Here is a 72089-nt window from a genome sequence, read left to right as displayed (position 1 = left end):
ATGCACTGTCACTGCTCACCAACCTCGTGGCCTCCTCAAATGGTGACAGGACAGTGCATGCATCCCTGATCATGGCCCACTGGTGTGGGGAAAAAAACAGCTCCCCTGACCCTGTCCTGGTGCCATAGTCACACAGGTACTCATTGATGGCCCTCTGCTGCATGTGCAGCCGCTGCAGCATGGCCAACGTTGAGTTCCACCTGGTGGGCATGTCACAGATTAGGCGGTTCTTGGGCAGGTTAAATTCCTTTTGGAGGTCTGCCAGCCGAGCACTGGCATTATATGACCTGCGGAAATGCACACAGACTTTCCTGGCCTGCCTCAGGACATCCTGTAAGCCCGGTTACCTGCCCAAGAACCGCTGAACCACCAAGTTAAGGACATGAGCCAAACAGGGCACATGGGTCATTTGTCCCTGTCGGAGGGTGGAGAGGAGGTTGGTGCCATTGTCACAAACCACCATTCCTGCCTTAAGTTGGTGTGGCGTCAACCGCCTCTGAACCTGCCCCTGCAGAGCTGACAGAACCTCTGCCCCAGTGTGGCTCCTGTCCCCCAAGCACACCAGCTCAAGCACCGCATGGCATCTTTTGGCCTGCATACTTGAGTAGCCCCTTGAACGCCTACGGAGCACCACTGATTCCGAGGACAAAGCACAGGAAGAGGCCATGGAGGAAGAAGAAGAGGAGGGGGTGGAGGAGAGAGGTGTGTCAGAATCATTAGTAGTGGCATTTTGGAGGCGTGGTGGCGGAACAACCTCCAACACTACTGCACCTTGTCCTGCATCCTTCCCAGCTGCCAGCAGAGTCACCCAATGCGCCGTGAAACTTAGGTAACGTCCCTGTCCATGCCTGCTGGACCATGAGTCAGCGGTAATATGCATCTTACCACTGACCGCCCTGTCCAGCGAGGTATGGACATTGCTTTCCACATGTCGGTAGAGAGCCGGAATCGCCTTCCATGAAAAAAAGTGGCGTTTGGGTACCTGCCACTGAGGAACCGCACATTCCACAAACTCACGGAAGGGGCAGAGTCTACCAACTGAAAAGGTAGCAGTTGAAGTCCTAGCAATTTTGCCAAGCTAGCATTCAACCGCTGGGCATGTGGATGGCTGGGAGCAAACTTCTTTCGGCGGTGCAGCAGCTGGGGCAGGGAGATTTGCCTGGTACAATCTGACGTCGGTGTACCGAAAGCAGATTGCCCACAAGTACTTGGCTGTGACACACCTAATTCTACACCTTCATTCCTCTCAGTGCAGGTCTCAGAGAGGACTGAAGGTATAGTGGGGTTGGAGATCTCAGCTGATGAGGAGCAAGGAGAGGTCATCTTTGTTCTTTGGTGTGGGTCTTTTAGATACGCATGCCAACGAACTGCATGGCAGGTCAAAGTATGTCTGGTCAAGCATGTGGTGCCCAAGTGGAAGATGTTTTGGCCACGCGAGATACGCTTGAGACATATGTTGCAAATAGCAGTGGTGCGATCTGATGCACTCATCTCAAAAAAGGCCCACACCAAAGAACTTTTGGAATAATGAGCAGAGACAGCAGCGCCCTGCACATGCGGAGCTTTGTGGTGTGATGCAGTCAGTGAGCTGCCCTTAGGCTGGCCCCTGGAGGGCATCCTGCCTCTTTGGTGATGTGCCTCCTCCTCCTCCTCCTCTCTCCTATCAGGCACCCACGTTGAGTCAGTGATATCATCATCCCCTCCCTCCTCATCACTGGAGCAAACCAGGCAGTATGCTGCAGCAGGGGTAGCATGACTGCCAGATTGCTGTCCTTCTTGGGCACCCCCTCTGTCCATGCTCACGTTACTGCCTTCATCCTATCCTTCATTTTAAACGCTGGACATCCTCCTGGAGCATGTACCCAACACTGTGGTCAAACAGTTCGAGGGACTCCTCAGGAGGACATGGTGGGGCTAGGGAAGGAGTCACTGATGCCACTGAGCCGAGGGAAGAGGCCACGTTGGCAGCTGCTTTTCCAGACAAAGTACCCTGAGCATGGGTGAGAGAAGAGGAGGATGAGGACGGCTTGGTCATCCACTCGACCAAGTCTTCCGCATGTTGCGGCTCAACACGGCCAGCTGCAGAAAAAAAGGCCAAGCGTGTCCCATGGCCACGTGCTGATGAGGATGCACCGTCTCCATGACCAGCACTGTTGCCTCTAGACACAGAGCCTGCTTGCCCTCTTTTATTGGCTTGTGACTGTCTGCCTCTCCTTGTTGGCCTTCCAGACATACTAATGGCCTGCAGTGAGATGTAGCTGCACTAAGCTGGGATATATATATATATATATATATATATATATATATATATATATATATATATATACTGATACTGCAGCTAGAAAAAAAATCAACTGCCAGCCTGGAGTTTGAGAACACCACCAATCTTCTACAGGTAGCTTTAGCTGAACAGAGGACGCACTACACCAACGTTATAATAATGTAGCTGCCTGCGGTAGTGATAGGATCAGGAAAACACCACCAACCTTCTATAGGTAGCTTTAGCTGAACACTGTGAAGAGGACGCACTACACTAACGTTAAAATAATGTAGCTGCCCGCGGTAGTGATAGGATCAGGTAAACACCACCAACCTTCTACAGATAGCTTTAGCTGAACACTGTGCAGAGGACGCACTACACTAACGTGTAAATAATGTAGCTGCCTGCGGTAGTGATAGGATCAGGAAAACACCACCAACCTTCTACAGATAGCTTTAGCTGAACACTGTGCAGAGGACGCACTACACTAACGTTAAAATAATGTAGCTGCCTGCGGTAGTGATAGGATCAGGAAAACACCACCAACCTTCTACAGGTAGCTTTAGCTGAACACTGTGAAGAGGACGCACTACACTAACGTTAAAATAATGTAGCTGCCTATGGTAGTGATAGCATCAGGAAAACACCACCAACCTTCTACAGGTAGCGTTAGCTGAACACTGTGCAGAGGTCGCACTACACTAACTTGTAGCTTTAGCTGAACACTGTTCAGAGGACGCACTACACTAACTTATAGCTTTATCTGAACACTGTGAGAAGGACGCACTACACTAACAGTAATAGTCTAGCTGCCTGACTGTGGTACTAATAGGATCAGAAGAACACCAGCAATTTTCTTCAGGTAGCTGTAAATACTGTAAAAACACAAGCCTGTCTGTCAGTAGGAAGAAGTGTAAATGTGAGGTCTTTTTGATTCCAGATCTCACATTTAAGAGGTCCTGTCATGCTTTTTTTCTATTAAAAGGGGTGTTTACTTTCCTTGTAATAGGAATAAAATTGACCTAAATATTTTTTTTTAAAAGGACAGTGTAAAAACAAAAAGTTAAATAAATAAGACATTTTGGCAGCTATTATGGAGTGTAAAGAAACAAATGGATCTTATAGCCTCAGATGTTTCTTGGATCCATCAGGACCTAGATGGGTTCAAAACTAGGGTCTCTGAGGTAGAAAGTAGGGTCTCTGCCTTGGAAGACTACGCAATCGGATTCTAAAGATCTCCGGGCTTTGCGGGTACAGGTCAGACGGCTTCAGGAAAGGGCTATCGATACTGAAAATCATCCTAGAAGAATATCTGCATCTTGGGTCTACCTGAAAGGGCTGAGGGGACTAAACCAACTGAATTTGCTGAGAAACTACTGATTACAGTTTTGGGCCTGGGTAGTGTGCCACCCACCTTTGTGGTGGAGCGTGCGCATAGGGTTCCGCCAATACCACCTAAACCTGGGGCCCCCCCTAGGCCTTTCCTGCTACGAGAATTGAAATATCAAGATAGGGATAGGGTTCTGGCAGCTGCCCAGGCTAAACAAGTTATACCATTTGAAAATACTAAGTTATTATTTTTTCTGGATTATTCTCAAGAGGTTCAGCAACGCCGTAAGATCTATACGAAGATCCCTTAGAGACTATGAGAAAAGAGTATTCAGTTTAGCCTTCTTTTTCCTAGCAGACTGCGCATTACAGATGGTGGACAGACTTGTTCTTTGATAATCCGGCTGCTGCATCCATCTGGCAGAATGGACGATACTTTACTTTTACTTTAAGCTGCCCATTGTTTCTAGAAATCCTGCTAAGACTGTTAGTCTGTTAGTCAACAGTTATTTTTTCTCATGCTACTTTACTTTACCTTTTTAAAAAGTCTTGAATGCTTTTACTTTAGTGTAATGCTCTTTATTGTTAATCTTGTCAGTATAGTCTCCATTATGATCTGGTTACTGAACTGGGAAAGCAAGGCATTCTCTTCACCATCCTTGTATTTATTTTGATACACCCCTCACAAGTGTTTATGACTATGAAAGCTGAAGTTTAGTCAAAAATATTTTTTTCTTCTATAGCTGCTGTCACATCACTTACCTGTAATGAAGTATGTCCCACATTGTGCAGGTTGCTGCTTAATGTAGAAATGTTCTCTGCATGGTGCTTGGCCCTCCCCCTGGTGCGGATCTTGCAGAACAGTAGGGGTAAATGGCTTTAGTGTATTTAGAGTCCATATGCAGCGCTGGGGATAAGAGACAGTTGAAGAAGGTGGAAACAGGTGAACTTGGAAATGGAGAACCTTTCACCAACTTCAGTGTATAATAAACACACACCACAGTGCTAACAAATTTATCTTCTTACCAGAAACAGATGAAAAACAAGCATATGGTATATGACTCATCCAAATGTTTAGGCAAGTAACATCATCGGTAGATCACCATAATCAAAACTGGAAGCTCACAAGGTACAAGGATCCTTTGCAGTTTAAAATAAACCAGCAATTTGCAGTATCAGCTCCAGTGGCAAACAGCAAGAGCGATAGTTACCATAGAAGGAGAATGAGGAGGCACATAGTGAAGCCCGTCATAAAAAAAACTAAATTTATTGATATAAAGGGGTTCTCACAAACATCAGATGAAATAAAGCAAATAAGAATAAATGATGAACCGCGGTATGAGGTGTGCTGGCATCCTAGCTGCGTCACTAGTTCCACCACCCACACAAGTGTATACAAAATTGATGCTATATATATGTTAACTGAGCAGGGTTCCAAATCACACTCAAGTAACCCTTTAAATGTTAACAGCAACATACATACTGAAAAAAACAAAAAATAAATGAAAAAAAGAGGATTCAATTGTGGAGGCACAATGCTCTCTCAGTGATCTATTTAAAATGTTTTCACATAAATGTTAAATCATGGGGTAAAGTTGTGTAAATCTTGTGTGAAACATTTTTTAGTTAGACCCCTTAGTGTAGTTACACCATACACAATGCAATCCCTTGTTTTTTGTATTTAGTAATCAAGTGGTTAACTGGGTATGGTGTGGTCTCACATTTCTATTCGTATTGAAACATGTTTTTAAAAGGTCCTTTGGCTTTAGGTAAGTTTTGAAGGTCTTAACCTACATCTCTAGCTTATGCATAAACATATTTTAACATGACATAACTGAAAAATTATTTTTATTGCATACAGTGCCAAATATGCATAAAAGTATAGGGAGCCTATAAAATACAGTATGCTTACTAATCAACACTAATATATGTTTAATACTAGGTTCTGCCATTTCACAAATCCCTAAATGCAAAAGAATTACATGATGTGAAAAATCCATGAGCCGATAAACTTGCCTTATGTCATTTAATCATACTTTATGTTTGCAGGCTGTCATTGAACGCAAATCTAAGCAAGAACAGAAAAAAAAAAGAAAATGTACAAGGAATTTTAAATAGATTTTTAAACTAATGGTCTACTTTTTTTAAATATGGCATGGTGAACATGGCAGAGCATAAGAATATTAGCTGTGAAATTTAGCAATACCGTGTTGCTGAGTAAAAAACTAATAAAGACAACAAACAAAATTTGTGACTAGAGATGAACAAATTAATCAGTGAAATTAGTTTGCAGTGAATCGATTTCTGAAGATGGATACTTGTAGATAACGATAAAACAATATCACCATTGCTTATGTCACTTTGTAAATATGTATGCAGTTACTTTGATACAGGTTGCCTTCTCATTATCCTTAGCATCTCCTCTGACTCAGAAAAGATCCATTTAGAGAACACCTTGCATTCTTTGAGAAAAATGCAGGGCGTTCTATGAATGGGTGATGCCCCATACACACAGTTGGATTTTCCGATGGAAAATGTCTGATCGGAGCGTGTTGTCGGAAATTCCGACCGTGTGTGGGCTCCATCGGACATTTTCCATTGGATTTTCCGACACACAAAGTTTGAGAGCAGGCTATAAAATTTTCCGACAACAAAATCCGATCGCGTCAATTCCGACCGTGTGTGGCCTGTTCCGACGCACAAAGTGCCATGCATGCTCAGAAGAAATTCCGACACGGAACAGCTCGGTCTGGTAAACTTAGCGTTCGCAATGGATACAGTACTGTAAAAAATGGTTTAATACAGCGCACTCTCTTCTTCTTTATAATGTGAGAAGAATGAAGTAGTTTTGCTGCTCATATTCACACACACTTCTCACAAACTTCTTTCTTTATTATTTATCGGGATTCCCTTAATATATTTTGATTTGTCACATCTGACAAAATTTTTTTTTTTTTTTTTTAAAGCCATGTTTTTGGAGGATTTTATGTTTGTATTTTTTCAAAGGCTGATCTATGTTTAATTTCATTTTTAGTTTTACTCCATAATATTTTTGTGTGTGTTTTGTGTGTCAAGTTACCACAAAACCATTGATATCTTTTATTATTTAATCTCAAGGAGATTGTTTGGTGTTGGTGTCCCTTGTTAATTTCACATTGTATTTTTGAAATGTACCTGAATCCTTACAAACAAACTGTCCTTTTTGAACTAAAACACACATAGGCAAGTATAGTTCAAACCAAAATTCCTTTTTAAGGGCTCAGAACCAAACAAAGAGGGAGGCAACACTGGAGAAACAGGAGAAATTAGCGAAGCCTTGGACCCCCAGGGCAGACATCAATTCTTAAACATCAAAATTGGTGGCCTGAGGAGTCCATATGTAAGGAAGTGCAGTTTGGTCCAGAAGTCCCAGAGATCCGGAAAGCAGCAGATGACATCTGTGTCCCCAGGCTGTGGTACCACAAGAGGCTGCATCTTTTGCCAGACCAGACTGGATCCAGGGTCCTCACTTTCTGGTTTTCCTTCCACGCTTCCTTTCTGGCTGTGGCTCTCCTGTTGGATATGTGGCAGGAGGAGGAGTAGGACCTGGAGGACGAGGAGGATTAGTAGGACCTGGAGGAGAAGGAGGAGGACCATGTGTGAGGTCACAAAGGTGGGTATCAGATGTTATTTGGGCCCTCAACCCCTTATTGAGAGCCTCCAACATTAATGACTCACACATGAGTTGTTGCCCCTCCTCCATCCGCTGCATTTTACAGGCAATGATGGCAGCAAAGTCCTCCTCAACGGTGTGTGGTGCTCCCAGGGCCTCTGTAGCCTTCCAAAAGAGGCCTATGGCAGCCTCCTCTAGGGTACTCCTCCTCCTGCCACTTTCTCTTTGCAGGTGTAGGGGAGGGACTGGCATATCAGGCAGCCTGCTCGGCCCGGCCACCTCCTGGCTGAGACTTCCCTGTGTATGAAAAAGGGACATGGTTGTAATGTTTTGCATCATCATTCACAATCATAAATTAGTACTCCAAACTAACATCTAGTTAACATCATTGATTGGACAACCTGAACTATTTAGAGGAATGCTATACCTGGCTCAATCTGGGCTCCTCCACATGTTGCTGCCTGGAAGGCCCAGGTTGGGCGTCAGAAGCCTCAGCTGGAGGGGAAGGAAGCATGGAAGGAAGACTGGAGAGTGATGACCTGGGTTCAGTCTGGCCTGCCAGAAAATGCAGCCTGTCATAGTACCACATCCTGGGGACATAGATATCATCTGCTGCTCCGGATCTCTGCGAATCCTGGACTTTCTTGCGCTCCCTTACATATGTGCTCCTCAGGCCACCAATTAGGATCTTCAAATATGTGATGTCTGCCGTGGGGATCACCTGCTTCACAATTTCCAACAATTGATCCAGCGCTGCCTTCCTCTTTGTTTGGTTCCTATAATGTGGGTGGTTGATCTCCCACAGACAAGGCAACTCCCTGTCAATGAATATTGCCATGAAGTCTGTATCATTCAAGATATCCATTTTCACTGCAAGACACAACACAAGACAAACCCTAATGTCATCCAAAACTCTCCTAATCTTGTTACAATATAGGCCTTAATCTAGAAGCAGTATAGGCCCAAGTTTGTCTCTTACCTTCGTTATTACGATCGGCGCCTCCAATGCTCCTTCCTCCGCTCACAGATCGTACGTAATACGCACGTGTGTTACGCTTTATACATACTGCGCGTGCGTGTAACTCCACCCGCCCCTGACGTTCTTTCTAGTCTATTCCCCTTTTCGTTCGGCGCAGTGGGTGAAGAGCACATGGCGGAGTCAGAGCAAGTGCGTGCTAATTATAGCAACGAGGAGGAGGAAAGCCCAGATCCGGAAACGTCCCGATCCAGAAGGAGAAGATTTAAGGCCACAAATATGTCCTTTGGGGAGATGTTGGAGATGGTCGAGATCCTAAAGAAGGCCGACTATGATGGAAAGTATGGACTTTACCCCAACCCCAATATCAGAAAGGCCAAGATCATGGCGAAAGTGGTCAAGAGTCTGCACCGGAATTTCGGGGTACGTCGATCGAAAGATCAGCTCAGGAAGCGGTGGTCGGACCTGAAATTAAGAGAGCAGTACCGAAAGATCCGGAGAGTGCTGCAAAAAAGTAAGTAGTTGTGCTGTGTTCCTATTCTTTTTGTCTTTATTACGTTCGTGCTGCTCCATATGCTTTTCTTAATTGTTGTACAGTTTAAAATGGCAACTTTAATGTTCATGGGCCAATTATTCGTTCGTATCAAACATTTTTCTTTCGGCCTCTAAAACACCATTGTTTAGGCCATATGCATTTTCCAACATTTTTTAGGGCCTACTTGTCTGAAAAATATTTGGTTGTGTAGATGGGTTTGTTACTAGAATGAAATGCAAACTAGATTCTGTGTAAGGAGAGGACACTGAGCAGCTGTTTTCAGATCTGGACGCTGGAGCACTAGTGTGGGACACAAGAACACCCTTTTTATTAGGGGGCCACACAGGTGCTCCAGTGTATACTATAGGGGTGTCTACATCTGTGAAGCTTGTACAAGACAGGTAAAGTATTGAAGCTTGACAAAGGACAATAAAAATGGTACATCTTGGAACTCTGCCCAAATAGACAATTGTACCCCACTTCCAACAATGTTTCATCTTTATATTTCGGCCATCAAATATCTGTGTGCTAATTATACCATTTTTGTTTTACATAGGACAGAAAAGACTCGGAGGACACCCCTCATCTGAGGAGACCAGAGACCCCCCACCTCTGGAAGAAGGGGAAATACCCCCAACCCAAGCTGAGCAGGAGGAGGAAGAAGATGTGGTGGAAATTGACACCACAACAGGTGGGTGTCTGCGACCACAGGCTCAGGTAAGAGATGGATGCTGGCAGATTTTTGATACCTGTTTTTGTTTGGTTTCTCTCTTTTTAGGTGATCGTGATGTTGTGGATCGAGATCCTTTCACATCAGAAAGTGCCCAGGTCCTGATTGGGGAGATCATGGGGTGTAATTTAGAATTGGAAAACATCAAGAAAAAAATCAATGATGTTATTCTAAAAAATAATAACATCATTGATGTTTTGGGGCGAATTTAAAACCCCACAAAATCACTTTGTTTTTTGTGTGCTACAATCTTAAAATTTTTTTAGCGATGTTTCGAAAAGCCAAATTTGGAGGATGCACACAGTGTGCCAACATGTGCTATCTGCCATCATGGGAGATCAATGGACGTGTTTTGGGGGTGCAACCCCTTCCTCAATAATAAAGTAGAGGTGAGGAAGGGGTTGCTCCCCCAAAACACGTTCCCTTCATCCCCCGTGATGGCAGCTAGCACATGTTGACATTCGTAAATTGGTGTGCATCTTCCAAATTTGGCTTTTCAAGGGGTGACTTCACCCCATCTGAACGCAATATCAAACACAGTTCCTAAATACTCATGTCTGATATTGCCTTCAAGTTTTACCATATGTGAACTTTGTAAGTTCAAGATTTTTGTCTTTCTTGTTGGTTTTACACAGGCCTGTTTTATCGTAAATGGACATTTCTATTTTTGATAATGCCACCCCAAAAATTGTTATACAACAAACATGTTGGTTTGTTTTAAAAACCTTTTCTAAATGCACATATGATTGTGCAGGTATTAAAAAGTTTGTTAATCAAGAATGTGTAGATTATTGTCTCAACGCTACAACACTTTTGTTGTGATGTAATTGCTGTTTTCTGTGAAAATGGGGGTTATTTCCTAAGGGCAAATCCTGTTTGCACTAAAAGTGCAGTTTCAGTGCAGTTTCAAGTGCACTTGTAGTGCAAAGTGTCTACGCCTTTAGTAAATAACACCCAACAGTGCTTTGTAGAAAAGGTTACACAATCACGCCATTTTCAGGACTCCCCACATTGCTGTCAGGGTCAGCTAAAACAAACACAAGCAGGAAATGTCACCAAAGATTGTCTTTTTTTTTTATTTGATAAATGCTTCACAAATTGTCTGGCATATTGATGGCCCCCCTACCCGCAAAGAACTCAAGGTATCTTAACCGGACATCATGGGCACTCAGGGAGGGCAAGCCAGGACGGCCACTTTCAAACGCCGTCAGGGTTGTATCATGTAGAACTCAGGCCCAACTGAGCCAGCATAGTTGGCAGAATGTTGTAAAAAGTTATGTAGAACACAGCACGCCAGGATAATATGATTAGGTTTATACTCCGCCATATGGATGGGTGTCAGAAATAGGCGGAACCGGATGGCCATGATTCCAAATGTGTTCTCCACCACTCTTCTGGCTCTGGCCAGCTGGTAATTAAAAACCCTCTGTTCCGGGGTGAGGGTCCCCACCCCAGCCGCATAAGATGGTCCCCCAGTGCAAATGCTTCATCCGCTACGAAGACGAATGGGAGTCCTTCCACATTGTCCTCTGGAGGTGGCAAGTCCAAGCAGCCATTCTAGAGACACCTGTAGAACTCCGTCTGGGCGATGACTCCACCATCGGACATCCGGCCATTCTTCCCCACGTCCACATACAAGAAGTCGTAATTAGCCGACACCACCGCCAACATCACAATACTATTGAACCCCTTATAGTTGAAATAGTACGACCCCGAGTTGGGTGGTGGGACGATGTGGACGTGTTTCCCATCAATTGCCCCTCCGCAGTTAGGAAAGTCCCACCGCTGGGCAAAGTGGGAGGCCACAGTCTGCTATTCCTGTGGCGAGGAAGGAAACTGTTGAGGAAAACAAAAAAATTAGTATTTTTGCACATAAACATGACAAGCAGATTAGACACAAACATTCTTGGCCAACCTCCAGATAGCATTTATTAAGGGGAATTTAACAACACCAAAGTATAAGGTACACCTATCATATCCCCCCCCCCTCTCATGGGCCATTTCTAACATTATAGGGGGGGGATCTTCGACAGGTAACCCTCTCCACTTCATTGAGAGAGTAATGCCTAAATACAGGGTATTACTTGGAACAGCCCCTCCTTAGTTACACTATTGGCAGCCCACTAGACAGGTAAGAAGTGTCATAATACAAAGATATAAATACACACTGTACACATTTGAGGACATTTGGACATTCTGCTATTACCTGCCAAGATAATAATAGGATACAAAAACTTTAAACAGTACCATTTGAAAGTATACAGGCAGGCCCTTGTACTACATACTTTGGGGAATTCATCCATAAATCTGACCACAAAAGAGGTGGGTATAGTGTGTATGGGTTTGGCAAAGTCAGCAGATAGATGATTGAGGATAGATAGAGAATTTGGATCAGCTGACTTAGCAGTTGGGGGGAGGGAGGGTTAATAAAAATGATTTGGGGACACCACAAAAAACTCTGCCTGAGTTTAAAGCACAAATCATATTTAAAAACATTTTAGGGGGTGTTTGGGGTAAAGCACTACTATGGAGCTGACAAAATACATTGTTAAGTGACTACATGAGGTGAATATAGGGCATGAGAGCATGCTGGGGAGGTTATTGAAGGCAAATATGTATGAAGGACTAAAAAAATAATTACAGAAAAATCCAGCATGCATGAGGACAAAGGGGACATTCACAGCATATTACAATCATGGTAATTAGGGAATGAGGAAAGAAATACAATATATTATCAAACATTATATACAATAAAATGTGATATTAAAGGATAAAAATCTTACCTTCATATACTCCTTCTGCAGGACCTGTATGATGGCAGAACAGGTCTCTGGGATAATGATCCCCAGAGCCTGGGGGAGATGCCTGTCGAGAACTTGAGGTCCTGCAGGCTTCTCCCTGTCGCCAAGTACCACAGGGTAGCGACAAGCCTCTGCTCCGGAGTGATGGCTTGCCTCATGCAGGTATCCTGCCTGCTGATATAGGGGGTCAGCAAAGCCAGCAGACGGTGAAATACGGGGTCCGTCATCCTGAGAAAGTTCCTGAAATCATCAGGATTATTCTTACGGATCTCACGGAGCAAAGGCATATTAGAGAACTGGAAGCAACCAATTCTTGGTCCATGAACTCCTCCCCACCCTGTTCATGGACTGGACTTGTGTCAAGGTCAGGACCCCAACACCAAGCCCCCACACAGCACGAACTCTACGAGGAGTACGTATACGCAGCATGGCTAGAAAACGGTCGGCTGCTCAGAACGAAGTAACAGAACGCACTGAAGAACAGCAAGGCCTGTGAAGAGCGACCTGAAAAACAGTAACGAACGAACAACAAACACAATGACTATTAGTCACTCGGAACTTGCTTGCACGCACTGAAGAGCAGATACAAACCCACAAGCACAAACTGAACCGCAGAAAACAATATGAAAGCCACGAGTCTGAAAAAGCGCGAATTGTCTCTCACCAAACTTTTACTAACACGAGATTAGCAAAAGGAGCCCAAAGGGTGCCGTGCTTGGTTCTGAACTGGCCTTTTCTAGTCTCGTCGTATGTGGTTGACGTCACCGCATTGTTGGCGATCGGAAATTCCTACAACTTTGTGCGACCGTGTGTACGCAAAACAAGTTTGAGCCAACATACGGGGCATTACAATTTCTGGATATTACTCAGCAGGGAAGCCACTTGGCAGAACACCAGGAAGACAGTGGTGATCACTGTAGTAGCAGCAACTATTACAATAATTTCCAGTTTCTGCGGGGATCCCACAGGTACTAAATATAAAAAAAATCCATACCTGATGTAGTGTTCTCCTACATGGGCTGTGAGGTAAATTTTGTATGGGGCTTCTGCTGTAGCCACAGGAGACAAAATTATTTAGTCTGCTTAAGACTCCACAAGCTGGGAGTTTGCTTACCTCTCCCTGACTGTAGGATAAGCTTCTGGAGATTAGGGTGGGAGGATGTAAATACCTGGTCTGAATAATTAGCAAGGCCTATTCAATCCCTGGGGAGGTGTTCCCAGATGGTGTATGGGTTCCTGTTAAATGAGCTGGAGTCCATTTGAGAGGGTCTTTTTTCCTGTGCGAATGTATCTGTGAGCTCCAGGGGCTGCTTGCCCTGAAACACTTCTGGGCTGGACTTCTTTATTGGGGTCATGCCTATGGACTGTGTAAGATTGGGACCCCTTGATTAAAGCCTCCTCTCTTGAGCTAGAGTTTTGTTGTTCTCAGGCCATGAAATATCATGAAAAAAGGCCATGAAAAAAGGAACAGCAGTTCCTTTGGGGGTATACTGGAATACTATACTGGAATTCAGCTTTAACCAGCAACATCATCCCATAACACAGGGGCTTCCCTATTAGTCTCATAGCCCAAAAAAGTATAACTGCTACTTTGCATTCCCTAGAGGGTCTAAAATTATTGTTCAAAGGTCGATGCATATCATGTCTAACAATTTGAGGCTGGGATCCCTAATTATGAGTTTTGACTTATGCCCTCTACACATGGTCAGATTTTCCAATGAAAAATGTTTGATGGGAGCTTGTTGTCGGAAATTCCAACCGTGCGTAGGCTCCATCAGACATTTTCCATCGGAATTTCCGACACACAAAATTTGAGATCTGGATCTCAAATTTTCCGACAACAAAATCCTTTGTCGTAAATTTTGATTGTGTGTACACAATTCAGACGCACAAAGTTCCATGCATGCTATTGAACTTCCTTTTTCTTGGTTCGTTGTATGTGTTTTACGTCACCGCATTCTTGACGTTTGGAATTTCCGACAAGATTTGTGTGACCGTGTGTATGCAAAACAAGTTTGAGCCAACATCCGTCGGAAAAAAATCAATGAATTTTGTTGTCGGAATGTCTGGTTGTGTGTACGGGTCATAACAGTATCTAGCTAACCATTGCTGCCTAGCCATTGATACCTGCAGGGATCCATTAGCTATTACTATACTTTTATTAATGAGAAGAAAATTGTACTATGCACAAGCATACCTTATATTACACGTTTCACATAACTAACTAGATTTCCACAATGAGAAAAACTCACCATATAACCCCAGATGACTCTAAGGTTAGAGTCCTAACCACCTGTTACTTCTCCATCACAATCCACCTCAATATGATCACTTTCTGACAAGAACTCATATTATCAATATAAACAGTCTATAAAAAGTTTATTTGTTGGATGTGTATGGGGGGGGGGGGTTGACTAAATATGTGCCAGTGGAGGGTGTCATCCTTATTAAAAGTATATAGCACAAAAAAGTTAATGGTAGGACTTTAAAACGAAGTTCCACCCAAAAATGATACTTCTGCTTTAGGTGAAGGTGACCCCCTGACATGTCACATTTGACATGTCATTTTTCTGGGGAGGAGCGGATACCCTCTTTTAGACGCACCCAGCTCCCACTTCCTCCCAGGGCTCCGCAGCGCCGAAAGGAAGATCACCACTCCCCCCTTCCTGCAATCTTCTGGGACACATCACAGGTCCCAGAAGATTGCCCGGACATTCACTCACAACCAACAGTTTACGCAGCACTTTATAACATAAAAAGGAGACAATACAGTTATAATACAATAAAATACAAGAGGATTAAGAGGGCCCTGCTCAGAAGAGCTTAGAATCTAATAGGGTGGGGCAGGTGGTACAAAAGGTTGTAACTGTGGGGCATGAGCTGATGGAAGTTGTAGAAGATTAGTTGGAGACATGATAGGCTTTCCTGAAGAGATGAGTTTTCAGGGATCGCGATACATTCATATATAGGAACATACAACATTTTATTTGTGGCAATAAAATGTATAAAAACTCATATCAAAGGTCATTTTAATACCAACAAACATTGTCCACTGCAAATATGCATGGCTATTGGTCAAAATAGAGAGCTTAGATCGATGCATTTCAGAGAAAACACCGCTTCCTCAGGACCTCCTGTCATTCACATAAGTGCACATGACCAAAGAAATATATTCTAAAGACAAAGGAAACATATGTATAAGTTGCAAATCATCAAGAAACATAATTGAGTTTGTTTATAATAATCATTAAGTTAGAAAAGTACATCTATATATATATATATATATATATATATATATATATATATATATATATATATATCCCCAGGAAAAGCGTGAGGTGGAGAGGAAAGGGGAACAATATAGATACAGTAAATATTCAACCTTTTTCCAGAATGATTTCATACATGTAAAATATATTTTTTTCAGCTGCCAAATTGTACACAGAGATATAATAATGGGAAACCATGTGGTGTAAATCAATAAGTGAAGGGTAAGCAAGTATAGTAGAAGAAATGAATAAAATGGTGGTAAAACCCGCTAAATGTAATATAATCTAAGAGTGACTCCCTTCCATAAATAATAGCATTGTAAATGCTGCAGTGTGAATGCTTACCTGTGTGTGGAAGAGCATTGGAGCAACCACTCAGTGTGATAATAAGAGGAGCAAGCCTGGTTTGATTGTCCAAACCTGCCTGTATGTATACCCCACCTGAGGTGGTGATCAGCTCCAGAGGCCACCCATAGCAGTCGGGGAGGGACCAAAACAGTGGTCCCAGGCTCAACTGCAGTTGGAGGGCTCCTTCCCCACACCAATCCATAAACCCTGGATGGAAATGCCCTGTACACACGACCGGTTTTGCCGTTGGAATAAACTCTGAAGGTTTTTACGATGGAGTTCCGACGGATTTCCGCTCAAGTTGTCTTGCATACACACGGTCACACCAAATTCCGACTGTCCAGAACACGGTGATGTACAACACCTACGACGGGACTAGAAAACGGAAGTTCAATAGCCAGTAGCCAATAGCTTCCGTCTTGTGCTTGCTTCAGAGCATGCTTCGTTTTTGGTACGTCGGAACAGCGTACAGACGAGCATTTTTTCCGATAGTAATTTGTTCCGTTAGAAAAATATAGAACATATTCTCTATCTAAGTTGCAGGTTGAAAGTCGGTGGTGGAACGTCCCACCCTAGTGGAGAAGTTTGGAGATACTTCATGCAAAAGGTGTGGCGATTGGGGTCCTTGACGGTTACAAAAAGGATCCATCCACGGAACACCTCATCCCCTCCCCCCTGGGATCTACAGAACCATCCATATTCTTGGGACTCCGCACACCTTCCAGGACCCGGACACCAGTTGGAGGAATCCAGCAATCTGCAACACCACAGACATCCACAGCCTCCTACCACCCAAGCCTTATCTGACCCAATTCGGCGTATGCCCTGTTGGGTCCACCACATCTGGTAAGCCTTCCTTTCTCTCGGTGGTAGTGAGCTGATCTGCTGTTTTGGGATACTGGATATATTCATTTTTCTATTTAAGGATTAAACATTGTTATTTATTGTTTGGCCATAAACACCTATAACGGGACTTCCCATCTATGTATGGGTCTTTATATTGGTGATCCCCTTCACTGTATACCTACCCATCTAGGGTTATGTATGATAAGGTCTAGCGCTACACTTTTTGTTGTCTTTCACATTTTTGCGTGCACTTTACTAGTATTTTAGAGCAGTGCTACACCCACCAAATACCCCTCTTTGTTTATTTAATTAGACCCTACTTAGGTAGGTGTCATGGTGGAGGCAGCAGCTTTTCTTTTTCATCCTAAATAAGATTTACCATCAGCGCAGAACAAAAAACGTTTGAAAATTCAATCCTGCTATAGTAAAGACAATAAAGCCAGCAGAAAAAAGTGCAGCGCTGGATATATACAAAACCCAAATAAATAGTGCTAATAAATGATTATTATATATAAACCATGTACATTGAAAAAAATCAAGCACAAATATATGCACCCATAAAAAAGAAGTGCTTCACCATAAGAATACTTGTGTGGTTAATACCACCATAGTGACATATCTGAGTAAAATTCAAAAATACAAAACAAAAGTGTCCATAGGAGGTTAATGATTGAAGTGACTTTGTTGTGGAGATAAATTTGTGACTGTCACCGTGATGTACGCCCGTCACCTAATGTAGATTAAAGGCTTACCAGACAGCCTCTGATCAGAGGCATAATAGCATCAACTCGTGGTGATGTCCTCACGGGGAAATGAACCTCTTCCAGGGTGGTGGATGTATGTCAGCAAACGATCTCTATAAGCCTCCAGACAGCAACCCAATGAAGAAAAATCACTCTATCTCTCTCTGATGAAAGAGCTGCGATGTAGTGTCAGATGACTCCGCTATAGGGCGCTGCTCTCTGCCACAGGACCTCCGAGAAAACGACTCCTTCCCGGTCGCTGGCGAAGTCAAAATCATTTTTCAAACCTCCTACCTGTTGATTAGAGAACACCTAAATATTCATAGCTCACTTTTACTGTAGCTTGCTGCTATTACCAAAGGTACCAATGATGCATACTGGCAGCAGAGGGAAACCCCAGTTCCACTGATTTTAGGTAAAAATCAAATGAGAAAGTAGACTTTAAATCAGTCTAGACTGACTACAACCCAGCATGAATATATTTGTATAATATCCCCTGTTTAGGACAGGGAACTGCATACAATTTACAAATCATTTGATAAGTAAAAGCTGTTTTCCTGGAGTTTAATTTCAACATACAAATATAATTTGAAAACATAAGTTAATATAGTCAACTGTTGCTGAAGTGTTCTTTTCATTAACCAATGTTGCTTTTTAAATGGTAATATGGCAGATTTGTTAAAGCCAGTTGGAGACTTTCTGTACATTTGCACAATTATCTAACTTCAAACCTTATTGTCATTGTTTCCAGGTGCCACATTTCCTTCCATTTAAACCTTCTTCCCTTGTCCCCAGTACATTCACTGCTCCACATTGATTTAATCCTTGCCCTCCCAAAAGAAGGGGGTAATTATTTTGGAGGCCCAAAGGCCCTGTTGAACATATGTTGAAATTAAAATCCCTGTAAATTTCTATTCCCTTAAGCTATGAAGGGGTTATTGCTAATTAATTGTAGTAATTGACATGAATACACAGTGGCTCAGTGTGATACTTGTACAGCAAACTGCCTTTTAAAAAGTAAAAAAAAAATAGTTTTCCCTAGTGCCCCAGTGCTAATTTTATGAGGTTAGAGTGCAATACATTTTACAATAAACATAATAAAGCATTTTCATTATGCAAACTGGTTATGGTATTGTGGCTTTTTACAACTTTATAACTGAAGGTTCTAAACAACTTAATATGTTCCTATAGGCTAGATATAGTAATGATTTTCAATATATTTTAAAAGAAATGTTAAAGAAATATTTGCTTATGAAAAAATACTAATTATAATTATAGTAACAGTTATTGTATTACAAAACAGCATTACAAACAAAACCTCACGTATAAATTGGTTATAGGAATGTGTTAAATTTGTGTCTAGGCAAACCAAAAATTATTATAAATACCAAATAACAATTGCAGCCTATAAAAATTATGTGCTTCTCATTTGGTCTGGGGGATATAATAGAGATCAATATTTTCCTTATTCCTTGTGAGGGCAACGGGTATTCTTTCCTATTCCCACTCCAGATATGGAATGTGGGTGGGTCCTTTGCACCACTGTTCCTTCATTATACGTGATGACAAACCCTAATTTTATTTTGTTTTTTAAAACAAACATGTCATACTTACCCCCACTGTGCAGTTTGTTTTGCACAGAGTGGCCCCGATTTTCCTCTTCTGGGATTCCACAGTGGCACTGGTGGCTCCTCCCGCATCAAGTGTCCACATTGGAAAAGCGCTCTCTTTCACTCAGAATGCAAGACTCGGTCCTGCCGCATCATTGGATTTGATTGACAGCACCGGGAGCCAATGGCTGCGCTGCTACCAATCTATCCAATCAGGACATGAGACACCAGGTAGAGCTGGTGTGCTCGTTTCCAGCCGGCGAAAGATTGGGGTCAGGTAAGTAAAACAGGGGCTCGGGGAGGGCTATAGCAGCACAGAAGGTTTTTCACCTTAATGCATAGCATAGGTGTGCGAATCCTATTGTATTAGGGTGTGCACCTCAAAGCTCCAACACATATGCCTTTGTGACATATTAACCGGCCTCTTCCCCACTCCTAATCCTAAAACAATGGGGGGGAGCAGGTGAGCACACAAGGGGACCTGGGCAGCAGAAAGAAAAGGAACTGGGGCAAGAGGGGTGGCATACATTGGTACCAATCCTCTGTATTTTCCTCCCATGGCAGCTGAATATCGGTGAGAGGAAGAGGAGGAGAAGCCTACTTTCAGCTGCTGCAGAAGAAAATACAGATCGGTCCAGGTTCTGGGGGTCGGCAAGTAAGGATCGCGGCTTACCTGTCACCTGCCCACAATTGATGGGTTGCCAAATCCAGGATTAGGGTGTGCCCAGGCACACCTGGCACACCCCTTGCGCATGCCTATGATGCATAGAATGCATTAAGGTGAAAAACCATGAGGGTTCACAACCCCTTTAATGAGGGGGGAGTTGTACAACCAGAGAAGAGGAGCAGTTATGTGGGGGCCAATTTTAAATACCACAACTGTTTAGGAGGCCTATGGGGCCCTGTATTGAGGTAATCATTAGTAATACTATCTATTACAGGGACATTTTCTGAATGCAGTAGGCCTATGTGCAAGAACAGAAGTTGGCCCCCTTCCTCAAAAAAAGAAAAATGAAGCATCATTCACATTGGCCTTTGTGTTGCTGAGTCCAGATCCATAAATTTCATGTATTTGGGCATAGCACACCTCTGGATGTTGTGGACTGAAGTATTTGTTTCCAGTGCCTGAACAGAGCTACTGATTGGATGCAACTGTTTATGTTAAGTTCTGGTGTGAACCAAACAGGGGGGTGTTTGGCCCATCTCTAATCATTAGTAGTAATCAGCATTGATTTATGAAAGATCATTCTTGCCAGACAAATCTGTTACCATTCTATGAGGAATTAAAGTGATATTTAAGTCTTGTTTTTTGTTTTTTATTTAAAAATAACAAACATGTTATACTTACCTGCCCTGTGCAGTGGTTTTACATAGAGCAGCCCAGATCCTCCTCTCTTCATATCCCTCACCAGCACTCCTGGCTCCTCCCTCCTGCCGATTGCCCTCACAGCAAGCAGCTTGTTATGGGGGCACCAGAGCAGGCTCACTCCCAAGCCTCTGCTGTGTGTGTCCATTCAGACACAGAGCCGTGGCTCAGCCCCGCCCAACCTCTCTCCTCATAGTGATATACAAATATCTCAAATCTCACAGTGATTCTAGCATAGGGAGGAAACTATTCAGTCTCAGGTCACTTAAAGTGGAGCCCCACCCAAAAGAGGAAGCTCTGCTTGTCCGGTCCCCCTAAAAATCCATACCAGACCCTTATCCGAGCACGCAACCTGGCAGGCCGTAGGAAAAGAGGGGGGACGAGAGAGCCCCCCCACTCCTGAATCATACCAGGCTACATGTCCTCAACATTGGGAGGGTGCTTTGGGGTAGCTCCCAAAACACCTTGTCCCCATGTTGATGAGGACAAGGGCCTCATCCCCACAATCCTTGGCCGGTGGTTGTGGGGGTCTGCGACCAGGGGGAACTTATCGGAATCTGCAAGGGGAATCCCAGATCCCGGCCCTTCCCTCTGTGTGAAATGGTAAGGGGTACCCCTACCATTTCACAAAAAAACTGTCAAAAATTTTAAAAATGACAAGAGACAGTTTTTGACAATTCCTTTATTTAAATGCTTCTTCTTTCTTCTATCTTCTTTCTTCTTTCTTCTATCTTCCTAAGGTTTTTTCCTCCATCTTCTTCTTCTTCTGGTTCTTCTGGTTCTTCCTCTGGTGTTCTCATCCGGCATCTTCCTCTGCGGCATCGACATCTTCTTCCCTTCTTCTCCTCGGGCCTCTCCGCATCCATGATGGCATGGAGGGAGGCTCCCGCTGTGTGATGCTTCTCTCTTAATCTTTTTCTCTTCATCTTTTTCTTTTCATCTTCTTCTCTTCATCTTCTTCTCTTCATCTTCTTTTTGGGCCGCTCCGCATCCATGATGGCATGGAGGGAGGCTCCCGCTGTGTGATGCTTCTCCTTTTCTGAAGGTTCTTAAATAATGGGGGGCTAGGCCACCAGGTGACCCCGCCCCCCTCTGACGCACGGGGACTTGATGGGACTTCCCTGTGGCATTCCCAGTGATGTCAGAGGTGGGCGTGGTCACCCTTTACGTAACCCTGCCCCTTCTGATGTCACAGGGAATGCCACAGGGAAGTCCCCGTCAAGTCCCCGTGCATCAGAGGGGGGCGGGGTCACTGGATGGTTCCACCCCCCCGTTATTTAAGAACAGTCAGAAGAGGAGAAGCGTCACACAGCGGGAGCCTCCCTCCATGCCATCATGGATCCAGAGTGGCCCGAGGAGAAGAAGGGAAGAAGATGCCGACGCCGTGGAGGAAGATGCCGGACGAGAACACCGGAGGAAGAACCAGAAGAACCAGAAGAACCAGAAGAAGAAGAAGAAGATGGAGGAAGAAACCGAAGGAAGATAGAAGAAAGAAGAAAGAAGATAGAAGAAAGAAGAAGCATTTAAATAAAGGAATTGTCAAAAACTGTCTCTTGTCATTTTTAATATTTTTGACAGTTTTTTTTGCAAAATGGTAGAGGTACTTTTGTACCCCCTTACCATTTCACACAGGGGGGAGGGCCGGGATCTGGGGGTCCCCTTGTTAAAGGGGGCTTCCATATTCTGATAAGCCCCCCGCCCACAGAACCCCACAACCACCGGCCAAGGGTTGTGGGGATGAGGCCCTTGTCACCATCAACATGGGGACAAGGTGTTTTGGGGCTACCCCAAAGCACCCTCCCAATGTTGAGGGCATGTGGCCTGGTATGGTTCAGGAGGGGGGACGCTCTCTCGTCCTCCCCTCTTTTCCTGCGGCCTGCCAGGTTGCATGCTCGGATAAGGGTCTGGTATGGATTTTTGGGGGGACCCCATGCCGTTTTTTTTTTTAATTTTCACGCGGGGTTCCCCTTTAAATCCATACGAGACCTGAAGGGTCTGGTATAGATTTTGAGGGGGACCCCACGCCATTTTTTAAAAAAAATTTGGCCGGGGTTCCCCTTAATATCCATACCACACCTGAAGGGCCTGGTATGGAATTTAGGGTGGCCCCCCACGTCATTTTTTTTTAAAAATTTTGGTTCGGGGTTCCGCTGTGGGGAATACCCATGCCGTTTTTATCAATGAACTTTTATGTGTTTTGTCGGACCGGCAATTCATTAATAGCCGCAAGTAGTTTTAAATGACTTTTTTTCCTTTGAAATGTCATTTTGCTGTCAGACTGTTCTAAACATGGGAAACATGCACCCCTTTACAGGCATACTATAGACACCCCCCAGGTTCAAAATTTAAAGGGATATTATACTTTTATTTTTTCACTTTAAGCATTATTAAAATCACTGCTCCCGAAAAAACGTCCGTTTTTAAAACTTTTTTTTGCATTGATCCATGTCCCCTGGGGCAGGACCCAGGTCCCCAAACACTTTTTATGACAATACCATTAATATAAGCCTTTAAAATTAACACTTTTGATTTCTCCCATAGACTTTTAAAGGGTGTTCTGCGGCAATCGAATTTGCCGCGAACACCCCAAATTGTTCGCGGTTCGGTGAACTGGCGAACAGCCGATGTTCGAGTCGAGCATGAGTTCGGCTCGATCTCGAAGCTCATCCCTACTGTCAACAAATCAGCATCATGTCCCATTCTCTCTGCTCCTCACACGGATCATGTGAGGAGAGGAGAGAGAAGCTGCCAATATGACAATTTTGTGAAAAAAATTAAAAATAAATCCTCATTTTGCAAAGAATTGTGGGAAAACATTAAAATGTGAAAAAAACTCACCATGCCTCTTACTAAATACCTTGGTTTAAGTAGGAGATGGTGCACTACCACATACGAGTGTAAAAGTAGATTTATACCCGGTTCACCACATCCCGATAATACATTGCAACAAATAATAATAAAAAGAAGGGAACCCTGGGATGGTACGGGTGAAGGGGTAGGGATTAATGAATGGGTAAATCTGAGTATAAGGAAAAGAAGCGTACTAGATGGTGTGATTGGTATGAGAGATGCCCAGAAATAGTAAAAGAAAAAAATACTTTATTAGAATATACAAAAATGGTTATAAAATAGTGAACAATACATACAAAATACCTAAACCACACAAGTGTGCATACTGGTAAGAGGAAGCATACATATATGTGGTACATAGGAGCCCAACATGTTTCGGATAGGAATAAAAATTCAGTTCCTTCTTCAGGGGTTTCCTGTAAGGATTTTTTGTATGATCTGGGGGAAGTATATTAATAAAACATACCAGTCATTAGTATATGTATATATATACACACATATGTACATACATATCATAAGTGTATATCATAGGTGTAACGGGTATAAAGAGCAGAGTTGTTGGAGGCAAAGAAAGAACATATATATGGAGTGAGAAATAAATTGAAATGAGGATGGGAAATGAAAAATGACGAGGATGTGAGAAGATGAATAAAAATAAGAGCTCAAAATACACCAGAAATTCAAAGTAGTATAGAGCATTATGGGGACTTACTCGTTCAAACAATTAGCTGCATACAGAGCAACGGGCTATGGTCTGACAGTCTGCTGAATGGTACTTCAGGTCACCATCACCATGGTTCTTCGCATATTCAGGTAAGGGAGGCCATATGTGAATTTATATATAATGGAGGCCTGGACTCAAAGGTGGTATGGAGATTTTCTGATGTATGTCAAGGAGAGGTCATTGACGCCATATAGATACGGTGAGGCACGTCAAACCACCAGCGTCCACTAGGAACAACCAATACAAAAGGGGAATGTACGTCCCTACATATAAGAAATATAATATTGAAGTATAGATGTCAAAGGTCCATGAATTGAACAGAAATCTATACGAAGATAAGTGTTAAATGTGCAATGTATGTAATTAATATGGTTATAGCCATCTGGACCCTTTGGTCACATTTGGGTTATACCAAGAAGGGGGGGGAGGAGGGAAATGGGAAACAAGTTGGAAGGGGGGGGGAGGGGAGGGGGGGGTGGCAAAGGTTAATGCATATATATATTAATGTAATATGTAGTGCCTAAGTAGACATATGAGGATAATGGGTGTCTAGGGCCAATATCGGAACGTTTACCCCCGACAGCCATGTCCTATAATATACAGCATACAGCCAAAACTTTTAATATGGATAAAGTGAGTTAAAAGGGGGTATACCCAATACACGTAACTCTATATAATCATGGCATAGGCAAAAAGATGACATTGCATGGTTAATTCGGTGTATTCAAATGATGTTGGAAACAATGCTTACTTACAAATTGTAGAGTATATGGAATCACAACCTCCTCCCAGAAGTCCAACCTGGGTATGCAGCACAAATGTGTTTGCATTTGGAGGTTTTTTAAAAAGGGTAAAGATGGGGGAGGAATGATTACACCTGTGTTGGGCGGGGAATGTGTGTTACTGACAATTGTAAATAATAGATAGTAAGGCCAGGTGCGGGTGGGACCCGACGTCACTGCCCCTCCGCTGAACAGTGTCAGCAGAGGAGGTAATGTGCGCCGGGAAGTTGTTCCCCCGGCGCGACGGCGTCCAGCGTACATCGCGTCAACGGGCGCAGAGACGTCAGACGTCGCAGCGCCGCAGACACAGGAAGAGAGGACTCGGTAAGGCCGCCCTGGATGGCAACCGTATCGCGCATGTGCGAGCGGCGAACCAATGGGCGGCCGAGAGTCCTGGGTATGGCTCCACTATCCGAGGATGTGGAGCCTACCTGTGCCGGGGGACATAGTGCTGGCGATAAACGCGACACAGCCGATCACACGGCAGTCACCTCAAATAGAGCAGGCCATCCAAATGTATGAAATTTGTGTAATATATGATAGGTGATCCTGTAAGACCAAAAAGAAGCAGCAGAGTGTCAGATCAAATACAAACCCAACTGTGTACATTAATATACAGTCAGGGCATGGATAATCAGTAATTGTGCATAATATATATATATACAACAAGCGCAATATACAATCATGTATTAGATTACCAAAGACATATTATGAGAATACCGATGGGATTATAAATATCAATGTAACATTATGTCTCATATAACAAACGAAAAAAAAAAAAATACATTGTGCAGTATCGTTATAAATGACAGAGACTTTTTGAAAAGAACTCAAATTTTAACATAATCTATACGTTACATATATAGGATACTGTATGATTAGATTCGATAGGCAGACTGTTGCTAGATGGCCTGCTAATAGAGTCAAATTAAGTGGCTTTAGGTCCCTCTCGTAACCCCCTGACATGAAGCCTTGTAAAAATGGTTTAAAGCTCAATATTTCGTTTAGGCCTGGGGGTGAGGTGGCATTCAAATTTGCATTCCATCTCATCTCCCGTTGGAGAAGCAGTTTATTAAGGTCTCCACCTCTAAACGTCTGATGGATGTGGTCCAAGGCTATAACTGAGATTCTGGGAAAGCGTTCACAATGGACTAACTTTATGTGGCGGCCCCATGGGGAATCAGGGTCTTTCGATTTCATTGCCACTATGTGTCGGTATAGGCGCTTGCAAAGTTTCTGGATAGTTTTGCCAACATAAAAACAACCACACTCGCACTGTATTAAATACACTACGAGTGTGGTCTGGCAATTAACGTAATGCCTTGGAAAAAATGTCCATCCATTAGGAAGGCATGGATTTATATTGGTATTGATATACTTGCAGTAGCCACACGACCCACATGGAAAGGTGCCAAGTGTATTGCACGGGTCGCCACGGGTCAGTCCCTTGAACTCGCTCTTAACCAGGCGATCTCCAACCGAGGTGTTGCGTCTGAAAGTAATTAAGGGGTTGGGGGAAACAAAAGGGCCCACCAAAGGGTCATTAGTTAATACATGCCAATATCTAGCAAAGATCTGCCTTATCTCTGTATGTTCATTGGAGAATGTAGTAATTATCCTGGTATAAGGATTGTTGTCACGGTTGGCTCTGTTGCGTGGTTGTATTAATTCCTGTCTGTCCCGACTATTAGCCTTATTAAAGGCTCGTTTTAGACTCTTGTGGCTATAGCCTCTATCCAAGAGGCGATTTTTTAAAGCTCTGGCTTCACGTAAAAAATCGTCATTGTTAGAGCAGTTTCTTTTTATTCTGAGGAATTGACTGAATGGGATAGAGTTAATTAATTGTCTTGGATGGAAACTATCCGAATGTAGGATAGTGTTCCCGGATGTGGGTTTGCGGTGGAGTTTACAAGCCAAAAAGTTATTTGTATTCTTGAATATCTCAACGTTCCAGAAAGGTAATTGAGGTATGGTCATACGTCATACGTCATAGTGAACTTTAGGTTAAATTCATTACAATTGAGTATGGTTAAAAAATCATGAAGTGAATTAACTGGTCCCTCCCACAAGATAAGGATGTCATCGATGTACCTGCGCCACATGGTGATATGGCGCAGGTACATCGAGAGATCGCCATCGTTGAACAAGGTCTTTTCCCATTCCCCCATGTACAGATTGGCGTAGCCAGGGGCACAACATGTGCCCATGGCCACACCCTGCACCTGGAGGAAATATTGTCCGTGAAAACTAAAGACATTGTGTTGAAGGATGTAGTCCAATGACTGTAATATAAAGTCATTGAATGCTTTCTCAGAAGGGATAGTTTGTGACAGAATACGTTGAATACACGCTAAGCCTGTGCTATGCGGTATAGAGCTATACAATGTTTCAACATCGATAGAGACCAAGATCGTATGGTCAGATACTTGGATTCCATTGATAATTTGGAGTAGATGGATGGTATCCCTTATGTAAGATGGTAAGGACGACACTAGTGGTCTGAAATGTTCATCAACAACCTTAGATAAGTTTTCAGTGATGGAGCCATTGCCCGACACGATGGGTCTGCCCGGTGGATCTATAGGGTTTTTATGAATTTTAGGGAGGGAATAAAATGTGGGGATCATTGGGAATGCGGTGCGGATATATTTCCACATTTGGTTGGAAATGATGTTATTATTTAATGCTCGATCAACGAGAATGTAGAATTCCTCGTTGAATCGAGTAATTGTCTGGAATTCGATAGGTCTGTACCAGTCTGTGTTATTCAATATTTTCATGCACATGGATATGTATTGCTCATTGTTCATCAGAACAATGTTCCCGCCCTTATCTGAAGGTTTGATAACCAAGTCAGAATTTTGGGCTAGATCATTCAGGGCTATTTGTTCATTCGTAGTTAAATTATCAGCTACTTGAGAGTTGGTACTCATACTTTTAATCTCTTGGGTGATTAATTTTAGGAAGGTAGCTATCCCATGGTTGGAAGATGGAGAAGGATAGAGGTCTGACTTTTTCTTTAATTTAGAAGCTTGTTGTACCGTTGTAATCGGATTGGTCGGTGTGTTTAAGCAAGACTCCAAATCAATAATATCGATGAGGTCTCGGGTATCGCTCTCTTCTAAGAGTGAGTTTAAATCTGCTAGTGCTTGGCGTTCTTTGACTGTTTGAAAAGTGGTTGAGTTTACATCACTTTTGTTAAACATGCTCTGAAGTTGGAGCTTGCGAGTAAACAGATGTACATCTTTTATTATTTCAAATTTGTCAGTTTTTCGGTTAGGGCAAAATGTAAGACCCTTGGATAATACAGAGGATTCATCCACTGTGAGGGGGTATGAGGAAAGATTAATTATGTTATATGATTGAGGTACAGAGTGTTCTATGTTGGAACAGTGGAGGGGGTATTCAAGTTTTTTGGCTGAAACAAACTCGGGATTTTGATGGTGGTAGAAGGAGTTTCTTTAGTGATTGAACCGGCAGGAATTGGACCAGGGGTGTTGTTAGGGAGGGCGGATTTTTTAGTGGGAGTCTTATGTGTTCAGGTTCTTTGATTTCGTTTAGGTCTACCCTCAGAGCTATCCCCATCCCTTTGTCGTTTTTGTTTTTTTGTATGTCTATTGATTTTAGGGAATGAGTGCGACACACTTGATGCTACAGATGAGGTATCGGAGGCATCTGATTGATAATCTAGTACATAGTACATAGTAGTACATAGTAGGTGAGGTTGAAAAAAGACACAAGTCCATCAAGTCCAACCTATGTGTGTGATTATGTGTCAGTATTACATTACATATCCCTGTATATTGCTGTCATTCAGGTGATTATCTAATAGTTTCTTGAAGCTATCAATGCTCCCCGCTGAGACCACCGCCTGTGGAAGGGAATTCCACATCCTTGCCGCTCTTACAGTAAAGAACCCTCTACGTAGTTTAAGGTTAAACCTCTTTTCTTCTAATTGTAATGAGTGGCCACGAGTCTTATTAAACTCTCTTCTGCGAAAAAGTTTTATCCCTATTGTGGGGTCACCAGTACAGTATTTGTAAATTGAAATCATATCCCCTCTCAAGTGTCTCTTCTCCAGAGAGAATAAGTTCAGTGCTCGCAACCTTTCCTCATAACTAAGATTCTCCAGACCCTTTATTAGCTTTGTTGCCCTTCTTTGTACTCGCTCCATTTCCAGTACGTCCCTCCTGAGGACTGGTGCCCAGAACTGGACAGCATACTCCAGGTGCGGGCGGACCAGAGTCTTGTAGAGCGGGAGAATGAATAATCGTTTTGTTTATAGTGGCGTTGGCGATTTCTAGTATTAGTCTGTTGGTGCCATTTATAGGCCCTTCCTTCTTGGAAGGCCTGTTTGTCGCGTAGGAATTTGTTTTCCTTTTTAGCAAGAATGTCTCTGTTGAAAGCCTCGATATGTGCCTTTAGTTTCTCGTTAAGCTCTGGGAAAGAGGGGTGGGTGTTTAATGTATTGATTTGGGAATATAATTTGTCTATGTTTCTGTCAATATCTATGAGTCGCCTTTTGTATTCTTCAATAAGGAGATTCATCATTTGACTAGAACATGATTTTAAGACATTTTCCCAGGCCATTTTAAAAGTAGAGTCAATGTTGTCAAAAGAGGGAAAAATCTGAACCCTGAGACCCAAGGGGTTCAGATCCTCCCTGATATATTCCTGGAACGTCCTAGTGTGCCAGTAAAGAGAGGATTTCTTTTCTAGCCATTTAGTGAGGTTAAAGAAAAGGAAAGATAGTTCCGATTCTTTTGACTCCTTCTGCTCATAATCCTTCTGAAGGTTGTTTGCAAATGCAAGCCACGCTTGACCTATGAATTCTGCCATAATGAAGTTAGTGCTCTATATAGAGTATAAAGATTGTTGGTAGTCCACCAAAGCGGGGGTAATTTTAATGGGTATCTTCTACCCGAAATAAGATTGGTTTAAATAGGAGATGGTGCACTACCACATACGAGTGTAAAAGTAGATTTATACCCGGTTCACCACATCCCGATAATACATTGCAACAAATAATAATAAAAAGAAGGGAACCCTGGGATGGTACGGGTGAAGGGGTAGGGAGTAATGAATGGGTAAATCTGAGTATAAGGAAAAGAAGCATACTAAATGGTGTGATTGGTATGAGATATGCCCAGAAATAGTAAAAGAAAAAAATACTTTATTAGAATATACAAAAATGGTTATAAAATAGTGAACAATACATACAAAATACCTAAACCACACAAGTGTGCATACTGGTAAGAGGAAGCATACATATATGTGGTACATAGGAGCCCAACATGTTTCGGATAGGAATAAAAATTCAGTTCCTTCTTCAGGGGTTTCCTGTAAGGATTTTTTGTATGATCTGGGGGAAGTATATTAATAAAACATACCAGTCATTAGTATATGTATATATATACACACATATGTACATGCATATCATAAGTGTATATCATAGGTGTAACGGGTATAAAGAGCAGAGTTGTTGGAGGCAAAGAAAGAACATATATATGGAGTGAGAAATAAATTGAAATGAGGATGGGAAATGAAAAATGATGAGGATGTGAGAAGATGAATAAAAATAAGAGCTCAAAATACACCAGAAATTCAAAGTAGTAATTCAAAGTAGTATAGAGCATTATGGGGACTTACTCGTTCAAACAATTAGCTGCATACAGAGCAACGGGCTATGGTCTGACAGTCTGCTGAATGGTACTTCAGGTCATCATCACCATGGTTCATCGCATATTCAGGTAAGGGAGGCCATATGTGAATTTATATATAATGGAGGCCTGGACTCAAAGGTGGTATGGAGATTTTCTGATGTATGTCAAGGAGAGGTCATTGACTTACTAAATACCTTGGATTGTCTACTTTTCAAAAAGGGGTCATTTGGGGGGTATTTGTTCTTTCCTGGCTTGTTAGTGTCTCAATAAATTAGATAGGCCGTCAGTACATCAGGTGTGATCAATTTTCAATGATTGCCACCATAGCTTGTAGACTCTATAACTTTCACAAAGACCAAATAATATATTTAATACGAAAAATTGCTAATTTGAAATTTTATAACAGAAACAAAGAAAATGCATTTTTTTTTATTTATAACGCAAAAAAAAAAAACCCATTGGTGCATAAATTCCACCAAAAGAAAGCTCCATTTGTATGGAAAAAGGGACACAAAATTCATATGAGTACAGTGTTGCATGACTGAGTAATTGTCATTCAAAATGTGAGAACACTGAAAGCTGAAAATTGGCTTGGTTAGAAAGGGGATTTAAGTGCCCAGTGGGCAAGTGGTTAAGAGGATACGTTGCCACTTAATGAAGTTGGAAAATAAGTGGTTTAACCTTAAATTGCATAGATGGTTCTTTACTGTCAGAGCAATAAAGATGTGGAACTCCCTTCCACAGTTAGGGGTGTCTGTGGGGAGGGTTGTCAATTTAAAAAAAACTTTTCGATGAGCATGAAGTGAAAGCAGTGTGCAGGGATAAGGGGAAGCATATTAACAACACACACACACCCACACACTCACACAGGTTGACTTGGATGGGCTGGTGTATTTATTGATCATTATCATGTATGTAACTATATAACTAAGAGAATTCAGAATCACTTTAACTCATAAAAGACCTTCTATTGCTCTCAGACACCTCCAAATTCATATTTATTTATTTTTTCTGCTGTGATCTTATTTTCTTAAGAGGGTGGCTACATTCTTTCTCCATGGTCCCACTGAATGTAGAAATGTAACCCTAAGCACCTGGGGTGCCACTCCAGACAACCATCCTCCAACTCCGGTAACCCCTACTCAAGGGATCAGACTGCTAAGGAGCCCATTGTCAGGGCTGGGCTCAGCCCTTCCTTCTCAGAGCTCAGACTGCTCAGCTGTTGGTTAATTGCCAGGACTCATCATTCCACAGTGGTGGATATGTTGACTCACCTGATGATTATATCCTGCTTGTCAATCAGTCTGCTGGCTATTTAAGTTGCTTGGATCAGATCTTCTGTGCCTTCGCTTGGTCAAAATATCCAGATACCCTCTGCTATGTTTTCCTGTTAAAGACTTTTGCTTGGCTGACTTCCCTTCTGGTTCCTGATTCCTGTTTGCTGCCTCTTACTGCGCTGATCTTTGGACTCCTGTTTTACTGGCTTGTTCTGACTACCTGCTCTGGGTACCGAACTCTGGCTATGTTTTGACTACATTTGCTCTGTTTGTACCATTTTACCATTTTAGTAAAGTGTGATTTTTACTGCACTTCGGTCTGATTTATGGTTCCTGACAGTAGGCGAAGGCCATGAATTCAGAAGATGCAGACAATCCACTTGCTGGTAATATTTTTTCCAGGTTGGATGAGCAGGCTCACCGCATGAATCAGTTTGCCATAGTATTACAGACGCTCCTGATTTGCACTGCTCACCTGGATCCTCCCACTGTGGCTGTTCTGGTTCAGCCTGTGTTGCAGGCCATCCCTGCTGCTGCTCCAGTCTCTGTGCAGGCACCCGCCTTGAACATTACCTCTATAAGAGGTATGTCTGGTTCTACTTTGCTTCCCCAGTGATTTGAGGGCGATCCAGTGCAATGCAAAGGGTTTCTCAACCAGGTTGGGATATATTTTGAATTGCTGCCCTAGGTGTTTCCCACAGACAGAAGCAAAGTAATCTTCATGATATCTTTGCTTTCTGAGAGAGCCTTGACCCTCTATGGAAGTCGAAAAAATCCATTGTCCTGAGTGACCCAGAGTTTGCGGCTTCTTTTAAAAGGGTATTTGACATTCCAACACGCTCCACTTATGCTGCCAAAAGCCTCATGTCTGTCAAACAGGCTATGAGAACCGTTGCCGATTACGCCATTGAATTCCATACTCTGGCAGCAAAGGTTGTTTGGAACAATGAGGCCCTCATGGCTGCTTTTTCTTATGGTCTCTCAGATAACATCAAAGATGAGAAAACAGACCCAAGACATTCTCACTGAGCTGGAAAAATTGATCACGTTTGCCATTCTCATTGACTCCAGACTCCGAGAGAGACCTTCCTTTAAGGAGCGCTTGAGGAAGCCTCCTGTACGTTTGGCTCCCAGCTTTGTAGTCCCACCCTTGCCTCCCTCACCTCCCATACCTCCTGGTACTGAGTCTGTCAGTAAGGTAGAGCCTATACAGTTGGGCTTCATACATCTCTCTGCGGATGAGAAGGCCTTTACGAGGAGGGAGAGATTGTGCCTTTATTGTGGCCAGGCAGGTCACTTTTTAAAGTCTCGTCCTACTCGTCCATGAAATGCCAGCACCTTGAGGTCCTGTAGAAGACAAACCTTAGGTGGCGTTGTTACATCCCCAGTTATCCGGAAGGATAAGCCCCTGGTTCCGGTAACCCTTTCTTGGTCTGAGTCGTCCATCAAGTACAGACTCTAATTGACTTTGGGGCTGCAGACCTGTTCATAGATGGTGCCTTTGTGTCTAAGCACTTCTGCTGCAGCTTTGTTCAACTTCACTTGCCATTAAGGCTATTGATGGGAGACCTCTACAGCCTGCCAATGTGACTCATGAGACTGTTCCATTGACCATGGCCGTAGGGGCTCTTCACCATGAGTTTTTATTAGGGATGGGCGAACGGTTCGGCCCGAGCATAAGTTTGGCCCGAACGTCGCTGTTCGGACGTTCGGTGAACAGCCAAACTAACTAGTCATTTTTCATTTTTAGGCTTTCACTTTAAAAGTAAAAAAATCACTGCTCGAGTGCACGTGCGCGGGACCTCCAGAGCATCACGCTGACCGAGAGCTCCGCACCGCTCCGGCCTTCCAGAGCTCGGCTTACCTGCAATTCTTAGCAGATCTCAGCGGGAGGACCAGGCATTGCACCCTCACAGTTCCGGGCACTAGCCTAAATGTCCGGAACCCAGCCGAAGAAGGACGTTAACTGGCAATTGAGCTTCGGCCCAGCCCCCCTGTGCTTTCCAAGATGGCAGCCGCAACTTCTCCATGCGGAGACACTGCAATCCAGCAGGGCCCAGTGAACCCTCTAGCTCTATCTACTATAGCCACGGCACATGTGAGTAACCTCCTGGGCGCCCAAAGCTACCTGGCATCACCTGCTTCTACTGAATCTCTCCTAAGCAGATTGCAAAACAGCAACCCATACTCTCCCTTACTCAATTCCCCTGATAGCATTGCAGACTCTCCACAGGCCTCCCCCATTACTAATAATCACCCACCAGAAATGGCCCAACTTCTCAACTGCTTTTCTGACCCACTGAATTTAATCTCCCCTCTCTCCCGTAACCCCCTTTTTGTTTTTTGCCAGGATTTTCTGACACACTTTCGGCACCATATCCCTTCATCATATGAGGAATGCAAATCCTTATACTCTACGACGCAAGAAGAGGCTTTAGTTCAGGACACTTCTTAATCTGCCTAAGCGTACCCCACCCCCTCCCCCCTTCTCCCCATACCCTTTCCCCTCCCCTCCCCTATTATTCCCCCTCCCCTCCCTACCCTCTCCTGATATATTAATCCTTCATCACAGATTAATTCTGCAAGATATACAGCCGGTCCTTCTATTTTGCATATTTCTTATGTTTGTTTTTTTCCAGTTTACAAAGGTCATCTCACTTTATTTTTAGAGATAGTAATTTGATAACATTCAATGTTACTTTTGAGTAGGTACAGTAAGTAATTGACACAGGGAGATCTCTCCCATAGTTGTTTTTTCTCTTTTTTAAAAAAAAATGCTCTGCGGTTGGAGAGTGGCTGAATGCCACTCCACCTATTGCAACCGAGAGGAGTTTTGATCCCTTGGCGACAATAGATTTGCAGCCCTATTTCGAGTTGTTTTTGTTACTGAGCCCTTCAGTCTTAGGGTCTCAGTGCAGGTTTTGATCCTGCAACCAAAGGACCCAGGGTTCTTTTTACGCTGGACTCCTTCTCTCTCATCTTCTTCTATTCTTCTCTCTCTTCCTTTTCTGTCCTCTCCCCCCCCCACTTCTTCTCCCTCCCAACCAGGTGTCTTCGAGGAGAGCTGGCCGTGTTCGGCATCCTGAATTCCGAAGCTGGTACCATACTCTACTGACGGAGGGATCCACTCTTCTAGACCGGGTAAGAAATAGTTTATTATTGACAAACACTCCCCACAATGTCCATGGCTGACGAACCCCCCCCACAGTCATTTCTCAAAATAGCGTCCCACAATACACAAGGACTAAACTCCCCAGTGAAAAGGCGCAAGGCCTTCCATGGCTACCACTCCAGAGGGCTGGACATTATCCTCATTCAAGAAACCCACTTTCCGAAAAGCTTTAACCCATCCTTCATGCCCCGTAATTATCCCACCTTTTATTTGGCCAATGCAGATGATAAAAAAAGAGGAGTAGCTGTCCTCATATCCAAACGCACTCCCTTTACATTGACCCAAACTGTTAAGGATGAAGAGGGAAGATACATCCTTGTAAAAGGCCATATAAATGGTACACATTTCTCCATTATATCATACTATGCCCCCAATAAAGGACAGGCTTCCTTCTTCTCTGCCATGCTTAACTCTCTCTCCCCCCACCTGGAGGGCAAGGTGATCATGGGAGGGGATTCGAATATTGCCTTCGATTGTATGCTTGACAAATCTGCAAGAATCCATTCAAAGCTCAAACGACCCCCCAATCAGAGCCTTCGTATAGCCCAACTTCTGCACTCCTTAGGAATGATTGACGTATGGAGAGAATTAAACCCTAATACCAAAGACTACACTCACTTTTCTGCTCCCCACAGAACATACGCGTGTATAGACCACATTTTTCTGCACACTACTGACATACATTTAGCATCTCGAGCAACCATTAGCGATGTCCCTTGGTCTGACCACCAAAATTTGTGGCTTCCTAATTAAAGCGAGCCCTCCACATTGGTGCCTCAATGAAGCCCTCCTCTCCAACCCGGTACACTGTACTATGATCGAAAAGGATATTATGGAATATTTCCACTTAAATGATACACCAGAGATTTCTCCAAGCTCTTAATAGGGAGCTCATAAAGCAGTAATAAGGGGCAACCTTATACAATTGGCATCACAACTAAAGCGAGAAAAACAAATTGATCTTAAAAATTTACAAAAAAAGTTCCAATCCGCTTGTAAACGTCACAAGCAACACCCCACTTCCACCTCACAAGCTAAAATGGACGCTTCCAGGATTGAACTAAATACTGCTCTTACATCTAATGAAGAAAAACACTTAAAATGGGTTAGTGGGAGATTTTACCTCAACTCTGACAAACTGGGTCCCCAGCTCGCCTCAAAACTTTCACCCAGACATAGATTTAAAGCCCTACCCAAAATTAAATCCCTGTCGGGTTCCTTAACCCAAAACCCCAAAGCAATACTAGAAACATTCCACTCTTTCTACTCTAAACTATACTCATACCCCAACCCAGACAGTACTCATAAACTTAATGCATTTTTTGATAGTATTCCCCTCTCTAAAATCTCTGAATCCCATCGCTTATTAATGGAAGCACCTATTTCGGTAGAGGAGGTTATGGAGGTAATAAAAGATATTAAAATAGGTTCAGCCCCAGGCCCAGACAGTTTCTCGACACTTTATTATAAAAAGTTTGGAGCTGCGCTATCTCCTTATTTGGTCCGGTTCTTCAATTCCCTCAATAAGGATTCACCCTTAGATCCAGCGGCTAATTTAGCCCACATCTCAGTCATTCCCAAACTAGGTAAAGATCAGAGCCAAGTTAGTAATTACAGACCTATTTCCCTTATGAACAACGACCTGAAAATCATGACAAAAATCCTCTCCAACAGACTAAACTCCTTTATAGGGTCGTATGTTCATAGGGATCAAGTGGGCTTGAAGTCAAAATGGGATGGCAATCCACCTCAAGAAGGTTACCTTCTATCCATAGATCTCCAAAAGGCCTTTGACACTGTCACCTGGCCTTATCTATCTGGGACTTTAGAGAGATGGGGGTTTGGTTCTCATTTCATTAGTCTCCTTGCAGCTCTCTATTCCCAACCTAAAGCCCAGATCAGAATCCAAGGACACTTATCTGATTTCTTCCCCATTACCAAAGGGACTAGATAGGGATGCCCTTTATCCTCCCTCCTCTTTGCCATCGGCATAGAAAACTTGGCTATTGCAATAAGAAACCACCCAGACATCCTTGGCGTTAAATGCGGTCAGTCGATTCACAAATGCGCTTTGTTCGCAGATGACATCCTCTTCCTCACTTCCCCCCTCATTTCCACCCCCAATGTCCTATCACTTCTTAAAAAATGTGGACAGATTTCAGGACTTCAAGTGAACATGGCCAAATCTATTGCCCTTAACATCTCTACGCCCTCACTCACTAGTTGAAAGCTTAAGGGACCATTTCCCCTTTACATGGAGTTCAACCTCCATCCCATATCTAGGCATACAGTTAACCCCCCTAATAGATCAACTATACCGCGTTAACTATCCTCCCATGTTCAGAAAACTTAAATCTGATCTCAATCAATGGTCGCTACACAAATTGTCCTGGTTAGGATGGTTAAATGCGGTTAAAATGACTCTACTCCCACGGATCCTATATCTCTTCCGATCCCTTCCCATTCCTGTCCCGAAATTACATATCTGCAATTTACAATCCTCGATCATTCAATTTATCTGGAGTAAATCTAACCACAGGCTTCCTAAAAAGACACTCTTTAGACCAAGGAAAAAAGGGGGTCTTGGACTGCCCAACCTCTGATGGTACTACCAGGCAGCACATCTTAGCCAAATTTCGTCCGTTTACTCTAGAGGCCCAAAACCAGAATGGATAGAGATGGAAAGACAAGCCATACCCAAATTCACTATAGACTATCTTCTTTGGCGTCCCCATAAATCTAGACCACCAATCCTCTCCCCCTCCCTTTCACACTCATTCGCATTGTGTGACACGCTACATAAACTAAACATTTTAACATCTAAATAGCATCCCCTTGCTCACATCTTTAATAATCCCCTTTTCCCACCAGGCATGAATATAAAAGCATTCCAGTGGTGGCTTGACAAGGGCTTATATATAATAGGTCATTTTTGTGGTCCCCTCAAACTGATCCACTGCACATCAAAACTGGAAATGCCCCAATCAGAAAAGTTTCGCTTTCACCAAATAAGATATTTCCTACTGTCAATCCTCTCCCAGGAAACGCTTCTCCTTACTACTACTCACTACGAACAATGGTGTTCCTCAGCCATGGACATGAAAGGGGGAATTTCTCTCATTTACTCAGCTTTAGCCGAACCACAAGAGAAAGCGACCTATATGATGACCTGGGAACGTGAGATCGGATTTGAGTGGGACCTAGACACTTGACACTCATATTTTGCTTCCGCCTTTAACCACTTCAGCCCCGGAAGGTTTTACCCCCTTCCTGACCAGAGCACTTTTTACAATTCGGCACTGCGTCGCTTTAACTGCTAATTGCGCGGTCATGCAATGCTGTACCCAAACGAAATTTGCGTCCTTTTCTTCCCACAAATAGAGCTTTCTTTTGATGGTATTTGATCACCTCTGCCGTTTTTATTTTTTGCGCTATACACGGAAAAAGACCGAAAATTTTGAAAAAAAATGATATTTTCTACTTTTTGTTCTAAAAAAAATCCAATAAACTCAATTTTAGTCATACATTTAGGCCAAAATGTATTCGGCCACATGTCTTTGGTAAAAAAAATGTCAATAAGTGTATATTTATTGGTTTGCGCAAAAGTTATAGCGCCTACAAACTAGGGTACATTTTCTGGAATTTACACAGCCTTTAATTTATGACTGCCTATGTCGTTTCTTGAGGTGCTAAAATGGCAGGGCAGTACAAAACCCCCACAAATGACCCCATTTTGGAAAGTAGACACCCCAAGGAAATTGCTGAGAGGCATGTTGAGCCCATTGAATATTCATTTTTTTTGTCCCAAGTGATTGAATAATGACAAAAAAAAAAAAATTACAAAAAGTTGTCACTAAATGATATATTGCTCACACAGGCCATGGGCATATGTGAAATTGCACCCCAAAATACATTTAGCTGCTTCTCCTGAGTATGGGGATACCACATGTGTGGGACTTTTTGGGAGCCTAGCTGCGTACGGGGCCCCGAAAACCAATCACTGCCTTCAGGATTTCTAAGGGCGTACATTTTTGATTTTACTCCTCACTACCTATCACAGTTTTGAAGGCCATAAAATGCCCAGATGGCATAAACCCCCCCCAAATGACCCCATTTTGGAAAGTAGACACCCCAAGCTATTTGCTTTGAGGCATGTTGAGTCCATGGAATGTTTTATATTTTGACACAAGTTGCGGGAAAGTGACAAATTTTTTTTTTTTTGCACAAAGTTGTCACTAAATGATATATTGCTCACACAGGCCATGGGCATATGTGGAATTGCACCCCAAAAATACATTTAGCTACTTCTCCTGAGTACAGGGATACCACATGTGTGGGACTTTTTGGGAGCCTAGCCGCGTACGGGGCCCTAAAACCAATCACCGCCTTCAGGATTTCTAGGGGTGTAAATTTTTGATTTCACTCTTCACTGCCTATCACAGTTTCGGAGGCCATGGAATGCCCAGGTGGCACAAACCCCCCCCAAATGACCCCATTTTGGAAAGTAGACACCCCAAGCTATTTGCTGAGAGGCATGGTGAGTATTTTGCAGCTCTCATTTGTTTTTGAAAATAAAGAAAGACAAGAAAAAACATTTTTTTTTTTCTTTTTTCAATTTTCAAAACTTTGTGACAAAAAGTGAGGTCTGCAAAATACTCACTATACCTCTCATCAAATAGCTTGGGGTGTCTACTTTCCAAAATGGGGTCATTTGGGGGGGTTTTTTGCCACCTGGGCATTCCATGGCCTCCGAAACTGTGATAGGCAGTGAAGAGTGAAATCAAAAATTTACGGCCTTAGAAAGCCTGAAGGCGGTGCTTGGTTTTTGGGGTCCTGTACGCGGCTAGGCTCCCAAAAAGTCTCACACATGTGGTATCCCCGTACTCAGGAGAAGCAACAGAATGCATTTTGGGGTGTAATTTCACATATTCCCATGGCATATTTGAGCAATATATCATTTAGTGACAACTTTGCGCAAAAAAAAATTAAAAAATAAAAAATTGTCTCTTTCCCGCAACTTGTGTCACAATATAAAATATTCCATTGACTCGACATGCCTCTCAGCAAATAGCTTGGGGTGTCTACTTTCCAAAATGGGGTCATTTGGGGGGGTTTTGAACTGTCCTGGCATTTTATGCACAACATTTAGAAGCTTATGTCACACATCACCCACTCTTCTAACCACTTGAAGACAAAGCCCTTTCTGACACTTTTTGATTACATAAAAAAATAATTTTTTTTTGCAAGAAAATTACTTTGAACCCCCAAACATTATATATTTTTTTAAAGCAAATGCCCTACAGATTAAAATGGTGGGTGTTTCATTTTTTTTTTCACACAGTATTTGCGCAGCGATTTTTCAAACGCATTTTTTGGGGAAAAAACACACTTTTTTAAATTTTAATGCACTAAAACACACTATATTGCCCAAATGTTTGATGAAATAAAAAAGATGATCTTAGGCCGAGTACATGGATACCAAACATGACATGCTTTAAAATTGCGCACAAACGTGCAGTGGTGACAAACTAAATACATTTTTAAAAGCCTTTAAAAGCCTTTACAGGTTACCACTTTAGATTTACAGAGGAGGTCTACTGCTAAAATTACTGCCCTCGATCTGACGTTTGCGGTGATACCTCACATGCATGGTGCAATTGCTGTTTACATTTGACGCCAGACCGACGCTTGCGTTCGCCTTAGCGCGAGAGCAGGGGGGGCAGGGGTGCTTTTTTTTTTTTTTTTTTTCTTTATTATTATTATTTTTTTTATCTTATTTTAAAACTGTTCCTTTCATTTTTTTTTTTTAAATCATTTTTATTGTTATCTCAGGGAATGTAAATATCCTCTATCATAGCAATAGGTAGTGACAGGTACTCTTTTTTGAAAAAATTGGGGTCTATTAGACCCTAGATTTCTCCTCTGCCCTCAAAGCATCTGACCACACCAAGATCGGTGTGATAAAATGCTTTCCCAATTTCCCAATGGCGCTGTTTACATCCGGCGAAATCTAAGTCATAAAATGCTCGTAGCTTCCGGTTTCTTAGGCCATAGAGATGATTGGAGCCACTCTGGTCTCTGATCAGCTCTATGGTCAGCTGGCTGAATCACCGGCTGCATTCTCAGGTTCCCTGTTGAGACAGGAGAGCCAGAGAAAAACACGGAAGACGTTGGGGGGGGCATTCCCTCCCACTGCTTGTAAAAGCAGTCTAGAGGCTAATTAGCCGCTAGGATTGCTTTTACATGAAAGCCGACCGCTGGCTGAAAAGAATGATACCAAGATGATACCTAAACCTGCAGGCATCATTCTGGTATAACCACTCAAAGTCGTGAATGGCATACCTGAAGACAAAAAAATGGTTAACAATAAAGCATAGTAAACGGTAAAGTATAAAAAATTGCATACCTGAAAAGCAAACATGATAAAACATAATAACAATAAAACATTGCAGAATAGAATACAGTAAAAAAGAGCAGAACAATAGAGAGAATAGAGAGAGAAAGAACAATAAAACGACAACTATTATTTTTTATTTTATATTTTTGTTTGTGTTTTTTTTTTTTTTTACACTTTTTTTGTAACTAACTTTTATAACTGTAACCGGTTCCAGGTTCGGGTCTCTCAAAATGCGATGGCATCTTGGGAGACCCTGTGAAAGTGTGCCTAGTCTGTGCAATGCTGTACCCTACGCTAATACTCAACTAGTGAATGGTAGTGCTCAAAACATTCACCAATGCAAAGACCAGGATTGTCAGGACAGAAGGGACAATAATAGCGGGTGTCACGCTTATATCCGCGCTTGCTGCAGACACGACATCTTTTTTGGGGGGGTTCGTTGGGTAGGGGTACTCGGGAGGACATAAAGAAAATGCCTCTCATGCAGCCGACTGCATTTGGTTGGGGATGTGAATGGGGGAAGTACAGGCGCTGCAGAAGAGGTGGGTTCCCAATTAGGATTGGCGAATGCAGCAGGAAGGGCATTATGGGCACGACGGGCCTGTGTTTGTCTTTTTGGTGGCAGCGGGACACTACTTGTGCTTGCCACCTCACCAGCTTGAACTGCACTTATGGGACTCGCCACGTCACCAAGTCACCAAGTGTTACTGCAGTGCGGGTTTGACTACGACCGGGGTGTACTAGGCCGCTGGTGCTTGCCAGTTCACCAAAACGCTACAAAAAAAACTGTTAGCGATCACAGGGATCAGGCCTGACTCTGCGAACGCTGCAGTTATGCATTTAGTGTTTTGTAAGTGTCAGTGATCGATCGATACTGCACTTGGGTGGGCTGGGCTGGGCCGGGCGGAGGGGCAAAACGCAGGTGCTAGCAGGTATCTGGGCTGATCCCGCTAACACTGCGTTTGTGGGAACCCTAAACTGCTGGGGACGCTAGTATAGATCTGATCGGATCAGATATTGATCCGTTCAGATACTATATCACTAAGGGAGGTGTACGGTGCGTGGGTGTTAGCGGTACTGGCGCTAACCTGACGCTGCCTGGGGCTGGTGCTTGCCAGTTCACCAAAACGCTACCAAAAAAACTGTTAGCGATCGCATGGTTTAGGCCTGAATCTGCGAACGCTGCAGTTATGCGTTTAGTGTTTTGTAAGTGTCAGTGATCGATCGATACTGCACTTGGGTGGGCTGGGCTGGGCCGGGCGGAGGGGCAAAACGCAGGTGCTAACAGGTATCTGTGCTGATCCCGCTAACACTGCGTGTTTGGGAACCCTAAACTGCTGGGGACGCTAGTATAGATCTGATCGGATCAGATATTGATCCATTCAGATACTATACCACTAAGGGAGGTGTACGGTGCGTGCGTGGGTGTTAGCGGTACTGGCGCTAACCTGACGCTGCCTGGGGCTGGTGCTTGCCAGTTCACCAAAACGCTACCAAGAAAACTGTTAGCGATCGCAGGGATCAGGCCTGACTCTGCGTACGCTGCAGTTATTTGTTTAGTGTTTTGTAAGTGACAGTGATCGATCGATACTGCACTTGGGTGGGCTGGGCTGGGCCGGGCGGAGAGGAAAAACGCAGGTGCTAGCGGGTATCTGGGCTGATCCCGCTAACACTGCGTTTTTGGGAACCCTAAACTGCTGGGGACGCTAGTATAGATCTGATCGGATCAGATATTGATCCGTACAGATACTATACCACTAAGGGAGGTGTATGCTGCGTGCGTGGGTGTTAGCGGTACTGGCGCTAATCTGACGCTGCCTGGGGCGACGCATATCACCGCCGGGCGATCAGGGGGCTAAACCTTTATTCGGTAATAAACGGCGGGTGCCCTGACACTATAAAAAATAAATGAACTAACCAGCGTCACCCGTAACACTTATACGGTGATCAGTGGTGAAAGGGTTAACTAGGGGGCAATCAAGGGGTTAAAACATTTATTAGATAGTATATGGGGGTCCCTGACGCTATAAAACGCTGACGGCGAACCTAAATATTTACCTCCCTAACTAGCGTCACCAGCGACACTAATACAGCGATCAGAAAAATGATCGCTTAGCGACACTGGTGACAGGGGGTGATCAAGGGGTTAAAACTTTATTAGGGGGGGTTAGGGGGGTACCCTAGACCTAAAGGGGGCTACCACTCACTGCCCTAACACTGTAACCGTCACAAACTGACACCAATCAGTAATCAGAAAAAAAAAATACTGCTTGGTGTCAGTTTGTGACAGGGGGGGTGGTTGGGGGGGGATCGGGGGGCGATCGGGGGGGGGATCGGGGTGTTTTATGTGCCTGGCATGTTCTACTGTGTGTGTAGTGTTTTGTGCACTTACATGTCTTCTCTCCTCGGCGCTGGAACGGAAACTGCCAAGCCGAGGAGAGATGACATCACATCCTCTGCCTGTGTGAAACTACACACAGGCAGGGGAGGATTCCGATTGACTGGGAGCGATCGCGAGGGGGGGGCCACGATCGGATGGTCTCCCCCTCACCTCCCAACGCTCCCAGTCAAATGCCGACCGCCGCTGGCACCGAGGGGGGGTCCGATCGGACCCCCCACCCGCGGGAGGCAGATCACGTACAGGTACGTGATTCTGCCTGCCCGTGCCATTCTGCTGACGTTTATCTACGTTAGGCGGCCGGCAAGTGGTTAAGGGGATCCTAAATGTCTCCCTAACCGAAGCAGACACAATGGTATCTAGTCCCTACTAGATTAGCTAAATTTTACCCACATTCCTCCCCTCTATGTTTTAGGGGATGTGGCCATCTGGGCACTCTCCTACATATTTTTTGGGAGTGCCCAAGAATTAGAGGCTATAGGAACAAAATCTTCAATCTAATCCGCAAAGTCACCAGCAAAGCGGTCCCACAAACCCCAACTGTAGCACTTTTAAATCAAAAAGTCCCCCAAATTCCTAAATATGACCAAATCCTAATCCACTACATTCTCATTGGAGCCAAACTTAACATAGCCCAGGCTTGGAAGCATCCTAAGGTGTCCTTCCATTTAGCCAAACAGAAAGTCTCCTGGATCATGTACCAGGAGAAAATCTCCAACATCATTGTCGATAAAACTGAAAAATTCAAACGCATACGGGAACCATGGGCCCATCATATTGGCGCGACCCTCTAGTCCCTAACTCTACCATAATATTGCCATTTAAGTACCCCCGCTCGGATGCTTGACACCCTACTCCAGTTCTCCTCGAGGCAATGGCCTTCCTTCCCCTCCCTTCTTAAACCCTCTCTTCCTTCCTTCCTAACTCTATCTCTTTCCTTCTCCTTACTTCCTCCTCTACACTTTTCTCTCCTACCGGATCTGAATGGTGGGTTACGAAGCGGAGATTGTAAGATTTATATCTTTTACCTTTGTGATTTATATGTTTAACATTCAATATAATTTAAATTGGTTATCCACCTTTGTTTAAGGCCATAATTTAGCAGAACAGATACTGGCTCAGAGAGATCGACTTCTGAGCACCCCTATGTTCATAAGGAGCCCATTTGTACTGTATCATACCTTATGCATCGTCTAGAACTTACTTTTCATTCAGGTACCAGAGGCCATTGGGGCCCAGACACAGCATGATCCCAAAATGGGGTGTCTGGATTTCAAGGCAGATGGTAATTAAATTTGATTACCAGACAGGGCTCTCACACTGTTTATGAATACCATTGTTGCATAGAAGCTATATACATTAATACTTCCTTTACAATGTATATCTTACTATCTCCTATTGCATCGATTTCTTCATGAACCAAAATCAGCTAATTTTTTTTTTTTTTCTGTTCTTAACCCCCTGCAGGGGTAGATAACTGTTGATGTTTATTATTTTGCTTCAATAAACACGTTAAAACTCAAAAAAAAAAAAAAAATCACTGCTCATTTAAAAATGACGTTTTTCAGAAACTTTTTTTTATTGATATATGTCCCCCAGAGCAGGATCCGGACCACCATAACTTTTGTATGCCCAATTACTTTCATATAAGCCTTCAAAATGGGCACTTTTGATTTATGACGTTCGGGTCCCATTGACTTTAATGGGGTTCATTATTCGGGTCCGGACTTTTGTGGTGTTCGAAAGTTCTGGTGTAAACTGAACAGGGGTCCGCTCGGCCCATCCTAGTGGTTATTTGCTATCCTTGGTTACAGAGGCACAACCTCTCTTTTGATTGAATTTGTGCTAAAGTTCTTTCCTGGTCGCCACAATGCAGTAATACGTGTTTTCAGAAAGTGGCTAAGGTCTTGTGCACCTCTTCACTCTCCTCCCTGCCAGAGGAGTACAGCAATTTTAACGATGTCTTTGACAAAGGTCAATTCGGTAGTTTGCCTCCACACCGGTCGTATGATTGCGCAATTGACCTTCAACCTTGTGCCATACCACCTCGTGGCTGGGTTTACCCTTTGTCTGTCTCGGATCCATCCGCAAATCCTCGTCTCCTGTTGCTGCTGACTTCTTCTTTGTGAAGAAGAAGAGTGATGAACTGAGACCTTGTATTGATTATAGGGGTCTCAATCGTTTCATGATTAAGAATGCTTATCCCATTCCATTGATTATGGAGTTATTTGACCGCCTCAAGGGAGCAACGGTTTTCACAAAGCCTGATTTGAGAGGGACATGATACAATCTCGAGAGGATCAATGAGGGCGATGAATGGAAAACTGCATTTAATACCAGAACAGGCAATTACGAGTAACTCGTAATGCCATTTGGCCTTTGCAATGCTCCGGCAGTTTTCAGGAATTTATCAACAATGTCCTCTGAGATTTGGTGCAGCTATGTGTGGTGGTTTATCTTAATGATATCCTCATATTTTCCAAATCCCTAGAGAGCCACCACATAGATGTCTGTCATGTGCTTCAGAGGCTGAGAGAAAATAACCTGTATTGTAAATTGGAGAAATGCGAATTCCATTGTCAACAGGTTAAATTCCATGTCATTTCCACTGCTGGTTTTTCGATGGACCCAGAGGAACTTTCGGCAGTCCTACAGTGTCCCCGACCCGTGGGTTTACGTCCACTGCAGTGGTATCTTGGCTTTGCCAATTATTATCGGAAGTATATTCTTAACTTCTCATCTCTGGTCAAACCCCTAACTGATATGACCAGAAAGGATGGTAACCCATAGAATTGGTCTCCGGATTCCGTTAAGACCTTTGACAGTCTCAAGGCTGCCTTTGTTTCTGCTCCTGTGTTGGCACATCCTGATCGTGCGTTACCCTTTATCCTTGAGGTGATGCATCTGAGACTGGAGTTGGCACCCTTCTGTCTCAGCTTCCTACCTCTGAGAGCGCTATGCATCCTGGTGGCTACTTTTTTAAGAAATTGTCACCTGCCGAGTGCAATTGCAAGATTGGGGACATAGAATTGCTAGTGACAATTTTAGCCCTTAAAGAATGGAGACATCTCCTCGAAGGTGCCACTGTGCAGGTTCTCATTCTGACTGACCATAAGTATCTCGCATTCTTGTCTGAGGCTAAACGCTTCTCTCCCAGAAGGGCGTGATGTGCTCTTTTCTTGTCAAGCTTCATTTATATAGTCTCATTCTTACCCGGTACTAAGAATGTAAGGGCTGATGCATTGTCGCAACAGTTTTTCAGATCTTCTGTGCCTTCTCCTTGGTCAACATATCCAGATACTATCTGCTGTGTTTTCCTGTTAAAGACTTTTGCTTGGCTGACTTCCCTTCTGGTTCCTGATTCCTGTGTGCTGCCTCTGACTATGCTGATCTCTGGACTCCTGTTTTACTGGCTTGTTCTGACTACCTGCTTTGTTTACCTAACCTTGGCTATGCTTTGACTATGTTTGCTCTGTTTGTACCATTTTACCATTTTATCAAAGTTTGATTTTTACTGCACTTCTGTCTCAGTCTGATTCATGGTTCCTGACACTCATCTATTGGCTCTGTGGCATATACTGGAAAGGGAGAAGCACTGCTGCACACCAACCCACCCTGGCTCTGGACTCAGGCTTAAGTTGTCTTGTTGATTCACCTTTTGGGCCAGGTTGGTGCGTGGTGGTTTTTCTCCCTTTCCAGTATACAGTATTTAGGAACATAGCCACTCTCTCTTTCTCACTCCTCAGATTGATTGAGGATGAGGGATTATAAATTATGGGATTTGTATTTGTGCATAGAACAATGCACATGAGGGTCACTAATGCACACTGCTGTTTTCAAACAAATAAAAGTGAGGAGGGAGGGTTTGGGAGCTCACGGAGAATGTTACAAAAAGGCAGAAAAACACAGTAAGCAATAATTTAAGTAACAATTGATTTCAAAGTTATTAAATAGTGGACATGTATGCATTAATTTTGAAGAATAAGTGTATCATTTGTTGTTGTTCAGTCATTTAGTTGTATGCGACTTTTCGTGACCTTATGGATCATTGCGCGGTTTTTCTGTCCTCCACTGCCTCCCAGAGCTTGGTTAACTTCATGTTCATTGTTTTGATGATGCTATCTATTCATCTTGTTTTCTGTCATCCTCTTCTCCTTTTTCCTTCCATATTTCGCAACATCAAGGTCTTTTTCAATGAGTCCTCTCTTCGCATTAGGTGGCCAAAGTATTCGCGTTTCAGTTTCAGGATCTGTCCTTCCAGTGAATATTACAGTGAATATCCCAGTGAATAAGTATATTGTGTACTGTCATTTTAAAGTCCATTAAAACTACCCTGTCCAAAGTAGCTGTGATTTCAGTACGGAATGAACAGTGTAGTCACCCCATTGAAAGAATTGAAAAAATAATGGATCTACTGACAGGCTCAACAAGTAATAAAAATATGTTACAAAGAGACTCAAAAAAACAACCACTGCTTATTTTAAAGGTAGTGGAAAACTGCATATTATACTTTTTTTTTGTTCATAGTTCTACTTTAAGCCAAATATGATTTTGCTTTTCTGTAATAAAATATGGTTTACCTTGAAAAAAAATGCTATTTTTTGTGGCTTCTTTCTTTGACAGTGCTTGGATGTCATCCTAGCAAATGTCTAAAAGTAATTTCCTCAATTTTTCTTATCTTATATATTTTTTTCTGAACAAAACAAACAAAAACTCGTTTCTCAAAAATTGTTGATGATTTGCTGTTCGTGCTAGAGTGCACTCTCCATTGCTCTATTTCTCCCACACCTGTTCTAAATGATCCTTTGCTGTCGTGCAGCTAATACATGCTCAGAAATATCTCTTTCTGAATGCTTCCTGTTTATTTGACTTCTGCATTTAATTAAGTTTTACATTTTTGCTAATGCATGTCTGGTCAAAAAAAAACTTATCTGCCACCATGCCAACCCCATAGGTCAAAGTCAACCCTTTAATGATGCTTTAGTGTTACCACACCCCTGGGAAAAATCAGGTTAACAAGAGCAATGCACACATTTTAAGTGCCACCTGCTCTGTTGTGATTATATTTGAATTCCACTACCATCGGCAATTTTTTTTGCTGTGCAGTGTTACGTGCTTGTACCCATCACCTCCATAACATTGGAATAATGCTCTTCTCTTTAAACAATAGTAATGGAATTCATATGAAGATTAACATTCTTGATGATAAATGTATATTTTGTATATATATATATAGTACATATTTTGAGTGTTTTTCATTACCTGTATAAATTAAGACTAAATACTAAACTCAGATTCCCTCAATATTCTTTAGAACTGTTGTTCTATTGTTTTGCTTATAACAAAGATGCTTTCAGTATCCTTGAAAATACATCAGATTGCATGGTTTCTGTCTATTTAACAAATTGATTGTTGTGAACGGGAAAGCTAAAGTGCACACAGCATTTCTTAGCATGTACTGTCAACTTGTTTGTTACTGAAAGCATTTAGTTGATAGCCAAAAGGGGAAAAATTGAAAATTGTTCTCAGGAAAGTATAGCCAGATTGCAAACTGTTATTGAATGGACCTAACAGAATGGATTCAACAATACAATACAAAATGAAATGGTATGCCGCTCTATGCCACAAGTACAAAAATAAAGAAATACAACCTTGATCAATGCCTTTTTAAACAACAACTGATTCTGAAATACCAATTTCTCTCTACAAGAGTTATTTAGGCCTGGACTTACAACATATCAGCTTGGCATTTACAGAAGAGCTGACACTTTTGGGGACTTCTGGGGCTACTCAGGCTTTTTATTAATTGTTAATTTTATTACAACAGCTAATTTTACTACCACCTTAACATATTTTGCACTTGAATATAATGAATGCATGCATAGACTCACTACATAGAGAAAATTGGTACACCTAATACACAAAATCAGCTGTTACATGTGATGACCTTAAATGTCCAAAGTAGCAATAATCAAACATACAATGCCATACATGAGTCTAAAAGAGAAAGTGAAATAGTCAATATTTTTTGTAAAAGTGGAGTGAAGTGCAGGTAGCTGGACAGTAGACCAGGGAGTACAGCTGTCATCTTGGATGCAGCATAAAGCTCATCAAGGGGTAAGACATCCTGCAGCACCTCAATAGGATCAGGGCGGATCTAACTGACACAGGCAATATGTAAAAAGACAGGGCGCAGGGATGTGTTGTAGCTGTGGAATTAATAGCTTTAAATAGCAAAACACATAGTATCCACTTACATGTTAAACAAGTAGTATTTAGAATAGTGCTTGTAATCAGAGTTGGGGTGAGTAGGTAAAGCAGACTGGAATTTTGACAGCAGATCACAGTTAGTGTAGAGCCTGAACGGTGCTGTCAGTGGGAAGGAAAAGCATGGTATGTATCCCCACTCAGTGTGCTGTGCATTCATTGTGTAGAGTGTATCTAAGCCCAATACCCAACTGGGTTTAAAAGTAGATAGATAAAAAATTGTTCGGGACAGCCACACTCCGAATATGCCTTTTATTCAAAAACTACAAACAAAAATACATGCCATAGCAGAGCAAAAGAGCTAACGCGTTTCACACTATATGTAGTGCTTAATAATGAGCTATGATTAAGCACTACATATAGTGTGAAATGCGTTAGCTCTTTTGTTCTGCTGTGGCATGTATTTTTGTTTGTAGTTTTTGAATAAAAGGCATATTCGGAGTGCAGCTGTCCAGAACTACTTTTTATCTATCTGCTATATGCATTGCCAGCACCTGTGGCTTCTCAACTGGCGAAGAGATTTACTTTTGGTCGATCCTCCTGGAGTGGTGATACCTCCCTTCTCTATCCTGATTTTTCCATGTTCAAATTAATGGTACCTTAGGTAATGCACAAGGTGAGCCCTTTGTGTGCTCTTTCATTCAGTGCCACTGAAAAGGTTAACGTATCTGAGCCTCCACATGTGATGGGGTTTAACTGAGTGTAGCAGGTATATGTAGGGAGGTTTATGTAGGCCATGCCCAGTCATGCTGAGAGCTGAAACAATAGAACCACGTGACATTACAGGTCAGAGTTTATTCCAGCAAATTGGCACTTAGTCAAAAAACCCCATCATTATGACTACAGTACAGTCTCTACTATAGAAGAGAAGAGATCTAAAATAATAGTAAACCAGTGAGTTTCATAGACATCAAATGATTTAAATCCCATTATAAAACAGAACTATCTTCTTCAGCAAGACCTTTATGGATTTTCCCAACACTTAAAGCGTGTCTGCTCCTGTCATAGTCCAGTTGGAGGGGACGGCTCAGAAAATATACTTGCTTCAATTACATCTATTGTGGCCTTTTTGCCTTGGTTCAAATGGCTCCCAAATGTACTGTAACAGGCCACTAAAGAGGGAGAATGAGTAAGCAGGACTGCACTTAAGAGAAATTGACTTGCAGCACCCGTCATATTCGTACTTCTTTCCTGGACAAAATCTGGAACTCCCAAGGCAACACTGTTATCCTTATGGTGGTTGACAGGTTCTCAAAGATGTGTCATTGTATTCCACTTAAGAAGTTGCTCACTTCTAAGGAACTGGCTTCCATTTTTGCTCTGGAGATCTTTCGCTTACATGGGCCGTGGTCTTCGTTCCACTTGGGCACAAGTCCAGGAGGCTTTGCGTCATGCTAATGATGGGTACAGACTCCATGCTGACCACAATTGCCTGCCTGCGCCTTCCTACCAGTTTGGGGACAGGGTCTGGCTGTAATCTCGCAACCTCCAACTTCGTGTTCCCTCACTGAAATTCGCACCTTGGTTTATTGGGCCTATCCGTATTCTTCGCAGGATTAACCCAGTGGCTTACGCATTAGACCTTCCTTCTGATATGCGTATTTCGAATGTATTTCATGTCTCCTTATTAAAACCTTTGGCATGCAACCATTTTACTACCTCGGTGCCTCGTCCTCACCCTGTACAGGTTGAGAACCATGAGGAGTATGAAGTACAGTCCATTGTTGACTCCTGTAGGTTCTGTGGATGCATACAGTACCTGGTGCATTGGAAAGGGTACGGTCCGGAGGAACGCTCTTGGGTCTCATCCTCAGACATACATGCCCCTGTCCTCCTCCGTGAGTTCTATAGACGTTTTCCCCTCAAGCTTGGTGGTCCTCCGAGGGGGAGGGGTTGTTGAGGAGGGGGTACTGTCAGGGCTGGGCTCAGCCCTTCCTTCTCTGAGCTGGCTGCTCAGCTGTCAGCTAATTGCCAGCTCCCATCTCTCTCCACAGTTACTCAGCTGTTGATGATCATGCTCGTCAATCCTGCCTATTTAAGCCGTCCGGTCCAGAGGAGCTCTACCTTCACCTTGGTCAACATTACAAGAAACATCTCCTGCGTTCCTGTTTAAAGACTGGCTTTGCTGACATTCCTTCTGGCTCTACACCTTGCAAATATCCACAGCTAGCCCAGAACTCCCCCATATGGTCACCGCACACAGGTGTCCAGCCTTTAGCTAGCTTGACTGATTGTTATAATCACTGGGGCACCCCACAATAATAAAATAAAGGGGTTTCACCTACCCGTCCAGGCAAAGGACCACTTAGAAGCTAAGGTCCCAATCTTCACCCTTCATGGTGGGTTCCTGTCACTTGGACCTTCAAGGACTGGGTACCCTTTTATGTTTAGGGTCCACTCACTTGGACCTGTACAGCTCCCTGCAGGAAATGCCTTAGCGCTGTAGTGTTACAGGCAAAACCTCGCAGGATCTTGAGTCTTCTTTGCGAGGCTTGAGTACCATTTATCTGAGCATAAAAGCCTGTTTCAAATGGATCAGATCGGTCAATCCTTTGATTCATTTTTGGAACCGTTTGTGGGACTAGAGACCTGGAGGTCAGAGAGCTCAAACAAACCGTGCCATCCACCTTGCAGTATGGGAGGAGTTATATAGGGGATCACTTCCTGTCCGAAGACCTTTGGTCTACCAGTGTCCATTCACCTAATGATGGAGTATAACCTAGCAGGTAATGAATATTAGCTTGACTCTGTGTTCCATGATGTATGAAAAAGAAAAATATATACAAATATGTAGAAAAAAATTCAAACAGTATTTAAACAGTATTTAAAACTTATGACTTATAAAAACTTATAACTCTGTATATAAGTGCACCATGTGCTCAACCACTGTGTGAATCCTTCACCCAATGTGGCTTATATTTTTCAATGCCACATATCCATAAAGATGAGGGATCTCTATTATGTACTTCTGCATAATGCCTTGACAGGCTATGTTTTACAAAGCCGTTTTTTATATTCTGGACATGTTCCCTCAATCTTTTCCATAATTCCTTTTTGTTCTGCCGATATATTGGATCTGACATGGGCATTCTAACAAATAGACCACCCCCTCAGTTCAGCAGGAAATTAAGTCTTCAATCACATATTCTTTAGTGGTTACAGTGGAGGTAAAATTAGACTTCTTTTTCTTGCTCTCTTTAGTGTGTCGACAGGCATTACAACTCTTACAGGGATAATATCCCTTTCCCTTAAAAAAAGAAAACTTCTTCTTAGGGGTATCGAGTACATTTTTTGCTAAGCGGTCTCTAAGGGTCGGTGCCCTCCGATACGTGAATCTGGGCTTCTTAGGGAGAATGGCACTAAGATAACGGTCTGCTCTTACAATGCCCCAATGTTTCCTTACAATTCTTTTGATTTGTTTGTGTTGGCTATTAAAATCAATCCATCACCAATGATAGAGTATTCTTATTCTCTGTATTTTTCACTGTGTCCTGTATCAGTTTATCTCTATCCAATGCAGCGTCATTTATTCTTTCATCAATAAAATCAGGACAGTAGCCCTTTTGAACAAATCTCTCTCCAATTAATTCCGCCTGTTTGAGAAACATCTCTTTCGTTGTACAATTCCATCTTATTCTAATTAATTGGCATTTTGGTATGTTGTCCAGCCAGGGTGCATAATGGCAGCTATCAAAAGGTAAGTAGCTATTCCTGTCTACAGGCTTGAAATAGGTCTGGGTGGTTATACTTCTGTCTTCTTACTTTATCAGTAAGTCCAAAAAGTGGATTTCTTCATCATTTATCTCCCAGGTGAGCTTTATATTTTCATAATTGTTATTTAGGTTGAAATATAAGTCAGTAAGGCTTTCTCTGTTTCCACTCCAAATAACAATGATATCATATATAGCATTTGAATAGTACTAACTGCTGTGGGAATTCTTTATATAGAGCCTCTTCCTCCCATTCAGCCATATACATACTTGTTTGAAGAAAGTTTTCTCGTACCAGAAATAATTAGAATCTAGACTATATCTCAAGCAGTCTAAAATAAACCTCCTTTGTTTACATTTCAGGTCACTTAAACCTCTCAGAGCCCATTTGGTCGCTTGAATTGCTTCCTCATTTTTGATAATCGTATAAAGCGACGTGACATTGGCTGTTGCCATATACACCTATCCATCGGTCAGAGTGATGTCATTTAATTAATAAGATGTTTTGTGTCTCTGAGGTATGACCTGTTTTTTTTTCACTACAGGTTGTAAGAACCAGTCAATATATTCTCCAATCCTCGCACCAACTGATTGGATTCCATTGACAATGGGTCTTCCTGCATGTTTATTTTTATCCTTATGAAACTTCGGCAATCCTACACGTATTAGGTTGGAGGTATTTAGTTTCTTTTTTAATCAATAGGCCCTTTTGAGATCCTTTCTGTAACACCCTAGCCAATTCCTTCCTGTATCTCGTTTTGGGATTACTGGGCAATTTCTGGTACGTGGTTTCATCGCTCAATTGTCTATTTAGTTCTTCATTATAGGCAACCTTTGAATGAATAACTATAGTTCCTCCTTTATCCGCCTGCCTTATCACTATCTCTTTTCTATCCTCCAGTTTTTTTATACCAATTTTTATATCTCTAGGGTTAAAGACTTTCTTAATTTTCAGATCTTTGAGGTCCTTTAGGATCATTTTTTTAAAAACATCACTGTGTCCATCCTTTCCTATTGGTGGAACAAAGAGAGATTTGTTACGGACACTACTAAAAAGTACCCCATTAGTGTCAGGAACATTTCTTCCATCTTCTGCTATCCCCTGGGTTACTCAACATATATTTGTTTATGTGGAGATGTCTAGAAAATTTGTGAATATCAACATACGTGCTGAATTTATTTAAGTTCTTTTTAAGGGCGAACTTCAGTCCCTTATCTAAAACTTTAATTTCCTCTTTTGTCAATTCTATTCCACTAATATTTATGATCCCTTCTCCTACTATTCTCGTTTTCTTTTGTTTTTTGACCCCTGCTCGGCATCCTCTTCTCATTTTTCTTTTCTTCATGATCTTTTCTCCACCGATCTTCTTGAAGTTGTTCTCTGACGTTCTTCTCTGTCTCGATTCCTCTGTGGTTCTTGATTCCTCTCCTCCCCTCTTTTCATGTTTCTCTCTACTTTGGGATCTGGGGTAAGTATGGCCGGCCTCCGAGAGTCCCATTCCGAATGGTGGCATCTTGGGGACTCCCGGTGTCTTCTCTCTAAAAAACGGTGAGGAGTTCTCTCTCATCCATAGTTATGTTGTTGGTATCGTGGTAATCTCCCTCTCCTCGTGTTTTCTAAGTTGTTCAAATTTATTGTAGACAGGAACAGTATAATAATTATTATGTACTGATCTTTCTCTTCTCTCATCTTGATGATATCTATTATCTCTTCTCATTGTATCATCTCTTCTTGTTCCGTCATAATATTGTTGGTTCCTCCATGGAGGTGTTAGAGATCGCCTAGTATACGGGGGTTGATAGTAGGGTCTTGTTTGATAATTGGGATTGTTATTTTGCCAATTAATCTTCCAGAAAGGTCTTTTCCAATTATTATAGCAATTCCACTTCTGTTTTTGATTCGGAGTGTTATATGAATTGTAATTTCTCTGAATATAATTCATAGGTATCGGCCCTCCATTTTTTCCTCCATTCTGATTCTCATTTATTCTCATTTCTTTCTCTGGGGAGCTATTATTTGATTTAATCGATGTCTCTTCTATTTTATTCTGCCATTTGAATACAAGGTCATCTTCATAATCTTTAACATCTCTTTGATATTTTCTTTTCTTTCTTACAGTAGTTTTCTTATCCTTCTGTTCCATATCCTTATTAAGTTGTTTAGATAATGCAATAAATTCAGGGTTCTTTGGACATTTCCACAGTAGTTCTTAATTCTGCTATAGTCCTGTCCAGGAGTCTGATTTTTTTTGTTTTCTCTTTATTAGGAACTCTAATGCCCTGTACACACGGTCGGACTTTCGGACGGAAAATGTGCGATCGGAGCTTGTTGTCAGAAATTCCGACCATGTGTGGGCTCCATCGGACATTTTCCATCGGATTTTCCGACACACAAAGTTTGAAAGCAGGCTATAAAATTTTCCGACAACAAAATCCGATCGCGTCAATTTCGACCGTGTATTGACAATTCCGACGTACAAAGTGCCACGCATGCTCAGAACAAATTCCGAGACAGATCAGCTCAGTCTGGTAAAATTAGCGTTCGGAATGGATAGAGCACTTTCGTCAGGCTGCAATATTTAAAATAGTTTAATGCAGCGCACGTTCTTCTTCTTTATAATCTAGAAGAATTAAGTAGTTTTGCTGCTCATATTCACACAGACTTCTCACAAACGTCTTTCTTTATTATTTCTCATGATTTCATCAATATATTTTGATTTATCACATCTGACAAAAAATATATATATTATTTTTTTTTGGTTTGTATTTTTTTCAAGCCTGATTTTATTTTATTTTTTATTTGTTTTGGTTTGTATTGTTTTCAAGCCTGATCTTGTTGTTAATTATTTTTATTTTTTGATTTTACATCCTGAATATTTTTGTGTGTGTTTTGGGTGTCAAGTTACCACAACACCATTATTATCTTGTATTATTTAATCTCAAGGAGATTGCTTGGTGTTGGTGTCTCTTGTTAATTTCACATTATATTTTTGAAATGTACCTGCCTCCTCACAAACAAACTGTCCTTTTTGAAGGAAAACACACATAGGCAAGTCTAATTGAAACAAAAAATCCTTTATTAAGGGCTCAGATCCAAACAAAGAGGGAGGCAACGCTGGAGAAACAGCAGAAATTGGCGAAGCCTTTGGCCCCCAGGGCAGACATCAATTATTTTACTGCAAAATTGGTGGCCTGAGGAGTCCATATATAAGGGAGTAAAGTCTGGTCCAGAAGTCCCAGAGATCCTGAACAGCAACAGATGACATCTGTGTCCCCAGGCTGTGGTCATACAAGAGCCTGCATCTTTTGCCAGACCAGACTGAACCCAGGGTCATCACTCTCTCGTCTTCCTTCCACGCTTCCTTCCATGCTGTAGCTCTGGTGGTGGAGTTGTGGCAGGAGAAGGAGGAGGATGGTCCAACTCACACAGGTGGGGTTTGTGTGTGATTTCGCCCCTTACCCCCTTAGTTAAGACTTTATAAATAAGGTCCTCACACATGAGGCGTTGGCCCTCCTGCATGCCCTGCAGTTTGGTGGCAGCCATGCAGGCAAAGGCCTCTTCAGGAGTGGGGGTGGCTCTGAGGGATGCAAAAGCCCCCTGTATCAGCCTGAGTGCTGAATCCTGCATGTTACTCCCCTTCCTGGGTCTTTTGGTTGGAAGGCAGAGGGGAGGAACCTGCGATTCAGTCAGGCTCCTACTGGGCCCGGCATTCGCCTGGCTGCCACTTAGGCCCTCCTCCTCCTGGCTGCCACTAACCCCCGCCTCCTCCTGGCTGCCACATTCCACAGCCTCCTCCTGTGTACCACATTCCACAGCCTCCTCCTTCTTGCTGAGGTCTTCCTGTGTATGAAAAAGGGACATAGTTTGAGTTTTTTATTCATTAATCACACACAATTTTCACTTCATGATTGTTGCAAATTGAATGTTAACAAATATAACAGACTATCATTCTGAGCCCAGCATTTTTCATTCTTGTCACAATTATTTTTGCCTACTACTGTCTATTGATATGTCAAACACTTTATTAAATCAGCAATTAGTGATCAATAATAACATCTAGTAATCATCATTTATTGTCCAGAAATCTGCAGAAGAAAGCTATACCTGGCTCCAGCTGGGCTCCTCCGCTTCTTCCTGGATGGAAGTCCCAGGTTGGACATCGTAAGCCTTAGCTGGGGTGGAAGGAAGAGTGGAAGGAAGGGTTGAGAGGGATTCCCTGACTTCAGTCTGGTCTGACAGAAATCGAAGTCTCTCATAGTACCACAGTCTGGGGACATAAACGTCATCTGCTGCAGCTCCTGATCTCTGGGAATCCGTGACCTTCTTGCGCTCCCTAAGATAAGTTCTCCTCAGGCCACCAATTTTGGCTTTTAAATAGGGGATGGTTGCTGTGGGGATCACCGGCTTCACCAACTCCAGCAGTTTATCCAGTGCTGCCTGCCTCTTTTGTTTATGATTATAATGCGGGTGTTTGACCTGCCACAGACAGGGCAGCTCCCTGTATTTATCTATGAACAGGGAGAGGAAGTTGTGGTCATTGAAGCCATCCATTTTATCTGCAAGACACAACACAAGACAAACCCTAATGTCATGCGAAACTCTCCTAATCTTGTTACAATATAGGCCTCAATCTAGAAGCAGTATAGGGCCAAGTTTAGATCCTACCTTCGTTATCACGATCGGTGCCTCCGATGCTCCTTCCTCCGCTCACAGATCGTACGTAAGACGCACGCGTGTTACGCTTTATACACACTGCGCATGCGTGTAACTCCGCCCGCCCCTGACGTTCTTTCTAGTCTATTCTTACCTTCGTTATCACGATCGGCGCCTCCGAGACTCCTTCCTCCACTCACAGATCGTACGTACTATGCACGCGTGTTACGCTTTATATACACTGCGCATTCCCCGCCCCTTCTCGTTCAGCGCAGTGGGGGAAGAGCACATGGCGGAGACACAACAGGTGCGTGCTAATTACAGCAACGAGGAGGAGGAAGAGGAAAGCCCAGAGCCAGAAATGTCCCGATCCAGAAGGAGACGATTTAAGGTGTCAAATATGTCCTTTGGGGAGATGTTGGAGATGGTGGACATCCTGAAGAGGGCCGACTATGACGGGAAGTATGGACCTTACCCCAACCCCAATGTCCGAAAGGCCAAGATCATGGCGAAAGTGGTCAAAAGTCTGCAAAATAATTTCGGGGTACCACGATCCAAAGATCAGCTCAGGAAGCGGTGGTCGGACCTCAAATTAAGGGAGCATGAGCAGTACAGAAGGATCAGGAGAGTGCTGCAAAAAAGTAAGTAGTAGTGCTGTGTTCCTATTCTTTATTTCTATTACATTCGTGCTGCTCCATGTGCTTTTCTTAACTGTTGTACAGTTTAAAATGGCAACTTTCATGTTCATGGACACATTATTCGTTCGTATGAAACATTGTTCGTTCGCATTTGAATACATTTTTATGGCCTACTTCTCTTAAAATAATTTGGTTGTGTAGATGGGTTTGTAACTAGAATGAAATGCAAACTAGATTTTGTGTAAGGACACTCAGCAGCAGTTTTCACATCTGGACGCTGGAGCACTAGTGTGGGACACAAGAACACCCTTTTTATTAGGGGGCCCCACACAGGTGCTCCAGTGTATACTATAGGGGTGTCTCCATCTGTGAAGCTTGCACAAAACAGGTAAGTATTCAAGCTTGACAAAGGACAAAAATATTTCTTCATCTTGGAACTCTGACCAAACAAACAATTGTACCCCACTTCCAAGCAATGTTTCATATTACGATTTCTGCCGTCAAATATCTGTGTGCTAAGTATACCTAATTTTTTTACATAGGGGATAAAAGACTCAGAGGACACCCCTCATCCGAGGAGACAACAGACCCCCCACCTCAGGAAGAAGTGGAGACCCACCAAAGACAACAGGAGGAGGAGGAGGAAGGAGACGTGGTGGAAATTGTCACCACAACAGGTGAGTGTCTGCGACCACAGGCTCAGGTAAGAGATGGATGCCGGCATATTTATAATATATATATATTTATAATTCATGGTGTGTTTTTGTTTCTATCTTTTTAGGTGATCGTGACGTTGTGGATCCAGGGCATTTCATCTCTGAAAGTGCACAGATCCTGATTGGGGAGATCATGGGGTGTAATAGGGACTTGGAAAACATCCTGAAAAACATCAATGATGTTCAAAAAAAATGAAGAACATCATTGATGTTTTAGGGAGAGTTTAAAACCACTCAAAATCCTTTCCTTTTTTGTGCTTTTTGGGATCTAAAAATTTCTAACATTTTTTGACATATTTGAGAAAAGCCAAATTTTGAAGATGCACACAGTGTGTGCTATCTGCCATCACGGGAGATCAATGTATGCGTTTTGGGGGTGCAACCCCTTCCTCAATAATAAAGTAGATGGGAGGAAGGGGTTGCACCCCCAAAACAAGTCCCTTGATCCCCCATGATGGCAGGTCGCACATGTTGATATTCGGCAATTTGTGTGCATATTCAAAATTTGGCTTTTCCAGGGGGGACTTCACCCCATCTGAACGCAATATCAAACACAGTTTAGAAATACTAATGTCTGATATTGCCTTCAATTTCTTTAAAAGTTGAACTTTGTAAGTTCAAGATTTGTGTCTTTCTTGTTGGTTTTAAACATGCCTGTTTTACCTTATATGGACATTTCTACTTTTAGTAATGTGACCCAAAAAATTGTTATACAACAAACATGTTGGTTTTTTTAAAAACCTTTTACAAATGCACATGTGATTGTGCTGGTATTAAAAAGATAGATAATCAAGAATGTGTGGATTATTGTTTCAACGCTACAAAACTTTTGGTGTGCTCAAATTGGTGTTTTCTGTGACAATGGGGATTATTTCCTAAGGGAAAATCCACTTTGCGCTACAAGTGCAGTTTCAAGTGCACTCGTAGTGCAAAGTGTCTTTGCCTTTAGTAAATAACACCCAACAGTGCTTTGTAATGTTACACAATCACGCCTTTTTCAGGACTCACTACATTTCTGTCAGGGTCAGTTAAAAGAAACAAAAGCAGTAAATGTCATCAAAGATTTTAGTAGTTAAAATTATTTTTTTATTTTAAAAATGTGTCAGACATTGTCTGGCATATTGATGGCTCCCCTACCCGCAAAGTAATCAAGGTATCTAAGATGGACCTCACGGGCACTCAGGGGGGGCAAGCCAGGATGGTCACTTTCAAGCGCCACCAGGGTTGGTTCATTTGCTTGAATTCCGGCCTCGGGTCAAACTGAGGCAGCATAGTTGGCAGAATTTTGCCTTAAAAAGTTGTGTAGAACACAGCACGCCAGGATGATATGATTCAGTTTGTACTCCGCCATGTGTATGGGTGTAAGAAATAGGCGGAACCGGCTGGCCATGATTCCAAATGTGTTCTCTACCACTCTTCTGGCTCTGGCCAGCAGGTAATTAAAAACCCTCTGGTCTGGGGTGAGGGTCCTCATCGAGAATGGCCGCATAAGATGGTCCCCCAGCGCAAGTGCTTCATCAGCAACAAAGACAAATGGGAGTCCTTCCACATTGTCTTCTGGAGGTGGCAAGTCCAAGCTGCCATTCTGGAGATACCTGTAGAACTCCGTCTGGGCGATGACTCCACCATCGGACATCCGGCCATTCTTCCCCACATCCACATACAGGAACTCGTAAGTAGCCGACACCACTGCCAACATCACAATACTATTGCACCCCTTATAATTATAATAGTATGACCCCGAGTTGGGTGGTGGGACGATGTGGACGTGTTTCCCATCAATTGCCCCTCCGCAGTTAGGAAAGTCCCACCACTGGGCAAAGTGGGAGGCCACAGTCTGCCATTTCTGTGGGTTGGAAGGAAACTGTGGAGTCAAACAAGAAAAAAAAATAATCATTTTGCACCTAAACAGCTAAACAGAGAAAGCAGATTAGACACAAACATTCTTGCCCAACATCAGTATAACATTTATTTTAGGGAGTTTTGAAGGACCAAGGTATGAGGTCCACCTATCAGATCCCCCCCCCCATGGGCCATTTCTAACATTTTAGGGGGGAGATCTTTTGGACAGGTAACCCTCTCCACTTCATTGAGAGATGAATGCCTAAATAATGTGTATTACTTTGGCCAGCCCCTCCTTACTTTACACTATTGGCAGCCTACTGGACAGGTAAGAAGTGTCATAATACAAAGATATAAATACACATTGTACACATTTTAGCACATTTGGACATTCTGCTATTACCTATCAAGATAATAATAGTATACAAAAACTTTAAACAGTACCATTTGAAAGTATACAGGCAGGCCCTTGCACTACATGCTTTGGGGAATTAATCCATAAATCTGACCACAAAAGAGATGGGTATAGTGTGTATGGGTTTGGCAAAGTTAGCAGATAGATGATTGAGGATAGATAGAGAATTGATATCAGCTGACTTAGCAGTTGGGGGAGGGAGGGTTCCAAATGATTTGGGGATACAAAAAAAAGGCTCTGGCACTCTGCCTGAATTTAAAGCACAAATCACATTTTTACACATTTTAGGGGGTATTTAGGGTAAAGCACTACTATGGAGCTGACAAAATACATTGTTAAGTGACTACAGAGGTGAATATAGGGCCAGGAGAGCATGTTGGGGAGGTAAGTGAAGGCAAATATGTATGAAGGACAAAAAAAAATATTGCATAAAAATCCAGCATGCATGAGGACAAAGGGGACATTCACAGCATATTCCAATCATGGTAATTAGGGAATGAGGAAAGAAATGCAATATATTATCAAACATTAAATACAATAAAATGTGATATTAAAGGATAAAAATCTTACCTTAATATACTCCTTCTGCAGAACCTGGATAATGGCAGAACAGGTCTCTGGGATAATGATCCCCAGAGCCTGGGGGGAGATGCCTGTCGAGAACTTAAGGTCCTGCAGACTTCTCCCCATCGCCAAGTACCGCAGGGTGGCGACTAGCCTCTGCTCCGGAGTGATGGCTTGCCTCATGCAGGTATCCTGCCTGCTAATATAAGGGGTCAGCAAAGCCAACAAACGGTGAAATACGGGGTCTGTTATCCGGAGAAAGTTCCTGAAAGCATCAGGATTATTCTCACGGATCTCACGAAGCAAAGGCATATGACAGAACTGGTCACGCTGAAGCAACCAATTCTTGGTCCATGAACTCCTCCCCACCCTGTTCATGGACTGGGCTTGTGTCAAGGTAAGGACCCCAACACCAAGCCTCCACACAGCACAAACTCTAGGAGGAGTACGTATATGCAACATGGCTAGAAAACTGTGAAGAGTGACCTGAAAAACAGCAACGAGCGGACAAAATCGCACTGAATAATACAATAGGAACTGACTGTACGCACTGAAGAGCAGATACAAACCCACAAGCACAAACTGAACAGCAGAAAACGATCTGAAAACTACGAGTCTGAAAAAGCATGAATCGTCTCTCACCAAACTTTTACTAACACGAGATTAGCAAAAGAAGCCCAAAGGGTGCTGCGCTTGGTTCGCTGCCCTTTTCTAGTCTGGTCGTACCTGGTGTACATCACTGCGTTCTTGGCGATCAAAAATTCCGACAACTTTGTGTGACCATGTGTATGCAAGACAAGTTTGAGCCAACATCCATTGGAAAAAAATCCATGGATTTTGTTGTCGGAATGTCCATTCAATGTCCGATCGTGTATACGGGGCATAATCATTCAAGACCTTTATCATTAAGGAAATGGAACCATTCATCTGTAGATTCTTTATCTGTAAGTCCATCATTAATGGGTACATCCCATCTCAGTCTTCTTGGTACTAATTTATGCTTTATATATTTTTCATGGGTTGCTATATCCCACCATGCATTGATCTTTTTTTCCATCAAATGGCAAATTATCCAATTCTCAATGTCTCCAACATGATTAGCTTCTTGTTTCTCAAAGATGTCACCTAAATCAATGGTTCTATTTTCTAAAAAAACTGAATACTTCCATGGTTTGCAGCACAAGTAAATAAAGATAAAATGGAATATAAAGAAATGGTGGAACTAATGCAATTTATGGTCAGATTCCCCTTTCCAAGATCACAGCATATCATGGGGGAGATAAAAAGAAAGAAGGAGGCTCCCATAGAGTAAAAACATCTCGCAGGCTTGTTAAAAGAATAATAGTATTCCACTCACATTTGAAGAGTGCCTACCGGGCACTAGGGAGTAACATGCTCAGCTGTTATTGGCCGTTCATCTCCGGACCTAACATAGATCACGAGTGTGAGCCAGCATACGCACTTTCATCAGTATCCTTGCCTCGCCCTATGTCCGTTTTGTTGTGTGACGTCTTCAAGGAGCGCCACGCTTATCACTGTACATGGTTTAGTTATTGTCTCTTGCAATAATTAGAGCATCAGCTGTCCATTAAGGCATATATCTGTGGCACTGTTATTTTTTATACAAACATGCCAGTTAGGTGTCAGATTTGTCCGACCGCAATGTCTCAGTCCCGCTAAAAATCACTGATCGCCGCCATTACTAGTAAAAAAAAATGAAAAACCCATAAAAATATCCCATCATTTGTAGATGCTAGAACTTTTGCGCAAACCAATCAACATATACACTTATTGGCATTTTTTACGGAAAATATGTAGCAGAATACATATTGGCCTAAATTGATGAATAAATTCTATTTTTTTCAATTTTTTTATTGGATATGTATTACAGCAGAAAGTACAAATATTGTTTTTTTTTTTTTTTTTTTTCAAAATTGTCGCTCTTTTTTTGTTTATAGCTCAAAAAAAAAAAAAAAAAATGCAGAGAGTACTACCAAAAAAAAGCTCTATTTGTGGGAAAAAAAGGACATTAATTTTAATTCGGTACAACATCACAGGACCACACAATTGTCAGTAATGCAGTGCCGTATCGCAAAAAATGGCCTGGTCATGAAGGGGGTAAAACCTTCTGGCTGAAGTGGTTAAACTCAATAATACACTGTCTTACCCTGCTATTCACATGCTTAGTTGCTCAATAGGCTGATAGCCTAAAGATATGCTGCTGCTCATGGGCTCTGGACTTAAGCAAAATTCCAGCGTCCGGCAAGAAGAAACAGGAACAATGCTGGAGGTAATTTACGGCACACATTATTTTAGTGCATAATAATTAATGTGGAACGCTTGTTCCTTGTTAAAGAACCTCAAGTTGTTATGGGTAAAGTTCCACTTCCAAAACCATTTAAAAGTAGCTAGAAAGAATTGTTACCATCTGTAGCATCCCATTGTCAGGAATCAGAAGACTTTACCTGTTTTTTTTTTAATTAGTTGGCTACTGCTGTCAGTCAGTGGCGTCACTGGGGGGGGGCAGAGGGGGCCCTGACCCCCCCAATCATTATGCTGTGCCCCACCCACCATGTGCCCCCCAATTTGTTTCTATATGTAGTGGGTGCCCCGCAACTTGCTCGGGTTGCCGCCGAGTTGACACAGGCTCTCCCGAGAGGCAGAACATCCCTCTGGGGGATTTCTCCCCTTACCTCTGCTTGTTGACACTGTGCATAATGCGAGAGCCTCTCGCATAGCCACGGCTGCCTGATCTGCTCCCTCCCCCTGCATCCTCATTGGCAGGGAGGAGAGCGACTTGAGGAAGGACTCCACCAGCACGGGGGGGCGGGCAAGCCTCTGATTATCTCAGCGACAGTGAAAAAACAGACTGATTTGTCCCATCTGTAAGACAGGAGAATCAGCCTGGAAATCCTGAAACTGGTGGCTGCAGCTCTGTAAGAGTATCTGTGACACTATTACACAGCCCAGCGAACACACCCACCCCCCACTGAAGGGAGATCAGAGATGAATACAGCTCCTCCTCCTCCTCCTTCCACCTCTGCTCCTCGTCTTCCCACCCTGCCCACACTATCCTGGCGTGCATCTGTATCTGAAGAGAGGGGATGTGTGGGTGGGAAATATGAAATCAGCAGCTGCAGATTCCTGGCTGTGTCAATGATGTCTGAGCTACCAGACTGTACCTGTGCCTGAGTGTGTACACTGTGATCACTGAACTGTTCCTATCTCCCTCCCTTTCCCTTCTCTCCCCTATCTGTCTCCCTCCTCCCTCCTGTTCTTTCAAGACCTTCACAAACTTAGATGGTATGAATTTATTTCCTGCAACCACAGATTGCAGGAAAGAAACTTGCATGATTCCCCCATCAACACAGACAGGTGTGACAGGGGAATCCCTCCCGCTGAGCAACTGTATTCTCCCAACAAAAAGTGATTATCACTAGTGGCTATAGCAACCACTAGCGATAATCATAAGAGAATCTGGCAGGCTGGTTGTACCCAATTTGATCGATCAACTTTGTATATTTAGCCTGCCATCTATGGTTTAAATCTCAGCCAGTTGCTGCTGAACTGGCCGAGGTTTAAACTGTCTATAGCTGGTCTTAGGCAACCCATACATTGATCACTTTTTTCAGTCAACTACTAGGTTGAATGAAAAAAAAAAAAAAGTTCCAATTCCCCCATCTGCACATTCCAGGTGGATGGGGGAATCCTCCCACTGTGGACCTGTGGCAGAACAACCAGGGTTGCTGTCCTGTCCCTGCTATTGACAGCGCTGGTCTCTGTCTCCATGGCAGCAGCACATTAGAACCCAGTGCTGATTACTTATGGGGCTTATGGGCTCATGCACAGGAGGGCCAGCATAATTGGTTGTTGGAGATAGGCTTGGGCGTGTTTGAAATCCCACATGCCTGATCCCACCAGGAAGCCAGTGCTGCACACCACTAATCACAGGCAGTGAGACATTTCCGGTTCACAGCTGCACAGATCAGGAAATGTCTCACTACCTGTGATTAGCAGTGTGCAGTGTCAGCTTCCTGTCGGGATCAGGCATGTGGATTTCAAACACACCTGAGCCCATCTCTAATGGTTGTAGACAGTTAGGCTCCTTGCAGGTTGCTTAGCAGCAGTGGAGCCTTCTCTAACATGCTTATCAGGATGCAATCCAGGTGATATATACAGGGCTCAAAATTTCAAGTCCTGAGCTACTAGCCAGGCCTCAAGGGTTACTCGCCGCCAGTTGCCCCACAACACGCCCCCTAAACATGCTCCACTCTGCCCCTAAACACGCCCTCATAAATTATCTCATTAAATGACACTTATGCCCCGTACACACGGTCGGATTTTCCGATGGAAAATGTCCGATCGGAGCGTGTTGTTGGAAATTCCGACCGTGTGTGGGCTCCATCAGACATTTTCCATCGGATTTTCCGACACACAAAGTTGGAGTGCAGGAGATAAAATTTTCCGACAACAAAATCCGATCGCGTCAATTCCAACCGTGTGTGGCCTGTTCCGACGCACAAAGTGCCACGCATGCTCAGAAGAAATTCCGACACGGAACAGCTCGTTCTGGTAAACTTAGCGTTCGCAATGGATACAGCACTTTCGTCACACTGCAATGTTAAAAATGGTTTAATACAGCGCACTCTCGTCTTCTTTATAATGTGACAAGAATTAAGTAGTTTTGCTGCTCATATTCACACACACTTCTCACAAACTTATTTATTTACTATTTATCGGGATTCCCTCAATATATTTTGATTTCTCACATCTGACAACATAATTTTGTTGTATTTTTTTTTTTTTTGGTTTGGCTTTAATGTAGATTTTTTTTTGTGTTTGTATTTTTTTGAAGGGTGTTATTTTTTTTTTGGATTTTTATTTGTACTCCCGAAAATGTTTGTGTGTGTTTTTTTGTGTCAAGTTACCACAACACCATTGATATGTTGTTCTATTTAATCTGTAGGAGATTGTTTGGTGTTGGTGTCCCTTGTTAATTTCACATTTTATGTTAGAAATGTACCTGAATCATCACCAACAAACTGTCCTTTTTGGATTAAAACACACACAGGAGAGTAGAATTTCCCTAAAAAAATTGTATTAAAAGGGGTCACAACTAAACAAAGAGGGAGGCAACGCTGGAGAAACTGCAGAAATGGGTGAAGCCTTGGACCCCCAGGGCAGACATCAATTATTTTCAAGCAAAATTGGTGGCCTGAGGAGTCCTTATCTAAGGGAATGCAGTCTGGTCCAGAAGTCCCAGAGATCCTGAAAGCAGCAGATGACATCTGTGTCCCCAGGCTGTGGTCATACGAGAGACTGCAGCTTTTGTCAGACCAGACTGAACCCAGGGCCATCACTCTCAGGTCTTCCTTCCATGCTTCCTTCCACGCGGTGGCTCTGGTGGTGGAGTTGTGGCAGCAGGAGGAGGAGGAGGATGGTCCAACTCAATCACGTCGGTCTTGGGTGTTAGTTCCCCACTCACCCCCTTACTTAGGACTTTATAAAGAAGGTCCTCACAGAGCTTGCGTTGACCCTCCTGCATGCCCTGCAGTTTTGTGGCAGCCATGCAGGCAAAGACCTCTTCAGGAGTGGGTAAGGCTCGGAGGGATGCAGAAGCCTCCTGAATCAGCCTGAGCACAGAATCATGCACGGGAGTCATCTTCCTCGTCCTTTTGTATGGAAGGCGGAGGGGAGGAACCTGTGATTCAGTCAGGCTGCGACTGGTCCCAGGCTTCTCTTGGCTGACACTTAGCCCCGCCTCCTCCTGGCTGCCACTAATCCCCACCTCCTCCTGACTGCCACATTCCACAACCTCCTCCTGGCTGAGGTCTTCCTGTGTATGAAAAAGGGACATAGTTTTAGTTTTTTATTCATCAATCACACACAATTTTCATCTCATGACTGATGCAAATTGACTGTTACCAAATATAACAGACTATCATGCTGAGCCCAGCATTTTTCATTCTTGTCCCAATTTTGGGTGCACACTACTGTCTATTGATATGTAAAACACTTTTTGCAATCAGCAATTAGTGATCAATAATAACATCTAATAAACATAATTTATTTATTGACCAGAAATCTGTAGAAGAATGCTATACCTGACTCCAGCTGGGCTCCTCCACTTCTTCCTGGCAGGAAGGCCCAGATTGGACATCGGAAGCCTCAGCTGGGGTGGAAGGAAGCGTGGAAGGAAGGGTGGAGAGGGATTCCCTGACTTCAGTGTGGTCTGACAGAAATCGCAGTCTCTCATAGTACCACAGCCTGGGGACATAAACGTCATCTGCTGCAGCTCCGGACCTCTGGGAATCCATGACCTTCTTGCGCTCCCTAAGATAAGTGCTCCTCAGGCCACCAATTTTGGTTTTTAAATAGGGGATGGTTGCTGTGGGGACCACCGGCTTCACCAACTCCAGCAGTGTCTCCAGGGCTGCCTGCCTCTTTTGTTTATGATTATAATGGGGATGTCTCACCTGCCACAGACAGGGCAGCTCCCTGTACTTGTCTATGAACAGGGGGAGGAAATTGTGGTCGTTGAAGCCATCCATTTTCTCTGCAAGACACAAAACAAGACAAACCCTAATGTCAGGCCAAACTCCCCTAATCTTGTTACAATATAGGCTTCCATTTCGAAGCAGTATAGGCCCAAGTTTAAATCCTACCTTCGTTATCACGATCGGCGCCTCCGATGCTCCTTCCTCCGCTCACAGATCGTACGTAAGACGCACGCGTGTTACGCTTTATACACACTGCGCATGCGTGTAACTCCGCCCGCCCCTGACGTTCTTTCTAGTCTATTCCCTTTTCGTTCGGCGCAGTGGGGGAAGAGCACATGGCGGATAAACAGCAGGATCGTGATAATTGTAGCAACGAGGAGGAGGAGGAGGAAAGCCCGGATCCGGAGACGTCCCGATCCAGAAGGAGATTTAAGGCCTCAAATATGTCCTTTGGGGAGATGTTGGAGATGGTGGACATCCTGAAGAGGGCCGACTATGATGGAAAGTATGGGCCTTACCCCAACCCCAATGTCAGAAAGGCCAAGATCATGGCGAAAGTGGTCAGGAGTCTGCACCAGAAATTCGGGGTACGACGATCGAAAGATCAGCTCAAGAAGCGGTGGTTGGACCTCAAATTAAGAGAACATGAGCAGTACAGAAAGATCCGGAGAGTGCTGCAAAAAAGTAAGTAGTTGTGCTGTGTTCCTATTCTTTTGATGTTTAGTACGTTCGTGCTGCTCCATGTGCTTTTAGGAACTGTTGTACAGTTTAAAATGGCAACTTTCATGTTCATGGGCACATTGTTCGTTCGTATCAAACATTTTTCTTTCGGCCTATAAAACACCATTGTTTAGGCCATATGCATTTGGCCACCATTTTTACGCCCTATACTTGTCTGAAAAGAATTTGGTTGTGTAGATGGCTTTGTTACTAGAATGAAATGCAAACTAGATTCTGTATAAGGAGAGGACACTCAGCAGCTGTTTTCACATCTGGACACTGGAGCACTAGTGTGGGACACAAGAACACCATTTTTATTAGGGGCCCACACAGGTGCTCCAGTGTATACTATAGGGGGATCTCCACCTGTGAAGCTTGTACCAAACAGGTAAAGTATTGCAGCTTGACAAAGGACACTGAAAATGGTACATTTTGGAACTCTGCAAAACTTGCCCATTGTACCCCACTTCCAAGCAATGTTTCCTATTTATAGTTCTGCCATCAAATATCTGTGTGCTAATTATACATTTTTGTTTTACATAGGGGAGAAAAGACTCGGAGGACACCCCTCATCCGAGGAGACCAGAGCCCACCCCCCTCTGGAAGAAGGGGAAATCCACCCAACACAAGCTGAGCAGGAGGAAGAAGACGTGGTGGAACTAGTCACCACAACAGGTGAGTGTCTGCGACCACAGGCTCAGGTAAGAGATAGATGGCGGCATATTTTTGAGACCTAATTTTTTTGGGGGGTTCCTCTCTTTTTAGGTGATCGTGATGTTGTGGATCCAGATCCTTTCACATCCGAAAGTGCCCAGATCCTGATCGGGGAGATCATGGGGTGTAATTTACAATTGGAAAATGTCACAGACCTAGCCAGAACAGAGGCTGTTGGAGAGGACTGTATGCAAGCCTGTTGCCATTTGATTATGGGCCCTGGATTTTCAATGGATTCATTCTGTTGGGACACATCCTGTGAGGAGATGCTGGTGTTATCAACCTGTGTTTATGTTAATTGAATGAGCTAATGACATTATCCTCTATACAATGTAGGAGACGGGACGACTGCTATAACTGTGTGAAGCTCGGTGACCACAAGTCTGGGCGAAATGTCATGTCTCAGTTACCTAGGCTGTATAAAGGATTAGATAATTAGCTCATGTTAATTAGGTTACGTTTGTATTGTTAGAGTAATCTTCTCCTGTGTATATAAGACTGTATTCTGGTTCTGAATAAAGTCAGTTCTTGGTAGCAACAAGCAAGTGTCGCCTTGTTTGTGCTCAGAGAGGTTGGGATATCTGTATACAGACTGGGAGGAAGTGGTATATGACGGAAGCACTCAAGCGGAGTGTGGGACGTTCCGTGACAGAAAACATCAAGAAAAACATCAATGATGTTATTGGAAAAACTAAAAACATCATTGATGTTTTGGGGCAAGTTTAAAGCCCCTCCAAATCCCTTTGTTTTTTGGTGTGCTACAATGTGCAAAATGTTTTCCAAAAGCCAAATTTGGAGGATGCACACAGTGTGTCAACATGTGCTGTCTGCCATCACGGGAGATCAATGGACGCGTTTTGGGGGTGCAACCCCTTCCTCAATAATAAAGTAGCTGAGAGGAAGGGGTTTCTCATCCCAAACACGTCCCTTGATCCCCCGTGATGGCAGCTAGCACATGTTGAAATTCGTAAATTGCTGTGCATCTTCCAAATTTGGCTTTTCCTGGGGTGACTTCACACCATCTGAACGCAATATCAAACACAGTTCCTAAATACTCATGTGTGATATTGCCTTCAAGTTCTACAGTTTGTAAGTTCAACATTTGTGTCTTTCTTGTTGGTTTTATACAGGCCTGTTTTATCGTAAATGGACATTTCTATTTTTGATAATGCTACCCCAAAAATTGGTATACAACAAACATGTTGGTTTGTTTGAAAAACCTTTGGTAAATGCACATGTGATTGTGCAGGTATAAAAAAGTTTGTCAATCAAGAATGTGTGGATTATTGTCTCAACGCTACAACACTTTTTGGGTGATGTCATTGCTGTTTTCAGAGAAAATGGGGGTTATTTACTAAGGGCAAATCCTCTTGGCACTACAAGTGCAGTTTTAGTGCAGTTGCAGTGAAATGTGTCTTTGCATTTAGTAAATAACAGCCAACAGTGCTTTGTATAAGGTTACACAATCACGCCATTTTCTGGAATAAACACATTTCTGTCAGGGTCAGCTAAAAAAAACCACAAGCAGTTAATTTCCACAAAGTATGTTTTTTTTTTTTTTATTATTATAAAAAGGCTTCACATATTTGCTGGCATATTGATGGCCCCCCTACCGCAAAGA

The sequence above is a fragment of the Aquarana catesbeiana genome, linkage group LG03 (assembly GCF_042186555.1).
Source record: "Aquarana catesbeiana isolate 2022-GZ linkage group LG03, ASM4218655v1, whole genome shotgun sequence".
Taxonomy (NCBI): domain Eukaryota; kingdom Metazoa; phylum Chordata; class Amphibia; order Anura; family Ranidae; genus Aquarana; species Aquarana catesbeiana.
Note: the sequence above shows the minus strand (reverse complement) of the source record.